Source organism: Hypanus sabinus, chromosome 2, assembly GCF_030144855.1.
Source record: "Hypanus sabinus isolate sHypSab1 chromosome 2, sHypSab1.hap1, whole genome shotgun sequence".
Classification (NCBI taxonomy): domain Eukaryota; kingdom Metazoa; phylum Chordata; class Chondrichthyes; order Myliobatiformes; family Dasyatidae; genus Hypanus; species Hypanus sabinus.
The window spans coordinates 88486979-88559067 of NC_082707.1; the positions used below are offsets into that span (position 1 = coordinate 88486979).

The following is a 72089-nucleotide window of genomic DNA, read 5'->3' on the forward strand; positions in this document are numbered from 1 at the left end:
CTGTACACAATATTCCAAATTTGACCTTTCAATGCCTTGTACAATTTTAACATTACATCCCGACTTCTGTACTCAATGCTTTGATTTAAAAGGGCCAGCGTTCCAAAAGCCTTCTTCACCACCCTATCTACATGAGACTCCACCTTCAGGGAACTATGCACTGTTATTCCTAGATCTCTCTGTTCCACTGCATTCCTCAATGCCCTACCATTTACCCTGTATGTTCTATTTGGATTATTCCTGCCAAAATGTAGAACCTCACACTTCTCAGCATTAAACTCATTCTGCCAACGTTCAGCCCATTCTTCTAACTGGCATAAATCTCCCTGCAAGCTTTGAAAACCCACCTCATTATCCACAACACCTCCTACCTTAGTATCATCGGCATACTTACTAATCCAATTTACCACCCCATCATCAAGATCATTTATGTATATTACAAACAACATTGGGCCCAAAACAGATCCCTGAGGCACCCCGCTAGTCACCGGCCTCCATCCCGATATACAATTATCCACCACTACTCTCTGGCATCTCCCATCTAGCCACTGTTGAATCCATTTTATTACTCCAGTATTAATACCTAACGACTGAACCTTCTTAACTAACCTTCCATGTGGAACTTTGTCAAAGGCTTTGCTGAAGTCCATATAGACTACATCCACTGTCTTACCCTCGTCAACATTCCTCGTAACTTCTTCAAAAAATTCAATAAGGTTTGTCAAACATGACCTTCCACGCACAAATCAATGCTAGCTATTCCTAATCAGATCCTGTCTATCCAGATAATTATTAATACTATCTCTAAGAATACTTTCCATTAATTTACCCACCACTGATGTCAAACTGACAGGTCTATAATTGCTAGGCTTACTTCTAGAACCCTTTTTAAACAATGGAACCACATGAACAATACGCCAATCCTCCGGCACAATCTCCGTTTCTAATGACATCTTAAAGATCTCTGTCAGAGCTCCTGCTATTTCTACACAAACTTCCCTCAAGGTCCTGGGGAATATCCTGTCAGGACCTGAAGATTTATTCACTTTTAAATTTCTTAGAAGTGCCAGTACTTCCACCTCTTTAATTGTCATAGTTTCCATAACTTACTTGTTTCCCACACCTTACACAATTCAATATCCTTCTCCTTAGTGAATACCGAAGAGAAGAAATTGTTCAAAATCTCTCCCATCTCCCTCGGCTCCACACATAGCTGACCACTCTGATTCTCTAAGGGGCCAATTTTATCTCTCACTATCCTCTTGCTTTTAATATAACTGTAGAAACCTTTCGGATTTACTTTCACCTTATTTGCCAAACCAACCTCGTATCTTCTTTTAGCTTTTCTAATCTCTTTCTTAAGATTCCTTTTACATTCTTTATATTCCTCAAGCAATTCCTTTACTCCATGCTGCCTATATCTATTGTAGACATCCCTCTTTTTCCGAACCAAATTTCTAATATCCCTTGAAAACCATGGTGCTTTCAAACCTTTAACCTTTCCTTTCAACCTAACAGGAACATAAAGATTCCTGATAGATAAAGCATATTTAGAGTAAACTACAGTTCTAAAAACAAAAATGATAGGTATCACTAATATGGACCTGGCTAGTATTAGCTCAATATAGAATATTAAAGCAAAATTTGATGAGGCCTTTAGTTATATGAAATAAAATTATTGATCGCAGAACGAACCAGCAACCATTGGTAGGCTCTATCAAAGAGCAGGACCTCATGAAGTAAATCTCATTGCAGGGGCCAATGAGATAACATGGTGGTTTATTTCTATTGTTCCTGGTTGTTTGTTTTGCATGTCTCTTGGAGCACAACAAACGAGAAATGCATTGTGGCCTGCAGATAACAGAAATACGAGATACAGCAAAGAATGTTTAGAATCAGGTCTGTTATCACTGACCAACATCATGAAATTTGCTATTTTGCAGTGGTTGTATAGTATAATAGATATTATGTTCTATAACATACAATTTTATACGTAAAATCAAATAAGTGGTGCAAAACCAGCATTGAGTGACACTGAATTTTATTATTCATTCCTCTCTTCCATTTCATCTGCAAGACCTAAGGTGGAGCATATTTGATGGGTCACAATGCACATCCCCAAAGAATGGACAAAGTACACCAAACATTGCCCTCATCAATGTTTTTCACCCTTTGCATGCCACATCGGCTGAACAGAGAAGCACTTTTTGTAATAGACTAAGACAACTGCACTGCTCCAAAGAGCGTTATATGAGATCATTCTTACTCTCGGCCATTAGACCCAATAATGAGTCAACCTATAGTCAGGGAAGTGATGACCCCCTCCTGTTAGACTGTTTGTGGTAACTTATTTTTATTCTTTATACTTCTCTTCTAATATTTGTATATCTGTGCACTTGTAATGCTACTGTGCCACTGTAGTTTCCTTTGGGATCAATAAAGTACCTATCTATCTACACTGTTACCTATCCGTGACACGTGACAGTCGTGTTCTTGTCACGTGACGGGTGTTGAAGTTATACTGGACTTGAGGTAATGGTCTTGTGATGGTGGAGTGACGTTATTTTCCGGCCAGTAGAGGTCATGTGACAGGTTTTTTTACAGGGTATAAAAGGAGGACCCCTCCCTGTGAGGAGGGGCAGTTCGTGGCTGGATTTGCCATGTTGACTTCATGTCACGGCGTGATTTAATATCATGACACAGTGTGGTTGAAAGATGGAGTTTTATTTAATGCCTAAAGTTTAAAAGGTCATTGCCAGCAGTTTCTTTATAATATTGCTAGTTGACAATCAGTGGAGAGTGAAGATCGGAGTTCGGGAGTTAAAAGATCGAGGAAAGTCGATCTCGACGGTGAAACAGGTTCGAACTTGTTTGATCCTCATTCGGAAGGAATTTGTTGACTGTGCTCGTGTTAATCCCTGTGAATAGCAGAAAGGATTGAGTACAGTCTGGTAAAGGAAAGGTCAGTGCCTTGAAGCTGTTTCATTTCATCCTCGTAAAATTCTCCGTGGGAAAAGTAGTTCAACTGGGAACTGCAACAAGACGACGTGAAAGAGCATTTAAATCAACTTAAAAAGTCTCTCCCTTAAATGGACTGTAAGAATTTTGAACTTTTGCAATACTACTTTGAAGAACGGTTTTTGCAACATCGCTTTAAGAACTGTTTAAGCTTCATTGCTTTAAGAACTGTTTAAGCTGCCGCACAGCAGCAGATTTCCGGTTATGTTAGTGATTTGTTTACTTTTGGTGGGGGTTTGTTTTTCAGTGTTTAATAAACGTTTTGTTTGTTATAAAACCCCTGCCTCGCTCATATATTTATTGTTGCTGAATCTGTAACAACACACACAAAACGCTGGTGGAACACAGCAGGCCAAGCAGCATCTATAGGGAGAAGCGATGTCGACGTTTCGGGCCGAGACACTTCGTCAGGAAGAGAAGATTGTAAGAGATTTGAAAGTAGTGGGGGGAGGGGAAAATGCAAAATGATAGGAGAAGACGGGAGGGGGTGGGATGAAGCTAAGAGCTGGAAAGGTTATTGGCGAAAGTGATACAGAGCCGGAGAAGGGAAAGGATCATGGGACAGGATGCCTAGGGAGAAAGAAAGGGGGAGGGGGGAGCACCAGAGAGAGATGGAGAACAGTCAGAGTGATGGGCAGAGAGAGAGAAAGAGAAAAAAAACAAACAACTAAATATGTCAAGGATGTGGTAAGAAGGGGAGGAGGGGCATTAACGGAAGTTAGAGAAGTCAATGTTCATGCCATCAGGTTGGAGGCTACCCAGCCGGTATATAAGGTGTTGTTCCTCCAACCTAAGTTTGGATTCATCTTGACAGTAGAGGAGGCCATGGATAGACATAGCAGAATGGGAATGGGACGTGGAATTAAAATGTGTGTCCACTGGGAGATCCTGCTTTCTCTGGCGGACCGAGCGTAGGTGTTCAGCGAAATGGTCTCCCACTCTGCATCAGGTCTCACCAATATACAAACTGCCACACCAGGAGCACCGGACACAGTATACCACACCACTTTCTGGTTTCCGTAGTGCTTGGTAGTGGGATCCCGCACATCTTTCCCTCACCCCCTCTTTCTGCTTTCCGCAGGGATCGCTCCCTATGCAATTCCCTTGTCCCCCACCATCCCTTCCCACCGAGCTCCCTCCTGGCACTTATCCTTGTAAGTGGAATAAGTGCTACATAAGTCCTTCCAGGTGAGGCAACACTTCACCTGTGGGTCGACTGGTGTGGTATACTGCGTCTGGTGCTCCAGGTGTGGCCTTTTATATATTGGTGAGACATGAACAATGTCTGTCTAGGGTTGGTATGCTTTGGGGTTCAACCAAACAGGAACCTTTGGTCGGGATGTTCCGTGGCTGACTCACATTCCGAAGTTGGACAACATGGGTCATTACCTTAGCCAAAGTGAAGGCTCCCTTTCGTGAACAATGTACGTCTAGGGTCAGTATGATTTGGGATTCAACCAAACAGGAATGTTGGGATGTTCCACGGCTGACTCACATTCCTAAGTTGGACAACACGGGTCCTTACCTTAACCAAAGCCAAAACACACTTTCCTGCATGGCACACTGCTTTTACAGAAAACTGCTAACATAAACTACCTCACAGCATAGCAGTAGAAATCTTAACCAGGGTGTTACACTAGAATTCTATTGTATTTATTTTTACCTGTACATGCCTGCAAGAAAATGAATCTCAAGGCAGGATATGTTAATATATGTGTACATTGATAATAAATTTACATTGAATTTTAGACTTTGAGAAAATGTTAAGAAGGAGAAAGATTACCATTCACACCTCTTGTGAATAAACATAGTAAACTTTAGTGTGAATGGGACCATCTGAATTTATGACCTTAGCTGAAGGGGAAACTATAAATCAGAAGTATTCTTGATTCGCAGGACACCATTGTCAGATGCTCATAACTTCTTGATGTAGACTGTTGGTTGGCAAGGCATGCATTGACAATACAAGCACAGAAGCATTTGGGTCTACACAGTGGTTAACATGGTATTACAGTGGCAGTGACCCAGATTCAATTCCAAATTCCACCGCTGTCTGAAAGGAGCTTATATGTTCTCTCTATGACTGTGGGATTCCTCCTACATTCCAAAAATGTATATGTCAGTAGGCTAATTGATCACATAGGTCTAATTAGGTGGTGAGGCTGGAAGAGTCTGGATCTCTAAATCTAAATCAAATCTCAAGTATCTTCCTCTTGACTAAATGCTCTGCCTTTCATGTCAACTGTAGTTCCTTTACCCTAACGTCCTTTCCCTGTCTCAGAGCGACAAACCCATCCACAATCCCATGCAAGTACTCCCTGGCCACAGGAGTAGTACCAGATGATCGGTGGATGGCAAATGTTCTTCTGTTGTTCAAGGTAATAAGGATGATCCTGTGTATTAGGGAACCCTGGGTACACCAGTGAATGATACATCAATAGTGGGCAAACTAATGAAGAGGATTCTCAAGGACAGCATTTGGAGAAGCATAGTCTGATGAAGGATCATCAGTATGGCTTTGTGAGGGGCAGACTACGTCGTTAATCTGATTGAGCTTCTTGAAGAGGTGACAAAACAAATTGATGAAGGCAGAGTGGTGGATGTGGTGTCTATGGATTTTAGTAAGGCAGTTGACAACAGTCTCCATGGTGGGCTCATTTAGAAAGTCAGGAGGCATTGGATCCATGGAAATTTGACTGTGTGGATTTGGAATTGGCTAGCCCACAGAAGACAAAGCAGGATAGTAAGATGGACATTGGTGGCTAGTGGCGTTCAGCAGGGATCAGTTCTCGGACCCCTGTTCTTTGTCAATTTTATAAATGATTTGGATGAGGAAATGGAGAGGTGGGTGAATGAGTTTGCAAATAACATGGAGACTTGTGTTGTGGATGGATTGGGAGGTTGCTGCAGGTTTCAACAGGTATGAACAGGATTCAGAGCTGTGATGAAAAATGGCACATGGAATTCAATCTGGAAAAGTGTGAAGGAATGTACTTTGGAAGACCAAACTCCAAGGTAAAGTACAAAGTTAATGGTAGGTTCCTTAGCAGTGTAAAGGATCAGATGAAACTTGGGGTCCAAATCCATAGGTCTGTCAAAGTTGCTGCTCAGGCTGACAGGTGGTTAAGAAGGGTGGCACAATAATGTAGTGATGGAGTAATGCACGATGTTTTGCTGTATCGGTGACCCTGATTCAATTCCACTACTGTCTGTAAGGAGCTTGTACAACCTCCCTGTCTCCCTGGTGCTCTGGTTTTCTCCCACATTCCAAAGATTTTGGTAAGTTAATTTGTCATTGTAAATTGTCCCACAATTAGGCTGGGTTAGATCCAGAGTTCACAAACACAAGAAAATCTGCAGGTGCTGGAAGTCCGAGCAACACACACAAAATGCTGGAGGAAATCAGCAGGCCAGGCAGCATCTATGGGAAAGAGTAAACAGTCAGCATTTTGGGTTGAGACCCTTCTTCAGGACTGAAAAGAAGTGGAGAAGTCAGAGTAGTAAGGCGGGGAGAAGAGGATGAAATACAAGGTAGTAGGTGATAGGTGAAACCAGGAGAGGGGGAGCCAGAGCCATTTTGGCCAGCCTTACCCATTTCCACCTCTCAACGATGGGATCATACCGTTGGACTTTGAGAGGCCCCTCATTTGGGATTCTCCCATTACTAACAACATCTCAGCATCTGCTCTGTTATGCCCTCTTCAATAGGTTGCCAATTATTCTTCAAAGCTCCAAAGTTACTGGATGGGGTGGAAAAGTAGAATCTTAGGCCAATGATCTTTCATCGTTGTCGGTGACTGGAAAAGGCTGCCAGGGATCCTGGTGATGGCACTTCAATGGACTTAAACTTCTAGGGGATGGAGGGATGGATATGGCCCGTGCAGGGATTTAGTTTAATTTAGCATTGTGTTTGGCCCGGAGTCTATGTTCTTATATGATGAAACTTAGTGACCACATTTAATGCCCACTGTCTTAGTTAGGGGTATGGGGAATAACACTCCGTGTAATACCGAGAGGGCTCTGCATAAGTGAATCCTGAATGCGCGTTGTTTCATTTAAATCATGCAGCTAAAACACCAACTGGAACCGTTTCGCGGATTCATTTCGCTGGGATACAGCTTTGATTGCAACAAGCCTACGTACAGTACCGGAAAAGTTTCTTAAACACTTCAATATGCATTGCAGCTTCTTGGTGGGCTTATTAAATGGTGCAGTGTTTCAGAGTTTATGCCTCCTGGGGGCTTGCAAGATCCCGCTCTCAGCTGCCTATATCCCGCCTCCAGTCCAGCATTCGCCTCCAGGCTCCTCGCCGACCACAGCGTCCCCGCCGCCAGGCAACCGCTTGCTCCCAGCGTTCTGTTTCTGCGGCAACATACGCTGGGCGTCCGGTTACGATGGCAACCTGCACCGGGCTTGGGGGTGGGAGGGTGGTGGTTTGGTGGCGATGGGAAGGGTGCAAGGATCGACTGACTGAAGCTGATCTGGCGAGTGGCCCGTGCAGCCGACAGTCCCCATGAGTTCGCCGGGGGTCGAGGTCAAGCTGGAGGCTGTGATCCAGGTAGGCGGCCAACTTTAATCCGGTGGCCGGCTCGTTGCAAAAGGGCAAATGCCCAAAGCCTGCGGTCCCGGCAAATTCCATTTTCTGTATTGCACTGCGAGTAACTTGTACAGTCCAGTGGCAAAATAGTCTTGCTCCCACACACCTTGAAAGCCCCCTCAATGACTGGCTTCGTTTCTTGCCGATGGACGGTACTGGCTGTTGCTTGGATTTGCAAAGTATATGTTAGAGATTGGACAGATATGAACTGTTTTCTCTGGCGCTGTGGGGGCTGAGGGACCACCTGAATGAAAAGTTTATAAAATTTTGAGAGTCATGGATGGGGTAGAACATTTTTTCTCACTGTGGTAATATCAGATACTGTTGCCACAGTTTTAAAACGAAAGGGGGAAAGTTTAAATATTTACGAAGCAAGTTTTTTTTTTACCAGATGCGCTGTCATGACAAGTGGTTTAAGCAGACAGTACAGCAATATTTAAGATGAACTTAGATAAGACAGGCAAATTTACAAGGAATTGAAGGATATACAGACAAGAGAAAGTCTGCTGATGCTGGAAATCCGAGCAACACACACACAAAATGCTGGAGGAACTCAGCAGGCCAGGCAGCATCCGTGGGAAAAAGTACAGTCGACGCTTCGGCCCGAACCGGCGACTGTACATTTTTTCCATAGGTGCTGCCTGGCCTGCTGAGTTCCTCCAGCATTCTGTGTGTGTTGAAGGATAGACGACAGTCTCTGTGCAGACCAATGGGGTTTGATTGTTATCAAGGCCTGCATAGACATTGTGAGTTATAAGGCTTTGCTGTTGGTAAAAGATCTATTGTTCAAAGATGTTAACTGGCACGCGGTGAAGACATTGGAAACTTCCACCTGTTTCTGAGATCCACTGAAGGGTCCCGGACCTGAAATTGTTTTTCTTTCCACAGATACCACCTTATCACTGATTATTTCCAGCATTGTCTGCTTTTATTGTAGGTAACTACCCCACCATTGTCAATCTATCCCAGACGGCCCGCCTTTTGAAGATTTTCCATTGAACCTCACTTCCTGTTTCGAGATCGAAAGACAAAAATGCAAAGCCCTCGGATCTCCTCTCTTAAAATTGAATCATGATATTATCTTCCACATGGTTGCAGGCCATTCTGTCCATTGTCTGTGCTGTTGCATAGAAACATAGACATCTCCAGCACATTACAGGCCCATTGACCTATAATGTTGTGCTGGCCATGTAACTTACTCTAGAAACTGCCTAGAATTTCCCTAAGAGTTTCCTAAAAGACCCTATTTTATCCACTTCTATCACCTTCGCTGGCAGTGCATTCCACCCACCTATCACTATCCGTGTGCAGAACTTATCCCTGACATCCCCCTTGTACCTACTTCCAAGCACCTTAAAACTATGCCCTCTCGTGATAGCCATTTCAGCCCTGGGAAAAAGCCTCTGACTATCACCATGATCAATGCCTCTCATCATCTTATACACCTCTATCAGGTCACCTCTCATCCTCCGTCGCTCCAAGGAGAAAAGGACAAGTTCACTCATTCCATCCTCATCAGGCACATTCTCCAATCCAGGCAACTTCCTTGTAAATATCCTCTGCACCCTCTCTGTAGTTCATGGGGGTAAGCTGTCCATCATCGGTAGTCCATCAGAATGACTGACTACACTTCACAAAGCTCATCAATGGGTGGTTGGGAGTTCCTGGGAAGGTGGAAATATGCAAATGCAAGCCCTTGCATTTGCTACCACGGGTCGTCATAGAGGTCTACACAAAGATCATACCTTTGGTCCATTGGGTCTGTCCAGACTGCCAGGCATCCAGCGACATTTATCCTACATTTATTCACTAACCTACCCATTTTACAGTTTCTCTTTCCTGGTTTTGACCGAGTCTTCGATCTGAAACATTAACTGTTTATCTCCCAGCTGCTGGGATAAAAGTACCATTACAAATCCACAGTTAACTCTAAACCTGGAGGTTAGTAGGTTGTAGAGAAGTCTATAGTGCATGGACCTCAATCTTTGACTGTAAGTGCCCTCTGGTAAAGATTAGAGTGACTTTGAGGATCAGTAATGTAATAACTCAATGATTACTCGTACACTAATTATTTCAATGACATTCAGGTCCTGAATGAAATGGCTCGACTGGTCCCATTAATGTACCTAGAGACCAAGTTTAAAAACAAAAGTTACATCTAGCACTGAAAATTAACAAAACTGCCAATGCCGGAGATGTGAAATAAAAACAGAAAATGCAGTGGAGAGAAGGAGTTGAGATTTCATGGTCACAAGAGATTGTGCGGATGCTGGAAATCCAGAGCAGCACATAGAATACTGGAAGAACTCAGCAGGCCAGGCAACGTCAATGGAAAGCAAACATCAGTCGACCTTTCAGGCCAAGATGCAAAACTTCAACTGATAATCAGACGTGGGGAAAATTTAGACGAGGCTTGTTGGAAGTGGCAGAGAGAGGGAAGGAAAGGAGAGAATAAAAGGGATGTCTGATAGTGGGGAGACCAGTAGAAGATAAATGAAGGGTTCTGAAGGTTTGTCAATGGGAGATAATCCTAGGAATTGTATACCCATTGCAAGTATAGAATACTGAATATTGCGGTTGTGAAAATCAGAAATAAGGGAACACCGGGGAAACTCGTCAGGCAGTATCAATACAGCGAGAAAATGGTTTGATTTATCATGGTTCATAGCCTATAATCTTCCATCCAGGTTTGCTGGCCTATGATATGCTGATCAACGTTTCTGTGTTGACTACAGTACTGGAATGCCATGCCTGTGAAGATGTACAGCTCACCACAAGCCAATTATAGGAACCTGGGAATAGGAAGAGACCATTTCACCTATCAAGGCTGTTCAGTCATTCAGTGACTGAGTTGTAATTTAACACATGGTACTCCTTTCCCCCTTCTTTAATATCTGTGCCTAGCAAAAATCCAGCAGCGAAATTTAAACTTACTGTTTCACTAATCCCAAATGCTGCCTGCAGAGGATTAAATATTTCCACCTTGCTATTTACGTAGAAGCGATTCTTAGCGATTTCAGTCCTGAAAGGTCTGTCCATAATTTTTAAATGACACTCCTGAGGCCCAGTACAATGTACCCTGCTGCAGCTCACACTGGCCACAGAGGAGAACAGGCAGGTGGGTCCTAGGAAGGAAAGTCTCTATTTGGTCTATAATAGTTTTTACTGGAATAACCTCAGCAATCCCATTCCACCTCTCCTTGCTTTCCTGTACCCCTGCAATTATTCTCTCCCACACATGCCCTTTGAATCTTTTGAAGTTCAAATTCAAGAATGTTATCATGAGCATACATAGCTTTTATTGCAGCACCAGCCACAACAGAGTACGGCACAAACATGGGAAACATAAATATAAACTGCTGTAAATTATATGTCACTTAAATATCACAATAAGTAAATATAACATAAAGACATTAGTGCAAGCTGATTCCAAGGTACAGTGATTTTTTTACCAGTAACCTACCAAAGTGATAATTTACTGTAACCAATCAACCTTCCAACATTAGATAGTGAAGTAGTAGTGAACTGAACTAGCCATACAGGGAGCGTGCATACTGCACATGGACTCTAGCAAAGGTTTGAATCAAACTTGGGTTTCTGTGGCTACGAGGTCGCAGCACTCACTGCTGCTACCTATATGAGACCATTCTCTCATGTAGCTAACAGTTCATTTTCTTCCTTCAAACTTGTTTTTATTATCTCTCTTAAAATAATACGAAATTCCACTTCTTGTCCTTGTCCAATCTCATTGCTAGGCGTTTATAATTAGTAGAAGAGTTGGGACGTCAGGTTGCAGCTGTATGAAACACTGGCCAGCCTACTCTAAAGACACTATGTACAGTTCTGGTCACTGCACAAGAAGAAGGATATGGTAACATTAGAAAGAGTGTAGAAAAGATTCACATGGACCTTGCCTGGAATGGGAGAGTTTTTACTTATAGGAAATTATTGGATATGCTGGGGTTTATACTTACTGGAATGTCTTTATACAAGTTTATAAAACTGAAGGGCATAGATAGAGTAAACAGAGTCTTTTTCATAGGGTGAATGACTCTGAAGCTAAAGGGTGTAGGTTTAAGTTGGGGGGAGGAATGTAAAGGAGATTTGAGCAGCAGGTTTTTCACACAGAGGGTAGTGGGTATGTGGAATTTGTAGAGGTGTGTACAATTACAATATTTAAAAGAGATTTGGACAGACACTTGGATAGGAGAGGGGTAATGGAATACGGGCTAAATGCGGAATTAGTGTAGATTTGCATCACAGTTGCCATGGGCAAGATGGCTGAAGGTCCTGTTCTGTGATGTACTACTCGATGACTCTAAGAATTAAACAAGTACTTGGGGATTATTACGTCCAAGTTTTCCATAAAGACAAAACCAGTTAGTACGGTGTAACCTAACAGGAACTTAAGATTCTGTACCCTCATAATTTCACCCTTAAATGACCTCCATTTCTCTATTACATCCTTCCCATAAAACAACTTGACCCAATCCACTCTCTCTAAATCCCTTCGCATCTCCTCAAAGTTAGCCTTTCTCCAATCAAAAATCTCAACTCTAGGTCCTGTCCTGTCCTCCATAATTATATTGAAGCTAATGCTATTGTGATCACTGGACCCGAAGTGCTCCCCAACACATACATCTGTCTGCTGACCTATCGCATTCCCTAACAGGAGATCCAACACTGCCCCATCTCTAGTCGGTACTTCTATGTATTGTTGCAAAAAACTATCCTGCACACATTTCACAAACTCTAACCCATCCAGCCCTTTTACAGAATGAGCTTCCCAGTCTACGTGTGGAAAATTAAAATCTCCCACAATCACCACCTTGTGTTTACTACAAATATCTGCTATCTCCTTACACATTTGCTCTTCCAACTCACGCTCCCCATTAGGTGGCCTATAATACACTCCTATCAGTGTTACTACACCTTTCCCATTCCTCAATTCCACCCAAATAGCCTCCCTAGAGGAGCTCTCAAATCTATCCTTCCAAAGCACCGCCATAAGATTTTCTCGGACAAGCAATGCAGCACCTCCTCCTCTGGCCCCTCCTACTCTATCACACCTAAAGCAACTAAATCCAGGAATATTTAGTTGCCAATCACACCCTTCCTGCAACCATGTTTCACTAATAGCTACAACATCATAATTCCAGGTATCAATCCACGCTTTAAGCTCATCCACCTTTCTTGCAATGCTCCTAGCATTAAAATAGATACATTTAAGATACTCTCCACCTCCTCCTCTCTTTTCATCCCTAAGAATGCATTCAAATTTATTATCCTTTTCTTTCTTCTCCCCTACATCTTTGGGCTGAGCGCATCCCTTCTCCATCACCTGCCTTTCCTCCCTCACACACTGTCTGTTTACTTGCTCTACTGGTGAACTAACCTCCTCTCCCATAGTTTCCTCAAATTGATTCCCGCTCCCCCCCCCCCATCTTACTAGTTTAAAGTCTGCCCTGTAGCCCTAGCAAACTTCCCCGCTAGGATATTGGTCCCCCCAGTATTCAAGTGTAACCCGTCCTTCTTGAACAGGTCACGACTGCCCCAGAAGAGGTCCCAATGATACAGAAAATTTAATCCCTGCCCCCTGCTCCAATCCCACAGCCACGCATTCATCCTCCACCTAATTCTATTCCTACTCTCACTGTTGCGTGGCCCAGGCAGTAATCCCGAGATTACTACCTTTGTGGTCCTTCTTCTTAACTGCCTTCCTAACTCCCTATACTCTCGTTTCAGGACCTCTTCCCCTTTCCTACCTATGTCATTGGTACCTACATGTACCACGACCTCTGGCTCCTCACCCTCCCACTTCAGGATATCTTGGACACGATCAGAAACGTCCCGAACCCTGGCACCAGGGAGGCAAATTACCATCCGGGACTCCCAATCACTTCCACAGAACCGCCTGTCTGAACCCCTGACTATTGAGTCTCTTATTACTATGGTCCTCTTTCTTCTATCCCTACTCTTCTGAGCTACAGGGCCGTCCTCTGTGCCGGAGGCCCAGCCACTGTCACTTTCACCAGGTAGGCTGTCCCCCCCAACAGTACTCAAACATGAGTGCTTATTGTCAAGGGGTACAGCCGCTGGGGTACTCTCTAGTACCTGCCTCTTCCCCTTCCTGACCGTGACCCACCTATCTGCCTCCCGTGGCCCTGGAGTGACCATCTGCCTGTAACTCCTCTCAATCACCTCCTCACTCTCCCTGACCAGGCGAAGGTCATCAAGCTGCAGCTCCAGTTCCCTAACTCGGTCCCTCAGGAGCTGCAGTTCGGTGCACCTGCTGCAGATGTGGACGTCCGGGAGGCTCGGAGACTCCAGGACCTCCCACATCTGACACCGAGAACAACAAGCTGCCCTCAAACTCATACTTCCCGAATAACAAGAACTAAAAGATAAGCCTACTGTGCCCTCTTCCGCCTAAGCCCCCTGAGCCCAAGCCCTACACTCTGCTCCCGGTGCACTCCGCTGCCCGCAAATGAAGCTGCCCGCTTCTTAAGGCTGCATTCTTTTTATATCTTTCCTCCTTCCCAGGCCTCCTTCACGCACCTGCGCAGTCCCGCCTCTCAGAACTCCGATCTGAGACGCAATTGGACAATTTGAAAATGGCCGCCACCGCACTTCCTCTCAAAGCCTCGCTGTCCTCTTCTAAAAGAGAACTACCTCACTCAGTCTCTCCTTTTTATATCTTCCCTCCTTCCCAGGCCTCCTTCATGCGCCTGCGCAGTCCCGCCTCTCAGAACTCCGATCTGAGAGGCAATTGGACAATTTGAAAATGGCCACCACCGCACTTCCTCTCAAAGCCTCGCTGTCCTCTTCCAAAAGAGGATTTTCTTTTAAAATACCAATGCACTACCTGCAGCCTCTAGTCAGGTGGTTTGGGATGTAATTAAGGCATATCTAAGAGGTCAAATAATTTCCTACACAGCAAATTTGAAAATAAAGACTCACAAAGAACGTTTAGAACTGATCAATCAGATTAAAGCTATAGACCAATTATACACCCAGGTCAAAGAACTGGAGTTATGTAAGAAAGGAATGAACTTCAAACTAAATTTAATCTTATTTCTACTTATCTGATTGAATGCCAACTTTTGGGCAGTCGGAGTAAGTTCTATATTCATGGAGATAAATCTGGTATGTCCTTAGTTAACCAACTTAGACGCCCTAAAGCAAAACAACACATCACTAAAATTTGAATGAGTAATGGGAATATTAGTGTGGAACAGTCTGAAATTAATGATACATTCAGGAATTGTTACTCTCAACTTTACACCTCTGAATCCTTTAATGGCAATACTACTGTTATGCAATTTTTAGATAGTTTAAATATTCCTAAACTTTCTTCTGATCTTAAACATAAATTGAATGAGCCATCATCCTTAGAGGAAATATCCTCTGCTATTTCTGCTTTGCAGCCTTGTAAATCTCCTGGTCCTGATGAGTTCTCTACAGAATTTTATAAATAATTTTCCTCATTGCTCTTATCCCAACTTAGTTTAGTTTTTCCTGATTATTTTAAACAAAATAAATTGCCTGCATCATTTGATCAGGCTTGTATCATTCTATTAGTGAATAAAGGCAAGGATCCATTAGAATGTGCTTCATACAGGCCAATTTCTCTATTAAATGTAGATGCTAAAATTTTAACTAAAGTTTTGGCCCATAGGCTGGAGATTCTTTTACCATTAATTATCTCTGAGGATCAATCCGGCTTTATTAAAAATTGCCTTCCCTTTTTCAACATTAGATGTCTTTTTAATATTCTATATTCATCTTGATCAGGGACCCCTGAATGTGTTATCTCTATTGATGCCGAAAAGGCGTTTGATCGGGTGGAGTGGCACTATTTATTTGCGGTTTTAGAAAAATTTGATTTTGGATATAATTTTATTAAGTGGATTAAGTCCAATTGCATCAGTCCAATTGCATCAGTTTTGACTAATTCCCAGCAATCCTAACAATTTAATCATATGAGGACCTATCTAGATGAGAAAGAGGCAGAAACCCTGGTCGCGACTGCCAGGTTAGCGGATGAGTACGCTTTCACTCACAAGGTAACATTTTCTCCGAGTAAGAACTACCAGAGCGGTAGTAGGAATGGTAGAGAGAGCCCTCCGCCTAAGTCAGAGAGTAAGCTGGGGACTAGTGGAAAGGGTAGAGAGGATGAGAAGCCATCTGGAAGGAAGTTTCTCAGTTTTTGTGTTATAGCTGTGGGAAAGCTGGTCACATAGCATCTAAGTGTCTAGCTCCAAAGAAAGAGACAGGGAAGGGAAAGCCGCCAACCCCGACTGCCTGAATTAAGCCGGCAGAAATGCCGATAGAGGAGGAAGAGTCAAGCCGAGTTCAGGAAGGATGTGAGAAATTTATTTCGACTGGGTTGGTATCTGTGAAGGAGGGGTCAACCCCAGTGCCAGTGAGAATCTGGAGAGACACTGGGACTTTTCAGTCTTAATCCTAAGCTGTGTGTTGAATTCACTGCTGAGACAGAGACTGGTGACATGGTCATAGAAGGGGTTGGAAAAGGGACCGAGGCAGTACCGTTGCATAAAATACTTTTGAAATGTAACTTAGTATCCAGACCAGTCACGATCGGGGTACGGTCTGCACTCCTGATACGTGATGTGGATGTCTAACTTGGGAATGACCTGGCCGGGGGGGGGGGGGGTGGGGGATGTGTTCCCAGCAGTGCAGCTCACGAGTAAGGCTGTAAGTGCTGAGGACCTGTCCATAGATTCTGAAGTTTATCCTGCCTACACAGTTACCTGAAGCATGGCAAAAAGGGCTGCTGAGACAAACACTAATTTAGCCGAGATGGACATTGATTTAGCTGAGACGTTTTTACCATCCCTGTATCAGAAGGGGTTAGAGGACAGTGAAGCTGAGGGGAGAAAGGGGGACAAGATGGATTTACTATTATTGAGGAAAGAACTTGTGAGGGAACAGAGAATAGATAAGGAACTGGTGGCTTTGAAGGAGACAGCTTTCTCTGAGGAGGGAATTAAAGAGGAACCAGTGGGATTCTACATTAAAGATGGAGTATTAATGAGAAAGTGGAGACTGGCTACAGTGCCCGCAGATGAGGATTGGGCAATTGTACAACAGGTGGTAGTTCCGAAGGTTTATCGGGACAAAATTTTGAACTTGGCCCACAAGATAACCCTAGGTGGACACTTTGGAGTAAGGAAAATGGTAGATAGGGTTATGAGAGAATTCTACTGGCCCAATATGAGGAAAGATATTGATTATTGTAGAAGGTGTCACATGTGCCAGGTGGTGGGGAAGCTGAATCAGGCCATTCCTAAGGCACCCCTTTGGCAAATACCCACATTCAGGGAACCTTTCTCCCGAGTCATTGTGGATTGTGTGGGTCCCTTGCCTAGAACCGTGGCTGGGTGTCAGTATGTGTTGACTTTTTTATGTGCTGTCTTTAGATTCCTGGAGGCTGTACCTCTGGGGAGCATCAAAGCTCACGCGGTGGTAAGAGCACTTGTTATGTTTTTCACTATGGTAGGGTTGCCTCAGCAGATTCAGTCCAATCAGGGGAGTACATTCCCATCCCACACATTCCAACGTATGATGTCTGAGATGGGAGTCAAACACATTTTGTCCTCCGCATACCACCTGGAGTCCCAAGGGGCTTTGGAGTCCACTCGACTCTGAAAGCCATGATCAAAAACTACTGCCAGGAAATAATCAGAGACTGGGATGATGGATTAGCCCTCTTGCTGTTCGCAGTGAGGAACACAGTCCAGGGGTCGCTGGGGTTCAGCCCATTCAAGCTCATTTTTGGTGACAGGCCCAAGGAACTTCTGACCTTACTTAAAGGGAAATGGTCTAACCCAACAGTGCATGTCAGTGTGATTGACTATGTTTTGAAATTCCATGAGAGGCTTAGTAAGTTATGCGACCTTGTAAAAAGAAATCTACAAGACTCCCAAGTCAAAATGAAGCAGTGGTATGATAAACGAGCACAAGAACAGGAGTTTCAGGTTGGTGATAAGGTTTTAGATTTATTTCCCTTGATAACTAAACCCCTGCAGGCAGGCTTACAAGGTCCATACAAGGTAATTAAGAAGATAGACTCTGAACTATGTTATTGAAACTCCTGATCAGCGCAAGCCAACTCAGTTAGTTTGTGTCAAAATGTTAAAAGCTTATCATGACCCTAAGGTGGCACTAGTCAGTGCTGTCATGAAAACAAGTGAGGCTGTGGAGACTGCTAATGCAAGGCAAGAGCATTTTGAAAAGATAAATATAGTGCCCACTAGACTGGAGAACTCTGTTGTTTTAACCAACTTTGCTGATAAGGTCGGTCATTTGAAGTCTACACAGAGGTAATTTGCTGACAAAGCAAATTAACCAGCATGCAGATTTTTGTCCAGATGTTCCAAGGAGATGTACGGTCTCAGTACATGATGTTATTGTTAATGCAGTCCAGCCTATTAAGCAACACCCCTATAGGATGAATTTAGAAGAGAGCAAGCTAGAGGAAAAAGAAATTGAACATATGCTAGCCACAGGTAATTTTGGGCAACCTCAGACTGGACATCTCCATGTGTGGTTGTCCCAAAGCCTAATGGTAGTGTAAGGTTTTGTACAGATTACAGGAAAATAAATGCCATCACAAAGACTGATGTTTATCCTATCCCAAGGGTACATTATTGCATTGATAGAGTGGGGAAGGCTAGGTACATCAAGAAGATTGACTTGCTGAAAGGGTACTGGTGTGTTCCTTTAACTGACAGGGCTAGAGAAATTTCAGCATTTGTTATGCCATCAGGGTTGTATGACTATAATGTTTTGCCTTTTGGAATGAAAAAAGCTCCAGGAACATTTCAAAGGATGATTGACTCAGTGATTAGAGGGTTAAAGAACACAGGGGCTTATATTGATGACTTAGTGGTCTGGAGTGATATGTGGGACGAGCACATTGCGGCTGTGGATGAACTGTTTAAACAGCTGTCTAAAGCCAATCTCACAGTGAACTTTGCCAAAAGTGAATTTGGCCATGCTACGGTCACATACCTGGGGTATGGGGCAGGTCTGGAGCAGCTGGCTCCGGTACAGGCTAAGGTGCAGGCTATTTCTGAAGTTCCCATCCTGACTGATAAGACAGCTCTCAGAAGGTTTTTGAGAATGATGGAGTACTATCAGAAGCTTTGTAAAAACTTTGCAGATATTGCCCTCCCTCTTACTAAGCTCTTGCAAAAGATTGAAATAGTTGTGTGGAGGGACCCTTGCCAAGAAGCCTTTGAGAGGCTGAAATCTATATTGTGTTACCATCCTGTATTGAAAGCACCTGACTTTTCAAATCCCTTCTCCCTAGCAACTGATGCTAGTGACGAGGCTGCAGGGGCAGTGTTGCTGCAGAAAGATGAAGACAAAATTGAACACCCAGTGGCTTATTTCTCTCGGAAGTTTAATGTGCACCAGAGAGATTATGCCGCTGTAGAAAAAGAATTACTGTCACTTAATCTGGTGTTACAGCATTTTGAGGTTTACATTTGTCCGGCAGAGAAGCCACTAATAGTTTATACTGACCACAATCCATTGCTATTTTTGACGAACGTGAAGGATAAGAATAGATGGTTGCTGAGTTGGAGTCTGATGATACAAAAATATGATGTGAAGATACAACAAATAAAGGGGACTGACAATGTAATTGCTGATTGTTTATCTAGATGTTAGAATTGAAATTATATCTGTGTTACTCTGTTGGTTAATGACTACCTATGTATTATAGCTATGTATTATATTAGACTCTGTAATGTACATTCATGTTTGAATTTTTACCCCTCCTGTAAAAATTCCTAAAAGGGTGAGGGTGTGATGAGCAAACCAAGCTGAGATGGGGTCCAGAGTTGACCGCCCTGTGAATTATGCTGCTAATGAGAGAGAGAGAAGAAGAGGGGGGAGGCATCCTGCAGCAGATGAGAGAGAGAGAGAGAGAGAGAGAGAGAGAGGAGTTAATATTATGGCTTTAGCTGATTGTTTACCTTTGCTCCAAGGACACTCTCTTTGCCTGCTTGTAAGATTCTTGCTGAGACAGCAAGGCGGGACCAGGTGATGGTCGGCCGGTACCCCGTCAGGGGAGATAAAAAGCAGGTCTCCGAAGATACCAGCAGACACACCACGGGACACTGAAAGAGTGTTGTGCACCCACGTGAAGGTGGGGGTTCGGAGGATCAATTCAGGGGAATCGATCAGAGGCTCACGGTGTGTGAAGGTGTGACCAGTGGGGTCTTGTTTGTGTGTCCACCCTCGCCTGGGTGACAGGCCTACCACTGAAGAACAGTTGTTCCTGGTATGGTCACAGTCGGTGACTGCAACAGGAGGACAACGGGAAGATCGATGGCAACGGCATCACCTTTTGCTCTTTCTCTCTCTTTCCAATGTTACAGCAGAACTATCTCGACCTAAACTGAACTGAAGTGAACTCTTCACCATCATAAGACTATTCATTTACCCCTAGACTTCGATAGAGCTTGGTTTTGATTCCTATTTCCACACTTCTATATATATCATTGCTAACCTGTTTTATATAATTTGCCTTTTATAGTACTGTATTACTTAGTTTACTAATAAACATTATTAGTTACAGTAATACCTGACTCCAACGTGTAGTCCATTTCTGCTGGTTCGGTAACCCCGTCACGGGGTATGTGACATTTGGAACTGATGAGGGTGACTTAACACCGAAGACTTATCTGAAGTATGTGTCTGACATGAGAAGAGAGCTGAAAAGGGTTTAGCTGGGGTTGTGGCTGCCAAGCAGAATCAAGGAAATAAGAGGAGTTATCATCAGAAGGTGAGGATCTTCCAACTCCGGCCGGGAGATCAAGTTCTCATAAGGAATTTGGGGCTAGCTGGGAAACATAAGTTGGCAGACCGGTGGGCAGCCAAGCCCTATGTGGTGGAGAGTTAGATGCCAAACCTGCCAGCTGTCTGGGTGAAACCAGAGGATAGGAATGGGCCTGTCAAGATTTTCCATTGGAACCACCTGGTGCAGGTAGAGCCCGAGCCTACATCTAGTAAAAGGACTCTACAGAAACACAGGGTCAACAGCAGGAGAGGTTAAGCCGGCCCCCCGCCCCGGTAGGATACTGATTTGGAGGATGATGGCCTTGATGTGTGGTATATGCTGCCTTTTGCTAACTCCCCAGTGATGGAGGAAGAGACTCCAGCCCTTCTCCCGCTGAGGTAGGTGAAATTAGGGGGGGCTATCTATGGACAGCCTGTGTTGCAGTAGGACCCTGCTAGGGATAAAGCGGTGCTTGGCCACGGGACAGAGGGGTTCGAGTTGCAGGTGGGCATCAGTGATAGGTCAGGGGAGGCCTCACCAGGTAGACTGAAAGTATCCCCAGTGGTGTCTGAACCTGATGAGTTAGGTGAGGACATGACTAAATTTGATGGGGGGAGAATGAGTATAACACACAGTAAGGTTTCACTGCTAAGGCTAATGTAATGGCTTCTATGTGATGTTCCACTGCTAAGGTAATGGTTTCTCTGTAGCAGCAATGTTTGGGTTATGACTGGAGATAATGGGGCGTGTTAGCCAATGAGGGATGTTGTTCTTTCTTGTGTGTCTGGGAGCCATGATTTCATGTTTTTTTTATCTGGGAGTGATGGAGAGAGAGGATGTGAATGGAGAGAGTTGGTAGAGTGAGAGAGAGAGAATGGAGAGAGTAGGAAAACCCCAAGGCAAGCATGTGAAGAGCAAGAGGATGAGCCATGTGAGAATAGGACTAATCAGGTGAGATTGCAAAGACGTGTGCATGGTGTTGGAGGAGGTAGCGGAGGTACGTAATGAATACTTTGCTTCAATATCTACCAGAGAAAATTACCTTGGCAGTTATGGGGATGACTTAGATTGAAATGCTTGAGCATATAGGCATTGAGAGAAAGGATGTGCTGGAGCTTTTGAAAGCATTAAGTTACATAAGTTGCTGGGTCTGTGCAAGATGTACGCCAGGCTACTTTGGGAAGTCAGGGAGGACGTTGCTGAACCTCTGCTGATGACGTTTCCATTATCAATACAGCCGGGAGAAATTCCAGAGGATTGGAGGGTCGCAAATGTTGTTCCCTTGTTCAAGAAAGGGAGTAGAGATAACCCAGGAAATTATAGACCAGTGAGTCTTCCTGCAGTAGTGGGCAAGTTGTGGGAGAAGATCCAGAGGCAGTATTTCTGAGCATTTGGAGACATAATCTGATTAGGGATAGTCAGCATGGCATTTTCAAGGGCAGGGCATGCCTTACGAACCTGATTGAATTCTTTGAGGATATAGTAAAACATATTGATGAAGGAAGAGCAGTGGATGTAATGTATATGTATTTCAGTGAGGCATTTGATAAGGTTCCCCATGCAAGGCTCATTCAGGAAGTAAGGAGGCATGGGATTCAATGAGACATTGCTTTATGGATCCAGAACTGGTTTGGCCACAGAAGGCAAAGGGTGGTTGTAGATGGTTTGTATTCTGCATGGAAGTTGGTGACCAGTGGAGTGCCTCAGGGATCTGTTCTGGGACTCCTCCTCTTAGTGATTTTTATAAATGACCTGGATGAAGAAGTAGAAGGGTGGGTTAGTAAGCTTGCTGATGACACAAAGGTTGAGGCTCTTATAGATAGTTTGGAGTGTTGTCAGAGGTTACAGCATGACATTGATAGGATGCAGAACTGGTCTGAAAAGTGGCAAATGTAGTTAAACCCAGATATGTGTGAAGTGGTTCATTTTGGTAGGTCAAATTTGAAGACAGAATATAATATTAATGGTAAGACTCTTGGCAATGTGGAGCATCAGAGAGATCTTGGGATCCACATCCATTGGACTCTGAAAGCTGCTGCGCAGCTTGACATTGTTGTTAAAGGGAATATGATGTGTTGGTCATCATCAAGCGTCGCATTGTGTTCAAGAGCCATGAGGTAATGCTGCAGCTATATAAGACCTACATTAGACCCCACTTGGAGTACTCTGTTCAGTTCTGGTCACTTCACTTCATGAAAAATGTGGATACTATAGAAAGAGTGCAGAGGGGGCTTGCAAGGGTGTTGCCTGAATTGGAGAGCATGCCCTATGAAAATAAGTTGAGTGAACTTCTCCTTAGAGCAATGAGGAAGAGAGGTGATCTGATAGACATTTGTAAGATGATGAAAGGCATTGATCGTGTGGGTAGCCAGAGGCTTTTTACCCATGGCTAAAATGGCTAACGTTAGGGGGCACAGTTTTAAGGTGCTTGGAAGTAGGTACAGAGGAGATATCAGGGGTAAGTTTTTCACACTGAGTGGTGGGTGCATGGAATACACTGCCAGCGACAGTGGTAGAGGTGGATACAATAGGGTCTTTTAAGAGACTCGTAGATAGGTACATTGAGCTTAGTAAAATAGAGGGCTATGTGTTAGGGAAATTCTAGGCATTTTCTAGACTAGGTTAGATGGTCGGCACAACTTTGTGAGCTTTGTAATGTAATGTGCCTGTAATGTGCTATAGATTTCTATGTTCGATGTTCTATGTTCAACCCCAAACTCCTGCCTTCTCCCTGTAACCTTTGACACCCATACTATTTAAGAACATATCAACTTCTGCTTTAATATACCCAGTGATGTGTTTCTCGCAGCTATTTGTGGCAATGGATTGCACAGATTCACTACACTCTGGCTAAAAACATTCCTCCTAATTTCTGTTCTCATCCTTCTGTTCTGAAACTATCCTCCCTGATCCAGTACCTGCCCAACATTAGAAACATCCTCTCTACATTCACTCTTTCTGGGGATTACAATATACAGTAGACTTCAATGAGATCCTCCCATTTCTTCTAAACTCCTGCAATTACACGCCAGAGCCATCAACTTACTCATTCATTTACTCGTGCATTGCCTGGATCATTCCTGTAAACTTGCTGTAGGAGCCTGTCCAATGCTAGCACACCCTTTCATTTATATGGGGTTCATAACTGCTCACAACACTCCAATAGTCTGTGCCTTATAGTCTCATCATTACATCCCTGCTTTTATATTCTCATCCTCCGGGAAAACAATGCTGACATTGCATTTGCCTTCCTTACTACCATCTCAACCTGCTAGTTAACATTTAGGGAGTCCTGCACAAAGACACCAATATTCCTTGGCAACTCCAGTTTCTGAATTTGCTCCCTGTTTCAAAACATTTCATACCATTTTTCTTTCTATGGGACAGGCATGAAGGGCTGAATGGCCTCATTCTACTCCTATGTTTATTGGTCAAAGTGCATGGCCATAAACCTCTCTGCACGGTATTCCATCTGCCATTTTTTTGCCCATTCCCCTCATCTGTCCAAGTCCAGCTGTGCAGACAGATTATAGAGAGGAGTAGAAATAAGAAAATTGTCTAAAGAGGGGATTTAACTTTCCCAGGGTTGTTTGGAACCTCCTTAGTACATGAAGCTTAGATAGGGTGGGATCTCTACAATGCATCCAAGAGGGTTTCTTGAAACAATGTGAGGAGAATCCATCCAGGGGAGAGAACATACTGGACCTAGATTTGGTAAATGAGTTGGGCCAGGTGACAGACCTGATATCTGATGAACATTATGAGAAAAACAACCACAGCTCATTAGTTATGATTACGAATAAAATTGATCTTGTAGGAAGCTAAGGGAAGGGCAATTTACCCTAGAATAAAACAGCATCAATTATTGGGTGCAGCTGTTGTTATATGTTCATGTCTGACACGTGTAAACTTTTTAAAGACTATTTAAATAAAATTCAGTATTGACATGCACCACTGAAGAGTAAAGACAAGGTTGTTAATGTAAGGGAACTTTTGGATGATCCGAGAGCTACTAAATTTAGCCAAAGAAGGACAATGAAGTATACATAAGGTTTAAGAAGATAAAATCTGAGTGGGCCCTTTTGGAAAACAAAAATAGCAGAAAAGTGCTCACAAAGATGATTAAGAAGGCCAAGGGGGGCCATAAAATATCCTTGGTGATCAAAGGACATACAACAATGCAGTGTTTTAAGCTTCTCTAAGATCCTTCTGTCCCTTCTGTTCCAGGGGAAGTTCCTTACCTACAGACACAGAAGACCCTGCATCCAGCACATTTTTCTCCACAACTTCCACCATTTTCAATGAGTTCCTACCACCATGCACTCTCTGTGATTCCCTTGTCCATTTATCCCTACAAGCAGAACAAGTGCAACACCACCCCATTTACTTCCTCACCACCATGTTGGGTCCCAACCATCCTTACAGATGTAGCAACACTTCATCCACTAGTCTACCAGGGTCATCTACTGTATCTGGTGTTCCCAGTGCATCCTCCTCTACTTCAGTAAGACCTGATATAGATTGGGGGATCACTTTACAAAGCAGCTTTGCTTGATCTGCAACATCTATAAAGTTAGCTCTCATCCTGCTTTACTCTGAAGAGAAAAGCCCAACTTGCTCAATCTCTCCTTATAAAACAAACTCTCCCATCCAGGCAGCATCCTGGTAAAATGCTTTATCCCATCTAAAGCTTCCGTGTCCTTCCTATAACGAGGTGATCAGAACTGAACACTATATTCCAAGTGGGATCTGACCAGGTTTTAAAGAGCTGCAACATTACCTCACAGCTTTTGACTCAATTCCTCAATTAATGAAGGCCAACACACCACACATCTTCTAACCACCCTTTCAACTTGCACAGCAACTTTGACGGATCTATGTATGTTGCCTCCAAGATCCTTCTGTTCCTCCATACTCCTAAAAATCCTGCCATTAGTCCTGCATTTTGCCCTCAGGTCCAGCCTTCCGAGGTGTATCATTTCACACTTTTGTGAACTGAACTCCCTCTTTCACTTCTCAGCTAAGCTCTGCATCCCGTGAATGTCCCATTGTAACCTCTGACAACCTTCTTCAGTATCTACACCACTAAATGTCATATCATGTGCAGAACAATAGGCAGATAATAACAAATGAAATGAAATTGCAATGCCAAAAATGGGACATGGGGAATCAGATCATATTCTGGCATTGTGTAGGAAGAAAATTTTGCACTATTTCATGGAGAGAACAAGCCCAGTGGTTTGAGACATTAAAAATTAACGTGCCCAGAAGGCAAAATCTCAAAAGAAACAAGAGACAGAAAAATGAAATGAGTATGGCAAAATGATAAATTACGAGATGCTGATGTATGTATGTAATAACATTAGTCTTATACCATTAGTATTCTGTGATAAAGGTGCTCAATGAGGTTAAAGCAGTGGATGTTATCTACATGAACGCTCATAGAGCTTTTGACAAGGTCCCTCATAGTAGGCTGATCAGAAGATAAAGATAACTGGGATCCAGAGTAATTTGCAACTTTGGATTCAGAACTGGTTTGGCCACAGTGGACTGTGGGTTGGAGTAGAAGGCTGTTCTTCTGGCTGGAAGTCAGCAACCAGTGGTGTTCTAGAAACATAGAAACATAGAAAACCTACAGCACAATGCACGGCCCACAAAGCTATGCTGAACATGTCGTTACTTTAGAAATTACCTAGGGTCACCCATTGCCCTCTATTTTCCCTAAGCTCCATATACTTATCCAGGAGTCTCTTAAATGACCCTATCATATTCACCTCCACCACCATTGCTGGCAGCCCATTCCACGCTCTCACCACTCTCTGAGTAAAAAATTACCCCTGACATCTCCTCTGTACCTACTTCCAAGCACCTTGAAACTATGCCCTCTCATGCTAGCCATTTCAGCCCTGGGGAAAAGCCTCTGACAATCCACACGATCAATGCCTCTCATCATCTTGTACACCTCTATCAGATCACCTCTCATTGTCCATTGCTCCAAGGAGAAAAGGCAGAGTTCACTGAACCTATTCTCATGAGTCATTTTCCCCAAACCAGGCAACAAGGATTGGTTTTGGGACCTCTGTTATTTGTGATAATTATCAGTGGTTTGGATGAAAATGTAAATGGATGGATTAGGAAATTTGGGATGGTATCAAGACTGGTGACATTGTGGATATATAAAGGACCATCAGATAATATAACAAGATATAAATCAGTTATAGTTATGGGGAGAGAAGTGGGAGGTGACTTTAATCCCAGTCAATATGAAATGTTGTGCTTGGGAAGATCAAATGAATGGAGAAAGCATGGAGCAACTGGTAGACTACTTAATAGCATTGAAGTACAGAAGGATCTTGGGAGTTCACTGAACGTAGCTACAAAAGTGGATAAGGCAGTAAAGAGGATGTAAGACATGCATATCTTCATTGGCAGGGTGCAGAGTATAAAAGTAAAGAAGGCATGCTGTAACTTTATAAATTGTAGTCATACCTTACTTCGACTATTGTGTACAGATCTGCCTACTCCATTATAGGAAGGATGTGGAGATTGTGGAAAAGGTTTCAAAAAGGTTGACTGGATTAAGATTATCCGATTATCCGGACAGGATTATCTGTTATTAAGATGGTGCTGGTATCTGGCAACTCTGCGCATAAACTCCCGAGCAAACTGCCCTCTAAACTATCATATACCTGAGAAACCCTTCTAAACCTCCAATTTGCTACATCTAGCAAAATCAACAACACTCTGGCGGGGGGGGGGGGGGGGCGTCACGTGATGACATAGGGTCGAGATGTTGGGAATCCAGCTCCCTCATAAAAAGCAATGAAATAGGGTTTAAATGAAGAAGAATTAATAAATACCTACTAGAAACTATTTATAAGTAACTCAGGATTATTTTTGGATATGGCTCCTAAACCGAAACAGAAGAAAGCTACTACTTTGAAGACGGTGCAAATTGGTGGGGAAGAAGGCTTAACCGTCTCGGCGAAGCCTCGGACTCAAGTTGGATCTCCTCCTGGCAAAATGCATGGCACTTATGATGCGGGACAGGAAGTTGCAGCAATGTCGGCGATCTCTAAGAAGAAACGGCAAGAGCAACACATGCACAAAGAAACAAGTATGCATGAACAGATATTAACAAAACTACAAACCCCAACTATGGCTGGAAATTGGAAGTGAATCGGAAGTGGAATCAGACTCTTTGGGAAATTCAGAGGAAGAAGAAGAGGAAAAGAAGGAGGAGGTTAAAGGAGACATAAAAGATATGCTGATATATATGATGAATGAATTAAAAGCTATAAGGACAGATATAAGAAGGATGCAGAATACACTCGATAATGTGGTGGAAAAACAAAAGAAGATGGATAATAAAGTTAAAGAGATGGAAGTAAAAGTTAAAGAAAACAGTGAAAGAATAGATAAGATAGAAGACAATAATCTTGCCTGGACAATAGAAAGAAAACAGATGTTGGAAAAAATAGATGCGCTTGAAAACACTAGTAGACAAAATAATATCAAAATTGTTGGTCTTATGGAAGGTACAGAGGGAGAAAATCCAATAAAATTCTTTCAAGAATGGATTCTGAATATTTTGGAAATGAAAGAAGGAAGCCAAGTAATTGAAATTGAAAGAGCACACAGAGCTTTAAGACAAAAACCTCAAAAAGATCAAAATCCAAGATCAATTTTGATAAAATGCTTAAGGTACCAAGATAAAGAAATGATCTTGAAGGCAGCTATTCAAGGTGCTAAAAAGAGAAATGGGCCATTGATGATAGAAGAGAAAAGAGTTTATTTTTTAATCCAGACATAAGTTACGATCTTCTGAAGAGGCGGAAGGAATTTAATCCAGTGAGAAAATTTTTATGGGAAAAGGGCTATAAATTTTTATTGAGCTACCCAGCAAAATTGATAATTTTCCTGGATAACAAAGAAAGAAGATTTTTCGTTGACTACCGGAAAGCAGAGAAATTTGTACAAGAATTACCTGATGTCCACGAAGAGGAGTAAAGAATTATAGAAATGAAATGGACTAATGATTGAAACAAGGTTGGACTTAACGGGCATTTATAAGGAAAAAATAGTTGAGGAGTATTAATTGGGAGTAGAGACATTAATTATTTTCTTTTTTTTCTTCACTAATATATTTTTTTTTGCAGGGGAGGGGGAGGAGCTCCTGATCAATAGCTGTGAGTTTCACGTGTACAATCATGGCGATTACCATGACCCGTAAATTAATTTACTTAATTTTTTAAGTTTTAATGTTAATGGAATTAATGGACCTGTGAAAAGAAAAAGAGTTTTAACAAATATTAAGAAAATGAAAGGAGATATAGCTTTTTTACAAGAAACACATTTAACAGAAACAGAACATAAGAAATTAAAGAGAGATTGGTTGGAAATGTCATTGCAGCTTCATTTAATTCAAAATCAAGAGGAGTTGCAATTTTGGTTAATAAATCATTACCAATTAAAATACAAAATGTAATAATTGATTCTGTGGGGAGATATGTGATTATACATTGTCAATTTTTTTCAGAATTATGGACTTTTATGAACATTTATGCACCAAATGAAAATGATGCAAAATTCATACAAGAAGTTTTTTTGAACTTGGTTGATGCACATAAATATTAATAGGTGCAGATTTTAATTTTTGTTTAGATCCAGTTTTGGATAGGTCAACTAAAGTTGCTACAAAATCAAAAGTAATAAATCTAACTTTATCATTAATGAAAGATATAAACCTGATTGATATATGGAGAAAAATTAATCCAAGAGAAAGAGATTATTCATTTTATTCAAATAGACATAAAACTTACTCAAAGATTGATTTTTTTATTATCAAAAAATATTCAAGATAGAGTGAAAAGTGTGGAATATAAAGCAAGAATATTGTCAGATCATTCCCCCTTGATAATGACAATGATAATGATGGATAAGGAGGAATCGATCTATAGATGGAGATTTAATTTAATTTTATTAAAACATCAAGATTTTTGTGATTTTATGAAAAAACAGATTCAATTTTTTTTTGGATACAAATTTACATTTAGTTGAGGATAAAATTGTATTATGGGAAGTGATGAGAGCATATTTAAGGGGTCAGATTATAACTTATACATCTAAAATAAAGAAGGAATACATGGCAGAAATAGATCAATTGGAAAAAGATATCATAAAGTTAGAAAAGGAATCTCAAAGATATATGACAGAAGAAAAATGAAGACAACTTGTTAATAAAAAATTACAATATAATACACTCCAGACATATCATACAGAAAAAGTAATTATGAGAACTAAACAGAAATATTATGAATTAGGAGAAAGATCACATAAAATTCTTGCATGGCAGTTGAAAACAGAACAGGCTTCTAAAACAATAAATGCAATTAGAACAAGTGTAAATAAGGTTACTTATAAACCTTTAGAAATTAATGAAACTTCAAAAAAAATTATACTGAACTATATCAATCAGAATCACAAAATAAGATTGCTGAAATAGATAAATTTTTATCACAAATAACCCTTCCAAAATTAAATTTGGAAGAACAGAAAGGACTAGATATGCCTTTTTACATTAAAAGAGGTTGAAGAAGCTTTAGGATCACTTCAGAGTAATAAATCCCCAGGAGAAGATGGTTTTCCTGCTGAATTTTATAAAAAAATTAAAGATTTATTAATTGCTCCTTTTATGGAATTAATATACCAAATGGAAAGAATGCATAAACTCCCACAATCTTTTTTAACAGCGATCATAACTGTATTGCCAAAAAAAGATAGAGATCCTTTAAAACCAACATCATATAGGCCTATTTCTTTTTTGAATACAGATTATAAAATAATAGCAAAAATTTTATCTAACAGAATATCTAAATATTTACCAAAATTAATGCATATGGATCAAACAGGTTTTATTAAAAACAAACAATCAATGGATAATATAACCCGGTTACTTAGTATAATTCAATTGGTACAAAAAAGAGAGGAAATGAGTGTGGCAGTTGCTTTGGATGCAGAAAAAGCATTTGATAGATTGGAATGGGATTTTTTTATTTAAGGTATTGGGAAAATATGAGTTAGGAAAATCTTTTATACAATGGATTAAAACCTTAAATACTAATCCTCAAGCTAAAGTGGTTACAAATGATCAGATTTCAACACCATTTTGCTTAATGAGATCAACTGGACAAGGCTGCCCAATATCACCTGCTTTATTTGTATTAACAATAGAACAATTAGCTGAATTAATTAGAACAGATTCAGACATTGGGGACTTTAGAGTTAATCAAGAAGAATATAAGATTAATTTATTTGCTGATGATGTTTTGATTTATTTAACAAACCCATTGCAATCTTTGCAAAGATTATCTTTTAGATTGGAAGAATATGGGAAAGTATCAGGGTATAAAGTAAATTGGGATAAAAGCGAAATTTTACCCCTTACCAAAGGAAATTATAATCAATGTCAATTAGTAACTCAATTTCAATGGTCAATAAATGGGATAAAATAGTTAGGTATTAGAGTTGATAATGATGTAAAAAATTTATCTAAACAAAATTATTTGCCATTATTAAAAAAATAAAAGAGGATCTTGATAAATGGATGATGTTACCAATAACATTAATAGATAGAGTTAATGCTGTAAAAATGAATATATTTCCTAGATTGCAATATTTATTTCAAACTTTACCAATACAATTACCTCAGAAGTTTTTTCAAGAACTGAATAAATATGTAAGGAAATTTCTTTGGAAAGGAAAGATGTCAAGAATATCATTGGAAAAATTGACGTGTAAATTTGATTTAGGAGGGTTACATCTTCCAAATTTTAAAAATTATTATAAAGCAAATCAACTTAGATTTATTGTGTCTTTTTTTGTGAAGAAAAACCAGCATGGATTAGAATAGAATTAGATAAGATAGGAGAAAACATACCTGAAGATTTTGTATATAGATGGGTATCCAAATGGATACGGGAAAAAAAAAGAATCTCTTATATTAAGACACTTGATTGATTTATGGAAAAAGGTAAATATGGACAATGAGATAAAGAAATCTTTATTAGCAAAAAAAACTTTAATTCAAAATAGGCTTATTCCTTTTACAATGGATAATAAACTTCTACATAATTGGTTCCAAAAGGGGATTAAATATATGGCTGATTGTTTTGAAGGAGGTATATTGATGTTGTTTGAGCAATTAAAAAATAAATATAAAATATCAAATAACATTCTTTTCTGTTATTTTCAATTACAGGCTTATTTACGAGAAAAGCTGGGTCAAACAATGTTGATGCCAAAACCTAGTGAAATAGAAATATGAATTCAAAAAGGAAAAATTAAAAAAATTACATCTTGTATGTATAATTTGATTCAAAAACAGACAATTAAGTCAGGAATTCATAAATCAAGACAAAAATGGGAATTTGATTTGAATGTTAAAATTGATGGAAAAAACTGGTCAAGATTATGTTCTGATAGTATGATAAATACAATAAATATTTGACTTATACTAATACAATATAATTTTTTACATCAATTATATATAACACCACAGAAAATAAATAGATTAAATTCAAATACGTCTGACCATGTTTTCAATGTAATCAAGAAATTGGTACTTTTTTACATTCTACTTGGTCTTGTTTTAAAATTCAGCCATTTTAGATAAATCTAAGACTTTTATTGGAACAAATTACAGGAGTACAACTCCCACATAGTCCACTATTATTTTTATTAGGAGACATTGAAGGGATGATACCGAAATTTAAATTGAATAAGTATCAGAAAAAATTTATAAAAATTGTATTGGCTGTAGCCAAAAAAGTTATCGCAGGTACTTGGAAATCTGATTTATATTTAACTATGGATCATTGAAAAAATGACATACAATCTAAGAAATGAATATGATATATTTTTGAAAATTTGGCTCCCATACTTACAAAAGATTGGATTAAATACATAGGTCCTTTGAAGATAAAATTATAAAGTAATTGGGGAAAGTAAAAATAAATATTAAAATTGTTTTGAACTCCATGGAGCATGTGGGGATCCTCCGATATCCAGGCAATCTTTCTCTTCTTTCTTTAGACAAGGGTTAAGGGGGGGAGGGTTAAGGGGAGGGGGGAGGGTTAATATTATTTTTCTTACTATTTTATCATCACATTTATTCCTTCTAATTTTAAAAACAACACCCTGGTGAAGCTTCTGACACAGCTGGAGATCACCGATGCGCCAGAATTTCTTCTTCAACTCCGGACCGCACTTGGACCCGATCAGCGAGGCCTGGTCCGAGGTCCACCAGATTCGCGGAGACTCGTGGCCTGCTACCGTATCGGAGCACCTGGAGACATGGCCCATTCTGACCATCACCTCTCCAAAGCAGATGACCACACAGAAGTGACGTTGGAGACCTCAAGTTACCCCAGATGTTTCCCCGGAGCGACCACCGTCGAGCCTCATTGGTGGCAATCCACAGCTGCCGGAAGTGAGGCCTCCGCCACTGACCTCAGAAATCGAGCCCGGGGCTCAGCTGGAGCGGAGGCCTCTGCAACCGTGACACAATTCACGGACTTGTTCCAGCCGGCAGCCCGGCCCTCCGGGATTAAGTGTTGGTTTTGGGGCCTGACCCGATCGACAGCCCAGGCCCAGGGCAGTTGGAAGTGGCGGTGGAGCCTCCCCCAACACTTGGCCCAACCTGGAGCACCCGACGATGCGACCTGCCGATCGATCCCCGCGGGACACATCCACCAACCTCAAAGGGCTGTCACCAACACACTGCATCGATGGAAACCTGGAAAGATGCACTATTTACCGAGGAAGCATGGGAAAAGAGCTGGGCTGCTGGTCAGATTGAAGCGGAGGGGCTTTAGGATCCATCTGCCCACCATCCTACTAGCTAAGGTGCAAGCCATAGAGAACAAGGTGGATGATCTTCAAGGGAGACTCACCTACTGCAGGGAGATGCAGAACTACTGTGTATTCTGTTTCACAGATACCTGGCTCTCCCCTGCCACTCCCGACTGTGACATCCGACCAGAGGGATTTTCGATCTATTGGATGGACTGCATGGCGTCTTCTGGCAAGACGAAGGGAGGTGGGGTCTGCCTACTGATCAACACTGCGTGGTGCTCAGACACAGTGTCACTGACAAGCTCCTGCAGTCCGGACCTGGAACACCTGTTGGTGAAGTGTCGATCTTATTACCTGCCACGGGAACACACCTCAGTAATACTGACAGCGGTCTACATTCCCCCCCCCCCCCAGGTGGACCTGGAGTGTGCTGTGATTACACTGTATACCAACATCAGTGAACTTGAGACCAGGTATCCAGAGGCTTTGCTCATTACAGCCGGGGACTTTAACCAGGCCAACCTCAGAAAAGTGCTGCCAAAGTTATACCAACTTGTCTGCTGCTCCACTAGAGGCCCGAATATACTTAACCACTGCTACACAGCTGTCAAGGATGCCTACCGTTCCATCCCACGACCTCACTTCGGAAAATCAACCATCAGGCCGTACTCCTCCTCCCGGCTTACAAACAGAAACTGAAGCGGGAGGTCACGGTGTCAAAAGTGGTGTCGCGTTGGACAGAGGAAACGGATGAGGTCCTCCGTGACTGCTTTGAATCGGCAGACTGGTTAGTATTCGAGGACTCGGCAGCTAACCTCGATGAGTATGCCTCAGCTGTCACAGATTTTATCCGGAAATGCACAGAATACTGTGTGTTTCGCAAGATGATCCGGGTATTCCCTAACCAGAAACCTTGGATGAATTATGAGGTCCAGTCCCTTTTCAAGGCTAGAGCTGTGGCTTTTAGGTCCAGAGATACCAGTCGCTACATGGAATCCAGGCGTGAACTCTGGAAAGCCAAGAGGCAGTATCGAGCCAAGTTGGAAGCCCAGGCTAACCAGAGGGGTGCCGGTAGACCATGGCAGGGTCTAAATGAAATCACTAGGCACAAAGAAAAGGCTGGAAATATCAATAACTGTAGCGCTTCTCTTCCTGATGAACTTAACGTATTCTACACAAGATTCAAACAGCAGAGGAGCATTCCACCCCCTCCAGATGAACCAGACCTGGTGGCATCGAGATTCATCGTCACCGAGGAAGACGTTAGGAGAGCCTTCCTGAAGATAAATCCAAGGAAGGCGACTGGCCCAGATGGCGTCCCGGGATTGGTTCCCCGGGCCTGTGCAAGTGAGCTAGCTGGAGTGTTTGCTGATCCCCTCGTGTTTTAAGAAGGCAATGGCAATCCCGGTGCCAAAGAAAAGCAAGGTGGCATGCCTGAATGACTACCAACCTGTGGCTGTAACATCAATTGCTATGAAGTGCTTCGAGCGATTGGTTATGGCACACATCAACCATAACCTACCGGTTAACCTCGACGCTTTGCAATTCGCCTACTGGAGCAACAGGTCAACGGCAGATGCCATCTCTCTGGCACTACATTCCTCCTTAGAACACCTGGAGAATAAAGATGCATATGTAAGGCTACTTTTCATTGACTACAGCTCTGCCTTTAATACCATCAATATAAATAAACTGATTCCTAAGCTCCAGAACCTGGGTCTTCGCACTCAGATCTGCAGCTGGATCTTCAACTTCCTCACAGACAGGACCCAGGCTGTAAAGATAGGGGACAAGCTCTCCTCTACAATCACTCTGAACACCGGTGCCCCACAAGGCTGTGTACTCAACCCCCTGCTGTACTCATTGTACACCCATGATTGTGTAGCCAAGTTTCCATCAAACTCAATATATAAGTTTGCTGATGACACCACAATTGTAGGCCATAGCTTGGGTAATGATGACCTCTGAGTACAGAGAGGAAATTAAGAACCTGGTGGCATGGTGTGAAGACAATAACCTTTCCCTCAACGTCAGCAAGACAAAGGAATTGGTTGTTGACTTCAGAAGGGGTAGCGAACCGCATGACCCCATCTACGTCAATGGTGCACAGGTCAAAAGCTTTAAGTTCCTCGGGGTGAATATCACAAATGACCTGACTTGGTCTAACCAAGCAGAGTCCACTGCCAGAGCCCACCAATGCCTTTACTACCTGAGAAAGCTGAAGAAATTTGGCTTATCCCCTAAAATCCTCACTAATTTTTATAGATGCACTATAGAAAGCATTCTTCTAGGGTGCATCACAACCTGGTATGGAAGTTGTCCTGTCCAAGACCAGAAGAAGCTGCAGAAGATTGTGAACATAGCCCAGCACATCACACAAACCAATCTTCCATCCTTGGACTCACTTTACACCACACACTGTCAGAGGAATTCTGCCAGGATAATCAAGGACATGACCCACCCAGCCAACACACTTTTTGTCTCTCTTCCCTCCGTGAGAAGGTTCGGGAGCTTGAAGATTTGTATGGCCAGATTTGGGAACATCTATTTTCCAACTGTGATAAGACTGCTGAACGGATCCTGACCCAGATCAGGGCCGTACCTTCCAAATATCTGGACCTGACTTTCAATACCTTACTTTCCCTTTTCTATTTTCTAATTATAATTTATCATTTAAATTTTTATTATACTTACTTCAATTTGTAGTTCAGGGAGCACGTAGTGCAGAATCAAATATCACTGTGATGATTGTACACTCTAATATCAATTGTTTGATGACAATAAAGTAAAGTAAAGGATGCTGCCTGGATGAGAGGGAACTAGATAGCATTATACAGTATAAGGAGAAATCAGACAATTTGGGTTGTTTCCTAAAAATGTTGAGGATGAGTGGAGATCTGACAGAAGTTTTTTAAATTGATGAGAGATAGAGCTAGTGTAGAGGTCAGAAACTCTCCCCAAGCAGTAGAAATTTTGCACATCAAAGGACATACTGTTAAGGTTAATTGGGGAAAAATTTAAGGGGATGTGAGGGCAAGTTGTTTACATAGAGAGTGGGAAGTGTCTAGAAGGAGTTGCCAGGGATAGTAATGAGATCAGGCAATTCAATAGATTTGAAGAGGATTTTGGATAAGTAGGGAACTTGAAAGGAATGGAAGAATATGGATGATAAACAGGATGAGACATTTTCTTTACCTAAAGTTTTCTATTCGTATCTGTCTTATTTCACCACACCAAATCCAGAAATGCTTGTTCCCTATTGGGCTCTACCACAAGCTGCTCTGAAAAGCCATCCCACAAGTACCTTTACCCGTGTTCTGCTACAGACGTGATGGCACAACTTTGTGGGCCGAAGGGCCCGTATTGTGCTGTAGGTTTTCTATCACTAATCTACTTGTGTATTGAAGTTCCCTATGATCATTGTGACATTGCATTCCTATATGCCTTTTCTGTCTCCTGGGGTATGAGGTCCCCTACATCCAACTTACTACTTGAAGCCTGTGCATAACTGCCAGTCAGAGGATTTCAGTCAAGACACCAGAACGGTGTGTTGCCTCCCTGGTGTCAGGTCACACAGCAGCTTAAGAACATTGAGAGCACCTGGAAACTGTGGTCTCTTTCAGTATCAATGACATAGGCAAAAGTATGCATGGAGCCCTGCAAAATGATTTTAGCGGCTAGGTAAAGAGGTAAGTAAACAGGGAAGTAATCTCAGGGTTACTAACATGCAATGTTCTAATGAAGTGAGAAATAGATATATAATACTGTTTAATACATGGCAAAGGAGAGGAGCAAGAGGAATGACTTAACATTTATGAATTATTAGGCTCTCTCTTACTTGGGTGTTTTACTCAGCCTTCTCCATTCAAACATTGGCCCACTCTGACCGTGGCTGCTCCACCAAACCATCCTCACTTTTAATCACTACTTTCTCCAAACCCCACACATCCCTACTGCTAATGTTCTGATAAAGAATAATCTGCTCCAATGATGTGATTGTATATTGCTTCCATTCCTTATAAAAATAAATAGATTCAACAGAAGTCAATACATTCATGAATATTAATGTAAAATATTAATATTAAGAGACCTTGTGAATTTATCTCACAGGAGCCTTTGGAGAAACATCACAACTACTCAGATCCTCATGATGTTTTCCACATAGAAGATATATTTGATTGTCTGTCTAAGTGTAGTTTGTAAATAAACTGGAATATGGAGAGCTGTCATTGTATACAGAGCTACATCTTGTGAATACTATCAGTGTAAATTAAAGCCGCCACAGGGATTTCCAATCCAGACATGTAAAACGTGATTATGTTTGTTGAGTCAATTGACAACATTGAGCTGAATCTGTCAAGGGTGTGTTCAGTGGTGTCTACTGCTCATCTGATCTGTGCAGATTGGTGGTCCTCCTCTCTGATGACTAACATTGGCGTAGCTCAGGGATGAGAGTTTAGCCCACTGTTCTACTCTCTCTACACCCATGTGTGGCTAGGTATAGCTCAAATTCCATCTACAATTTTGCTGATCATCAGCCATTGTTGGCAGAATCTCAGGTGGAAATGAGAGGGCATACAGGAGCAAGATATACTAGCTAGTTGTGTGGTGCCGCAGCAACAACCTTATACTCAATGTCAGTAAGACCAAAAGTAGATGGTAGTCTTCAGAAAGTGTAGGATGATGGTACACAAACCAACCCTCATAGAGAGATCAGAAATGGACAGAGTGATCAATTTCAGGTTCCTGTGCGTCAATATCTCTGAGGATCTAACCTGGTCCCAAAATACTGATGTAGCTATAAAGAAGGAAAGGCAGTGGCTTTCTTTCATTAAGAGTTTGAGAAGATTTGATTTGTCACCTAAAACAATCAAAAAGTTCTACAGATATTGCATGGGGAACATTCTGACAGGCTGCATCACTGCCTGGTATTGGTGGTGGTGGTGGTGGTGGGGTGGGGGGGCTACTGCACAGGATCAACAGAAACTATGAAAGTTGTAAAATTAGCTCCACCTTGGCTATTAGCCTCCACAGTATCCAAGACAGCTAAGAGGAGTGGTGCCTCAGAAAGTGAGTGTCCACTATTATGGATCCCACCACCTAAGACATGCCTTCTTCTGATTGCTACTGTCAGGAAGGACATACAGAAGTCTAAAGACACACATTCAGCAATTTGGGAACAAATTTTTTCCACTCAGCAATCCCATCCGATTCCTAAATGGATATTGAACCCATGAACACTACCTCACTTTTTTATTATTTCTGGTTTTTGCACTATTTTTAATTTAACAATTTAATATACATATATACTTACTGTAATTGATGCTCTTATTTATTTTTCTATATTATAATGTATTGCTGCTGCTAAGTTAACAAATTTCATGACATATGTTGCTGATATTAAGCATGATTTTGACTCTGACATGACTCAATCAGTAGATATATCTCATTCCTCTACACGGAATGTCCTTGTCACCTTCTGACATTTTGCCACAACAGTTGTATTATCATTGGAAAATTTATAGATAGTGTTTGAGCTGTGTCTAGCCTCACAGTCATGGGTGCAGACAGAGCAGAGCAGTAGGCAAGCACACATCTTTGAGGTGTATTGATTGTGATCTTCAACAAAGAGAAGACGTTACTTCCAATCCACTTGGACTATGGTCTCCCAATGAGGAATCAAGGATCCAGTTGCAGACAGAAGTAAATGGTCCCAGGCTTTGAAGCTTGATGATTAGTGTTGAGGGGATGATACTGTTGAAACCTGAGCTGTAATCAATAAACAACAGACTGATGTAGATATTGCTGTTGTCCAGCTGGTCCAAAGCCGAATGGAGAGCCAATAAGATTGCACCTGCTATAGAAATATTGTGGTAGTACACCCTATCCTCGTTATATGTGGGGGATCCATTCCTTGCAGTCAACTCATAATGTGAAAACGCATAATGCAAATAATTATTTAAATGCAGAAAATAGGGATGCGCTCCAGAGGGCTTCCTGAATATGTTTTATCTGTAATTTATTCACATTTTCACACCAATAAAACACAAAAGCTGCATCACAAATGCAATATTTATATTATATTTCATCAATTTAAGGTAATATTCAACATAATAAATCACAGTAAGTTAATATACTAGGGTGTACAATACTCACCAACAGTGGCAGGTGTGTTTGCTCGGGGAGATGAGTGGTTGTTGTGGTGTTGGGATCATATCAGGCACAGCAAGGGGGTGAAGGAAGACTCACAGAACTCTTCGAAGTGCTGGCAGCAGGAAATGACACCGGTTTGAATAAAGTGGTGAGGGTTGTTTGTTTGCCAGCATTTTGTTTTTCAGCATAAATTTGCTTGTAGGGAAGAAGTGCTGACAACAGGGAACGACTGAAATGCTGACTCCGTTCTAAACTTGAGACCATGTCCATCCCCATTTGTGCCAAGTGTTCTGACTCCCATCATTCCCTCACCGTTGGTAAACTCCTGGGATTTTCAAAATCATCTGTTGCTTGCAGCATCTTGAGAGCTAGTTGGCTGTAAAAAAAAATACGCCTTGAATATGGATCATACCTTGGTCGAGAGGCTGAATCAGCGATGTGTTAGGCAGCAGGAGACGCATTTACATTAGGATAAATGCTATCCCAGTGTTTAGGATGGGCTGGCGCATTGTCAAGCAACAAAAGAACTTTAAAGGCAAGATTCTGTTTCTGGCAGCAGCATCCCAGAGCTGTGTTACCTTCAGCTGATGCCGCGCTGTTTATAATTTCCAACTTTATTTCAAGTGTTAATGCAGTTCTCTGCCACTCGGCTGATGGCCCAGGACATGACATCGGACACTCAGGAGGCATAGTTAAATATTTCAAGCACAAAATCACTGCACAGTAGGTAAAACCAACAGAAGTTTAAGAGCGCAAGTTCACACATCCACACCTTGCCAAAATCAATGTGAGACTACCGGGAATGAGACTGTGAGGTGCACGTGCACGTGACTTGCATTGGCAGGAAAGCAGTGCTCCTCCCATAACTGTGAGTTTTGGACGCATATAAGGAGGTTGGTAGAAATAGGTTCCTCGCATAACTGAATCCGCATCGTCCGAAGATGCATATAACAAGGATACGGTGTAGTTAAATTATAGTGGGTCCAAGTCCTTGCTTAGACAGGAGTTAAGCATTGGGTGCCCAAACCATCCCAACCACAATCTATTCCAGCTGCTACAATCCAGGAAGCAGTACCACAGCATAAAAGCCAGGACCAACAGGCTCCGGGACAGCTTCCTCCACCAGGCCTTCAGACTGATTTACTCGCGCTGATTTGAGTGTACTCTACATTACATTGACTGTTGCATTTATTATAAATTATTATGATTGCACATTAGATGTTTAGATGGAGATGTAACATAAAGCTTTATACTCCTGATGTATGTGAAGGACGTAAGAAATAAAGTCAATTCAGTAATTCTAACCATGGTCAACCTCTGAGATAACTTCATCACAATGGATCTAATTTCAAGTGGGTAATAGACATCGGGGTTCTTCACCCTGCTCTTTTTGGGCAGTGGCATGTTTATGCCCTTTTGAAGAAGGTGGGAAATGCCATCTGCAGCAATGAGAGATTGAAGATGCCCGTGAACACTCTGGCCAGTTGCACAAGTTTTCAGTCCCATACCTGGTATACCATAGGGGTTCACACTTTCGGAGGGCTTTCAAATCAAAAGATATTCAGATGTCAGCCTCTGAAATGGATATTACAAAGTCACCAGATGCTCCAGAGATTCTCACAGGAGTAGTTTATTCTCCCTTTCAAAACATGCTTAAAGGGCACTGAGTTCATCTGGGAGTGAAGCATCACATCAGTTATGATGTTAAGGTTTGCCAGAGCTGACGTGCATCCGATTCTGTTTAACCTAACTTGGAATTTCTTTTTCACTCTTAAGATTACCTTCCACATATCATTTCTGGATTTCTACTGGCTTCACTTAAAGTGTATCCTTTAAGAGAGTAACAGATGATCATAAGAAATTGCAGGAATACACCATTCATCCCTTCGTTCTCATTGGGATGACAGATGACTTTAACTATTCTTACTCTCCTGTACAATCCCCTTGCTAAAGATGTATCCATCTCACAAACTGTCTTGAACATGTCGGAACAGAGCTTCCACAGCTCTCTTGTGTAGGAAATTCTAAAGATCTATCATAATATGAGCAAATAAATTTCCCTTCTTTCCTTTTCAAGGTTGCTGGGGTTCTGTTGGAGTCTGTGATCTACAGCTGCATTCAAACAGTGGTTCTTCATGGCAGTGGGTCCTCCTCCCAGAGCTTGCCATGCAGCGTTGTTTTTGAAATCTCTCGGAGTGGCCTAGAAGATGTTTGCCATTGGGGTGCGGCTCTGCGGCCCTGTGGATGAATCAATTCCATGTCGGAGTTGCCGACTGAAGATTCAAGGGAGATTGGAATTTTGAGACAAGAAATCTGTCTGTCTCTCTCTCTCTCTCTCTCTTACACACACTCTCTTTCTTGATTGCGGGGGGGCGCTGGTTCTTGAGTCAGGTGAGCTCAAATAAGCGATGCTGCAGACTGTAACATCAAAACAACGAATTATTGGTCTCCCCTCTCACTGCAGAATGGGTGATACCTCTCTCTCCTTTGTCAGTAGCATGTTGAAGTGGCATGCTAGTGTCTTCCACAGTGAAAATTGATGTAAAATACTCATTTAATTCGTCTGCCTTCTCCTTGCCCCGTTATTATTTCTAGGGCCTCATTTTCTGGAGATCCTATATACACTCTAATCTCTCTTTCATTTTGTTATATACTGGAAAAAGTGTTTTTCTCTCCACCTTGGTATTGTTCGTTAACTTGCTTTCATATTACATCTTTTCTCTCGGAATGAATCTTTTAGTTGCTGTCTGTAGGTCATAAAAGCTGTGAAATCCTTTATCTTCCCACTAATTTTTGCTTTGTTGTATGCCCTCTCTTTTGCTTTTACATTAGCTTTGACTTCCCTTGTCAGCCACAGTAGTACAATTTCGCCATTTTAGAATACAACTTGTTACGTACCCCTACGGTTCATATTTTCTGTGGACTGTCACTTTAAGATGCCAGGAAATGAGACTGACTTTTGGACACTTGGATTTCTACTGATTACAAAGTTGTTTGGTTACTATGGTGAGAAAGGTGGTTATTTGATGGACAGTGGATGTTATAGTTTCTCTGCAGCATTTTTTGAATATACAAGGACACACAGACACACAGTTAGAGTCAAGATGGATTCGGTCAATGGAAGACACCAGGGAGTTGGTCACTGGCTTAAACTTTCAGTAGCCCAAAAAAGGGTGAGTTGAGATCAATCCAGAGTATTGATAAATGACTCTCACAGATGCTGCAACTAGAAGTTTGCAGAGAAGAGAGAGAGGGGAGGAGAGGAAGGTTTAAAAAAGAAGAAACCTAGTGACAAAGAGATCACTGTTTGGACTCTCTCACCAAGTAGCCTGTAAGGGTGAGTTTGTTTCCATTTGGATACACAAGTGTGGTTGTCACATAGTTAATCCACAGGAGTGTATTCTTTGGTGAGGGAAAAACCTTTGTGAATACCATGGGTGTGTTGACCCTTGCCTGGATGGTAGTTCCCTGGAAGAGGGACCCCTTTGTGATAAGCTACTGTTGGTGATAATCTGTACGTGGATTCTGTTTGAGTATCCTGTGGCCACCACTTTGAGATGTCCCATAGCTGAGTTCGGGTGTGGTACGACTTGTGTTGAAAGGATATTCATTGAAGATCACTGTGCTGATATTTTGTGTGTGGTGTGGAACAACTTCAAAGATAAAACCTACTGCTATTGTTATTTTGTATTGCTGTCATGGAATCTGTTGAATATCGACATAATTGCCTTCTCACGTTTCGCTTTGGGATTATGAAATCTCGCATTAATTAACCTGAGATTGAACTGAACTTTCTTAAGTATCATCGTAAGACTGTATCACCTTCCACCTAAACTTGAAGAAGTTTTGTGAGTTTATATATTTTGCACCTATATATACATAACACATTTAAATCTTGATTTGCCTGATTTAAATTACTATATGATTTAGTTACTAATCAAATAGTGTTTTGTTAACAGCAAAACCAGACTCCAGGTGTGTTCTATTGTTGCTGATACTTTCACAGGGTTGCATGGACATGCAAATTATCCTGCACTTTCCTCATTTTCCATGGAACAACAGCTTATTATCCTTGCCAGCATCTCATTCCAATTTATTTTAGCCATCCCCTCATACCATTGAAATTTCTTTTACTCCACTGAAGTACAGTTACCTCAGACATTATTTTCTCCCTATCAAATTTCAAGTTGAACTCAATCATATTATGATTACAACCTCATAAGTTTTCCTTTACCTTAAGTTCCCTAATAACCTCTGGTTCATTCAATAATACCTAATCCAGTATAATTGATGTCCTAGTAGGATCAATGACAAACTGCTCTAAAAATCTGTCTCTTAGGCATTCAACAAATTCACTATCTTGGGATGCATTACCAAACTGACTTTCCCAATATATCTGCAAGTTAAAATCTCTGATGACTATCATAACATTGCCCTTTTGATTCGTCATTTTTCAACGGGATACTCTGGCCAGTCCTTATTGCCTTATATTGGCTGGGATCCAGAAGGTGGACGCCAGTGATCTATAATGTTTTCCTCCTGGACTAAAATGGATAGTTTGCCCACCTCAATAAAGTGGAGCAAGATATCTTCGTTCCAAAGTCTGACTCTGTGAAAAATTAAAACCTGTTGAAAACTCGCATCCTGTAATGATTGGTCCAATTCTTTTGAGATTATCCTTGAAGATTCTGAGAGGATGGTGGCTGGTGCCATTTTGTGGGTCTCATCACAGACCTAAATACAAATTCCAGTACTCTTGTTGAGAATGGCAAGGCTGGGACTGACCCATCCTTATTCTAAAGTGAGTAAATCAAGGAGGCACACTTTCCTCAATATTATTTAACATAGTTATTGACATTCTTTTATGTTCATTAGATATGGATGGGTCTGGTTTCATCTAGTTGAAATACGTAATGTACAGTCCCAGCCTTTGCTAATGATGCTGCACTTCCAAGAGATTCTCACAAGGCTTGGTCAGGAATCTCAAGGTCTTGGAAAACTTCTGTATGAAGACTGGTCTTGAGGTTAATCTTAACAAGACTGAAATAAAAACACAAAATGCTGGCAGAACTCAGCAGGCCAGACAGCATCTATGGGAGAAGGTAGTGGCGATGTTTTGGGCCAAAACCTTTCATCATCACCTGAAATCCTCCTGACAACACTTGATTAGTTCCAAGGGTTTAGATGTGGCAGAGTTTGTTAAGTGTGTCTGGGATAGATTCCTGTCACAGTAGGTTGACAGGCCGACTAGGGGGAATGCCATACTAATAGTATTAGGTAACAAATGGGGTCAGGTCACAGATCTGTCAGTGGGTGAGCATCTGGGGGACAGTGATCACTGCTCCCTGACCTTTAGCATTATTATGGAAAAGGATAAAATCAGAGAGGACAGGAAAATTTTTTAATTGGAGAAGAGCAAATTATGAGGCTATAAGGCTAGAACTTGAGGGTGTGAACTGGGATGATGTTTTTGCAGGGAAATGTACTATGGACATGTGGTCGATGTTTAAGGATCTCTTGCAGGATGTTAGGGATAAATTTGTCCAGTGAGGAAGATAAAGAATGGTAGCGTGAAGGAACCATGGGTGACAAGTGAAGTGGAAAATCTAGTCAGGTGGAAGAAGGCAGCAAACATGAGGTTTAGGAAGCAAGGATCAGATGGGTCTATTGAGGAATATAGGGTAGCAAGAAAGGAGCTTAAGAAGGGGCTGAGAAGAGCAAGAAGGGGGCATGAGAAGGCCTTGGCGAGTAGGGTAAAGGAAAACCCCAAGGCATTCTTCAATTATGTGAAGAACAAAAGGATGACAGGAGTGAAGGTAGGACTGATGAGAGTTAAAAATGGGAAGATGTACCTGGAGGCTGTGGAAGTGTGCCAGGTCCTCAATGAATACTTCTTTTTGGTATTCACCACTGAGAGGGAACTTGATGACGGTGAGGACAATATGAGTAAGGTTGATGTTCTGGAGCATGTTGATATTGAGGGAGAGAAGGTGTTGGAATTGTTAAAATACATTAGGAAGGATAAGTCTCCGGGGCCTGACGGAATATTCCCCAGGCTGCTCCACAAGGCAAGGGAAGAGATTGCTGAACCTCTGGCTAGGATCTTTATGTCCTCATTGTCCACGGGAATGGTACTGAAGGATTGGAGGGAGGCAAATGTTGTCCCCTTGTTCAAAAAAGGTAGTAGGGATAGTCCAGGTAATTATAGATCACTGAGCCTTACGTCTGTGGTGGGAAAGCTGGTGGAAAAGATTCTTAGAGATAGGATCTATGGGCATTTAGAGAATCATGGTCTGATCAGGGAAAGTCAACATGGCTTTGTGAAGGGCAGATCATGTCTAACAAGCCTGATAGAGTTCTTTGAGGAGGTGACTATGCATATAGATGAGGGTAGTGCAGTGGATGTGATCTACATGGATTTTAGTAAGGCATTTGACAAGGTTCCACACGGTAGGCTTATTCAGAAAGTCAGAAGGCATGGATCCAGGGAAGTTTGGCCAGGTGGATTCAGAATTGGCTTGCCTGCAGAAGGCAGAGGGTCGTGATGGAGGGAGTACGTACAGATTGGACGGTTGTGACTAGTGGTGTCCCACAAGGATCTGTTCTGCGACCTCTACTTTTTGTGATTTTTATTAACGACCTGGATGGGGGGGTAGAAGGGTGGATTTGCAAGTTTGCAGATGACACAAAGGTTGATGGTGTTGTAAATAGTGTAGAGGATTGTCTAAGATTGCAGAGAGACATTGATAGGATGCAGAAGTGGGCTGAGAAGTGGCAGATGGAGTTCAACCCGAAGAAGTGTGAGGTGGTACACTTTGGAAGGACAAACTCCAAGGCAAAGTACAATGTAAATGGCAGGATACTTGGTAGTGTGGAGGAGCAGAGGGATCTGGGGGTACATGTCCACAGATCCCTGAAAGTTGCCTCACAGGTAGTTAAGAAAGCTTATGGGGTGTTAGCTTTCATAAGTCGAGGGATAGAGTTTAAGAGATGCGATGCAATGATGCAGCTCTATAAAACTCCAGTTGGACCACACTTGGATTACTGTGTCCAGTTCTGGTCACCTCAGTATAGGAAGGATGTGGAAGCATTGGGAAGAGTACAGAGGAGATTTACCAGGATGCTGCCTGGTTTAGAGAATATGGCTTATGATCAGAGATTAAGGGAGCTAGGGCTTTACTCTTTGGAGAGAAGGAGGATGAGAGGAGACATGATAGAGGTGTACAAGATATTAAGAAGAATAGACAGAGTGGACAGCCAGCACCTCTTCCCCAGGGCACCACTGCTCAGTACAAGAGGACATGGCTTTCAGGTAAGGGGAGAGAAGTTCAAGGGGGATATTAGAGGAAGGTTTTTTCACTCAGAGAATGGTTGGTGCATGGAATGCACTGCCTGAGTCAGTGGTGGAAGCAGATACACTAGTGAAGTTTAAGAGACTGCTAGACAGGTATATGGAGGAAATTAAAGTGGGGGGTTATACGGGAGACAGGGTTTGAGGGTTGGCACAACATTGTGGGCCAAAGGGCCTGTATTGTGCTGTACTATTCTATGTTCTATGTTCCATGTATCTTTTTGGCTAAGGGGCAGATAAATTGTTTGCGGTGCCATGGGTTGAGTCAAGAAGATCAGCCCCTCCCTCAGTTGATCTGAGAGGTGTCGGGAAACTTAGAGGAGACCCAGTGGGGGAACGGCTTGGGGTCTCTGGGGGAGCATGTTCCCAGCAATGTACCAAGGAACTCCCGAAAGGAACAGACCCTATTCCTGAAGGCTTAGAGGGACCACGCACTCAGGTCTCATTACAGATAGATGACAGCCACGCTAATGCCATCCTTGACACCGGGGCGAGGTCAAGTTGCTGTACAGTTTGTTTTACAACTGGTATTTGAAGCATTTACCCTTGACGACATTGAGGGCACTGGAGACTTGGGGTACCAGTGCCAGTGATTAACCAGACGATGGTTATTGGTCAGTGAAAATGGAGTTCTTGGAGGCCAGTGTGGGGGTGACTGAGCTTCGTGAATCGCTAATGCTGATGTGGCCGGACACTGTTGAGATGGGCAATGTTGCGAGTCTGGAGGGGACCAACACCCTGCTGGTGCTCTTGGGGGCCTGCCAGGAGGAGGCGGGTGAGAGCTGTTTGGAGTCATTGTCGATGCACCCAGAGTTTCGAGCTGCTTATGCGGACGTGTGTAGCAGCATTGGGCCGGTACTGAATTCAAACGAGAGCTGGTGGTGGTACAGCCTGGGGCAAGTGTCTGAGAGTGAGACCTTCTTAGTGGATGCTCCGAAATACCACGCGGGAGGGGATTTGACCACTGAAGATGCCTCAGTGAGAGAGAGGTTGTGGCGACTGGCCCCTGCAGCCATGGAAGATATAGGCAGTGTGTGTGTGGAGTATAGGACTCTGAACAGGTGCACTGTCATTGACCAGAATATGGCCCTGAGGGCCGAAGAGGCGATGGCCTGTCTGAGTGGTGCAAAGTGGTTTAAGGTACTGGATCTGAGGAGTGGATGTTACCAGATCCCGATGAGTGAAGCGGACAAAGAGAAGATGGCCGTTATAGGTCCCTTAGGATTGTTCCAGTCCAAAAAGATGCCATTGCGCATATCCGGAGCCCTTGCAGCCTTCCCGTGGGGCATGGGGAAGACCATGGGGGATGTGAAGGTGTTTGAAGTTTTGGCGTATGTGGGCAATCGTCTACTGTTTGGATTTGCCTTGGGGGACTATGATGCGAGGTGAGTGCTGGAGCCTAGGCGAGAAAGAATTAACGAAGTGGAAAACCTGAAAGTTGACTTGGAAGAAGTCATTAGGAAGCAAAAGCTGAAGATAACTTCAGTGAACACTAAACTGGAGGCTTGCCAATCTTTAACTGCTTCTTTTCCAGTCAGGGTGCAAGAAGCTGGTGGAATAACTGCGTCCCAGATGGAGATGAACATGAAGCGTGAGTCAGAACTGCTGAGACTGTGGCGAGATTTGGAGGAGTCAGAGAAGCTGACATCTCAACTGTAGAAGGCTGAAGAGGCTGTAGAGGCAGCCCAATCCAAGTGCTTCAGTTTGGAGAAAATCAAACAGCAGCTACTGATCGCAGAAATGAGGAAGAATACGGATTCGAGGGATGATATGCTGGATATGTGGTACATGCTGCATTTTGCTAACTTCCCCTTGATTGAGGAAGAGACCTTTGGCCCTTCTTTCACTGAGTTAGGTGTATTGGGGAGGGCTAGCTGTGGGCAACCTGGGTTACTGTGGGATCCTGAAGGAAAAGAAGCGGGGTCTTGGACGAGGGACAGGGGGCTCCAAGTTGCAGTGGGAACATGAGTGAGAGGTTGAGAGAGGAGTTAGCAAGCAGACCCTAGTTATCCCCAGTTGTGTCCGAGCCTGAAGTGTTTAGGTGAGGGGGTACAGAGGTCTCAGAGTGTTAGGAAACTCCCAGATAGGTTGGCCTATGGAGCGACTGAGGAACAGGGCATGAGGTCTACTGTTTGGGGAGCAATACCACTGTTTGTACCTGGACTGGGTTTTGTGTCTGTAGGAAGGGTTGTCGAGTTATTTAGAAGTCATGAGGACATGACTAAATTTAGTGGGGGGAGAGAGTGTAAAGGGTTTCTTCTTTTACGTTACTGCTAAGGCTAATAAAATTGCTTCTTTCTTATGCTAACTGGTGAGAGAGTGTTTTCTCTCGCAACTTGTTTGGGTTATAATTACTGATAACAAGAATTGTATTCATTTGTTGACCAATTGGGATAGATATCATTCTTTCTTGTGGGTCTGTAAGCTAATGTTGCACGGGCTTTTGGGGACACGGTACGAGGGGGTTAGAGGGAGAAGAGAAGATGTTGTAAGCTGGGCAATGGAACGGACCCTGAGCAGGAGTCCGAGGCCCAGAGTTTTTGGCGAGAAGAGGAGACGAGGACAGGTTTGTGTGGAGTGTCTGGTCAACCACCATGGTTGGTCCCAGACGGAGGGTTGAGGAAGTTGGAGAGGATCGAATGGTGGCAAGAAGACTTTGTTAACTGAGCTCCAATGGTTGTGCATGAAGTGGTTGGATTTTGATAAGTTTGGCACCTTTTACTTTTCCTTTTATATTGTATCTCTATTAAGTACATAGTTCCAGTAAGATCTATAAAGTGTAATCATTTAATCGCATATGGTGTACTGTCTGTTATTTGGCATGGTAGGGACATCACACAGCGTCTGCACAAGCTGATTACCCAGTTTGGCGGGGCAAAAGGCTGCTCCCCCTAGACAGAAATGAGCTGAGCGAGCCTGAGGCTTACCAGGGGCTACACTTGTATTCCACCTAGGTAGCCACCAACCTGACAGCATGAATATCAATTTCTCTTACTGGTAAAACAATCCCTCCCCCTCTCCTCTTCTATTCTGCGCTCTGTTCTTGTTCTTCCTCTCATCTGCCTATCACCTCCTATGGTCCACCCTCATATCTAATTCCTTCATCTCAAGCCCTTTATCTTTCCTCAACACTTGGCTTCACCTATCATTTTTGAACTAGTGTCATTTCCCTTCCTCCACCTTTTTATTCTGGCACCTTCCCCTTTCCTTTCCTTTCCTTTCCTTTCCTGAAGAAAGGTCTCAGCCCGAAGCATCAACTATTTAATCATTTCCATAGATGATTCCTGAGCTGATGAGTCCTTCAGCATTTTGCATGAGCTGCTTTGTTTATGATTTTCATTTTCCTCCATTTGCTGGTTTCATTGACCTAATCTAAAGGCAGCGCTCCTTGGGCGTGTCACCGAGAGATTATAATAATGCTATGCCAAGAGGATTAATGCTTCACGTATAAATTAGATAATCTCCTGGAACATCCTTTCAGACAGACTTTATGGCGTGAGTGAATCCCATTTAAGACAGGTCGGTGCCAATGAACTTTAACAAGTTTTCTTTGTATTTATGTTGGGAATTGTTTTTATTTTGGGACAATGTGTTTTATTTTCCTTAAACTTGATCTCTTAGGATACCATCAGCCAGTGAGCAATCTGTGGATAGATTCAAAGCTGAAAAATTATCTGAGCTGCTTTCATAATGTTTGGCAAAGAAAAACTTTATGGCAATCAGGAATACTGAAATATCAATTTTGTGTGTTGGTGCCTATTCATAGCAAAATCATGAAATACCAAATGCCTTTTATTAAAAAATACAAGCTGAATATGTTATTATTATTTAAAATTTGTAAAGGATCATACCCTGATCTGAGCTACAGGTTGAACTTAAAGCAATCAACGTACAGATGAGAAGGGAGGGGTATCACTGGAGAATTGGCTTGTTATTTGTATGACATCTGTTGGTGAAAACAAGCAAATGCCAACTTTGTTCCATATTGCTCTGAAATTATGGTTACTACTGATGGAGGGAAACGGAATGCGGTTCCTGAAAAAGAATTTTCTTTCCTACTCATGAGAGGAGAGCATGTCAGCTGTTCTTACTCACACACTTGATTCAATACCAACAGTGTCAAAGAATGATAAGTCCCATTTCCTCACTGCTAGCAAACTGAGAGTGAAATTGTTGATGTGAAATATTTCATGTTTTCATAATTTTGTTGACCACTTTGATCTGATGAGGTTTACGTTGCTGAATTCCCAAAGTTCCCTAAGTTATGACCATTCATGATCACAAGTAGACCATGGATAATATCAGTGCAATTTCAGATTAAAACCAGTTTTGACAATTCATTGCAGTGCAGACAAAGTGTGCAAAGCAGAGAGTGGATGAGGGATACAGCCTGTTCAAACCTGCACACTTCAAACTTCCACGGAAATGATTCAAGGGCCAAAAATACTTACTTGAGACACTGATCCTTTTCAGTCCCATGTACGAGAACATCACTGGAGTCAGTGCCAAAGCAGATTCTTCTCTTAAATTGTTGTGTTCACTTTAGAGTTGCAAAGCCTGAAATGTGTCTCATCAGAAAATAAGTCAGCTGCAATTCCTCTGTGGAGGTGTAACAGATTTAATGATTATGACAGGTGAATTTTGTTAGAAGAACAAACAATGTGGGAACGTCGAAAATGTTTGAAATTGTGTAGAAACATGAGGAATGTAGGAATGTGATCAAGTAGAGACTGAGAGGGAACAACGCAGATGGTGCCTGAAGCAATGGCTTGTTAAGTGCAACTGAGTCACCTGGAGGAGTGCAAATATAATAAGCTGATTGTGGATTTGTTTGGCTGAAAGCCATGTTTCCATGTACAACCCTGTAATGGCCAGAACTGATATCAGCGGAAAAAATAGTTAATCCGAAATTACTGTTGAGTCCCAAGGCTCAAATGTAACCCTATCTTTTCTAAACCTCTCTCTGCAATGCCTTTGACACTTTCTCTTAAAGTTGCCTTTGTCCACAATTCTATTCTCCCTCTTACGTCAGTCTTCATTTTAGAGTTCCAAATTCATAACTGTTTACAAATCCTAATAACCTTCTGAGAGTTGGATACCTTGTTTTAACACTGACTCCCATTGCCCAACCCTTATCACTGCTCTCAGTCTCCCTGTTTGCTCTGACTTTACTACTCACGGATCATTCACCTTCTCTAATGTTTAACATTTACCAGAGTTCTCAGCTTCATTTTCCAAAGCTCCTCATATCAATAAACTCCAAGACTTACATGGTGTTGAGTTCAACTCCCACTGCACCCAACTCCACACCTATTTCTGTGCCACCAGAGTTTACTGTATTCTGTACATCATTTTTCCTTCCTTCATTCCATACTTCTGGCCTCTTATTCTTTATAGTTCTAATTTAATACTGACCACCAATATGAAATAGTTACTCCTTCTGACTAAACCCTCTCTGAATTCAATGTTAACCATCGAGTGGACTAACATTTCTATTCAGAGGATGACAGTTGAGCTGATGGTGAGCTTTGATGGATGAAAGTAAGATGCAAAAGACCAACCAACCTGACATCATCATTAAACCTATTGTAATATCTGGTCCTTTTGTTGCTTGGTGAGATTACTTTGACCTCGCAGAAGATGCATGGTGGCCTTGAGACATCCCCACACACCTCCTCTGCGCCATTACCACACCAGTAAGCATTTGTCTGTTGTTGCTGATCTCATTTCTTGAGATCTTTCCTCCACAGCGTCCTGACTCCCCAATTGTGCACAGCTCAATACATTGTATATTGCACTGAAGCCCAAAACGTAGCTCAAAAAACAGAAGCATCATACAATCTTATGATTAGTCATATTATAGGCTGCAAGGTGCAACATTGAATTAAAATTACAAATAAACACTTTTCCAGTTGTGGCAGAACTGGGCATTTCTGATGAAAGGTCATCTGTCCATAACATTAACTCAGGTTCCTCTCTCTCTACACTGCTGCCACACACACATCGTATGTCCAGCATTCTCATTCCTGTCAGATTTCCAGTAACTGTGGTGTTCTGTGTCTCCTCGTTCCTACACTGACTTTCCCCCTCCCCATCCTCTCTCCTCTCCTTCTATTCACATGTCCTCACAGAGATCCATTGTGATTCACCAGCCACCAACACCCTGTCAGCTCACACCACCACAGTTCATATAGATCTGTCTCTGTTGGTCTGCACCCTATCACTCTCACTCACTTTGTCCTCTCCACCCCTCACTCAGCTCTGCAACTTGAAACATCTCTGATTTTAATCTTCTCTGAGTTCAATGAAGTGTCTCTGAATTGGATCATTAATTTCTGGTTTCCACTCTATTGTACTGCCTGACCCATGTTCCCCTGGTTCTTAAGATTTATTTCAGATTTTCATCATCTGCACTCTTTTGCCTTTCGAGCACCAAATGCACTCTGCACAGTTAACAAGCCATTTCTTGCCAGTGTGGGTTGGGAGTGTTACTCGAGTTCTCACCAGCATAATCTCATGTTTTGCCTTGGTAATCCTATGGGATGATGGATAGAGACCCAAAGTCAGCCATTTGTGCCATCATGACAGCAAATCTTCAGCAGAATTGTCCCTTATGCCATGGCTTATCTGGAATTTTGTGTGATATTTTCAATGTCATGCTAGCTGTGAGAGGTTGCCTTTAAGACACTTTCCTGTCACCTTGGAAATGTTGAAATGAGATGGTATTTCCTCTGCACATAAACTGCCAGCACAATCAACAGATTAGAGATCAAGAGGGGATGGCAATTAGTGCCTGTTGAAGACTCTGTCAGTGATGCATCCGGTATCTGGGAGCAGTTCAAGAAAAAATCCATGATGTCATTGCACTTGTCACAGTTAATGCACTGACAGAATCAGAGATCACATTTGCAGTCTTGGAATGGACACGGCTACATGGACACAACACACACACACACACACACACACACACACACACACACACACATACAGAAAGAGAAAGAGGGAGAAAGAGAAAAAGGGGAGAGAGAGAAATAGAGAGTGAGCGACTGAAAAGAGTCCCTTGTGATTGTGATTTGGTTGTGTCGTGATCCAATGGATGTATAATATCTGAGAGCTGACTCTTGGCCTCTGCAAATTAGCCAACAGTTCACGGAAATGGAACTGTGGTACCTTGTCAGCAAAAGGATGAGGTCATTGGTGTTCTTTGTGAGATGAAGTCTGCAGTTTCTGGAAGGAGTAGGTCAGACTGAGAGAGGAAGGGTCAATATCTTGGTCCCATTTATTTTCTTGTGGAAAGTTGTTTCTATTCTCCAAACCACGCACCCCACCTTTACACTTTTTAAAACTTAAATCTGATTTTTTTCTCTCATTGTGTTTCTGACAAAGGGTTTTCAACCTGGACCTTCTGCTCTGTTTCCACAGTTGCTGTGTGACCTGCCAAGTGTTTCTGGCATTGACTATTTTTATGTTGCAAATCATGTTTCTGATAACTTTCATAATAATTTTGTTATTGGGTCCATAACTTCAGAACAGTAAATACTGAACATACATTATTTTCCAGTTTCTTTTTAGTGTGTTTTGTTAAGGAATAATTGCTGGCATTCATAATGGGATTCATTTGTGTTCCCTTTTTATACATCTAAATATATTTGAGTTCATGTGGTCAGCGTTGAAAACAAAACATGCATCTTTGTTTTGCAGGAACATTTGACAAAACATCTCAGCTTCACGCCATGATATCCAGGCAGAAAGGATATTTCTTTGTCTTACTACTTGCAGCTGCAGGTGTGTTGTACAAATGCTGGGAGATGGAAGGCTGTTATTCTATTAAAAGTTACATTTTTAGAATATTCCAGGTAAAAAACAATTCTGGGGCAAATGTTTCTGATCCTCCACTCCCAAACATAAAACCCGGGATTATGTTTGTGGAGTCGACTGACAACGTAGAGCCGACACCATTAGTGGTGTGTTCAGTGGAGTCTGCTGCTCTCCGAAACCCAGACAAACCAATCTATTACTTCATGAAGGGATTCAGTGGCAACTTGAGCCAGTATCCACAGCCTGAGTACAAAGGCATCCCATTGCTCTCATCAGTGAGGAATGTCACCATTCTACCCTTGAATCTTGCTGAACTGTTCGAAGGGACTCCATTGAAAAGCTGGTATCAAAAGGTAATCAACAGAAATATCTGATTTTGTTTGGTAAACTCAGTGTTTGACTCAAATTAACTTTTTTTTAAATGAATATAGTGTATCGGTAGGACTGATGGGAAATAAATATCTAGGGCAGAAGTACTGAATGCAGTGAAAGGTAAAGCCACATCGACAAACATTGCTTCGCCTATTCTTTACTCTTAAACCAGTGTTGTTTCTGAGAGCATTTTACTGCAGGCCAGATGTTGGAGGCAAGGCAGACACGCTAATGGACACCAAAGGGAAAGGAACATGGCGTAGTTTGAGACAAGGCAGTGCTGTACAGAGAAAGGGGGGGGGGGGGAAATAAATGACTAAAAATTCAAACTGGATACTTTGGGTCTCAACTACAGACTGAGCAGAGATATCTGTACAACAGTCACCTGCCTAACCTGGAAGATAGATAAATAAATAAATAACCTCTGCAAATAATGATTTCCCTTCTCACATGACCAAGAAGCAGAAATCTCTCCTCTATGTACATGCAAAGGTGCTGTGAGATGAAAAATGATTACTGGTGGGAATAGGCGTGAGAGGATAGTAACAGAGTAGATAAGAAAGAGAGGTGATATGTGGAAGCCAATAAGTGATAGATGGTGAATAGATGTGACCTGTGGGGCAGATGTGGGTAAAGGACTCAGTGTGTAGGTGATGGGCAGATGAAGGAGGAGAGGGAGAGGAAATTAACTGAGTGATATTGAGATGGAGAATGGGATATGATTAGGAAAGAAGTTGGTGTGTGTGTGAGAGGACCTGAGTAGGTCATGAGTAGAGAGAGAGTGATGGGGCCAAGCAAGTTAGTTGATCTTGTTTAACTTACATCTTTCAGTTTCCTTTCTTACTCAGCTTTTAACCAGGATTTTAAAATCAAGGCAAGCAGTACAATTACAAACTGAATAATTAATAACAAAAATAACATTGGCCTTCAGGGATCAACCCTCGAAGATAATCCATCAGTGGTAGGAAGTAATGTCCATCTGCCTTAGGCAATTGGTATAATTCTCCCAAACGTCAACTATTTCCACCTCCTTCCTTAACAGGTCATTAACAATTACACATAATTCTTCAATTATCTTGGGTGATCCTTTCTGAAAATCTTCTAAGTCATTCCACTTTATCTCACAAAAAGATTTTGCCGACAGCAACACATCCTTTCCTCAATGAGCTTAATGCATTTGCAGAACATTTTGCTGAGGTTGGGTGTGTTAAAAGCTTCAAGTTTCTACAAGTGAACATCTCCAATAGCCTGTCCTGCCCAACCGCACTATGGCCAAGAGAGCTCAGCTATGTCTAAATGAAGAGGCTGTTAAATTTTTCACACCCCTGTCAACCGTTATGAATTTCTACTGATGCACCACAGAAAACATTCTGTCTAGATGCATAATGGCTTCATATGGAAACAGCTTTACATGTGACTGCAAGGAACTGCAGGGAGTTGTGGACACAGCTCAGCACATTATGAAAACCAACCTCCCTTCCATGGACATTGCCTATACTTCTCACTGTCTCAGTAAAGTAGCTAGTATAATCAAAGCAACCAACTCAATATTCACCATTCTACCCTCTCTCCTCATGAAGAAGGCATAAACCATGAAAGCTTGAACCACTAGGCTCAGTGCTAACTTCTATCTACTGCAATAAGACAATTAGAAGTTTCTTGCATATGATAAGCCAGAGTCTTGACCTCACAAACTGCCTTGTTATGATCTTGCTCATTGTAATTTCCCAGTACAGCACTTTCTCTGTAGCTTTTACACCTTATTCTGTGTTGATATTCTTTTACCTTGATATACCTCAATTTCCCAAGCTATGGGTAAATAGCCCTACTGCCTTGTGGGCAGCCTCGGGAGCATCAAAGACTACAGGTGTAAAACAGCCAAGCTGGTGCCAAACGTATTGCTTCATAAGCTTTCCTTTGGACTAAATTGGTGAGGCTGAGGGGGAGATTTTGACGACTGGGCATCTCAGAATCTCCATACCTTCTGCCCAGGCTTTTGATGATGATCATCATCACCCGTTGTTTGAGACAGATGGATGCCAATGAACACAGATCAATATAATGTTTTCACCTTTATGCACAGTATGCAAGGCAGCCTTTTCTCCCTTTGTGGTAGATGTCACAAATAAAAACAAATTCCAGTACCATTACCAATTAAACATAATGATGCAGGAAAGAAGTTTCATTGAATGTGGGACTTTAGGCTCCTGAAAATTTTCTATAGCTGATTAGTGAATGGTGTTCAGCCAGTATTATATGGTATCACCTGCTGTCGACTCTCGACACTCTTGTGGTTCCCATTTTACTTTCCTCTTAAGGTAGGCCTTACTTTCCTCTAGTGGTCTTAATGCAGGTGGGAACCTCAGATTGGAGCAGGGAGAGGGTCTAAATGAAAATCAGGTTTATTATCACTGACATATGTTGTGAAATTTGTTTTGTGGCAGCAGTACAGTGCAAGATATCTGATGGCAGAGGGAATCAAGATATTCCGAATGCACTGATTTTGAGTCCTTAGGCTCTTGTACCTCGTTTATCCCTGATGGTAATAATGAGGAAAAGTAGCATGTCCCAGATGGTGAGGGTCCTTAGTGGACTTACAACTGGCTGTGTGATAGCAAGCAAAGGGCAGAAGTGGAGGATTGTCTCTCTGAGTAGTTGTGTATGAAAAGGATCGCTTCTGGGACTTCTGCTGAATAACATCAATGACTTTGATGTGACTATCGGATCAACAGTATGAGTCGTAAGTTTGGAGTGTTCAGTGATGTCAGTGATACTGAGGGGGATTGTCTGAGCTACAGCAAGTTGTAGATCAGTTCGAAAGCTGGCAGAGTGACTGCAGTTGGAATTCAGTCCTAAAACATTCAAGTGATGCACTTAAAGATAAACATTAGATTTGCTTGTCACATTGAAACATACAGTGAAATCATTGTGTCAATTCAAATTGACAAGATTTGTGTAGGGGGACACCTACAAAGCTTGCTACGTTTCTGGGACCAAAATACCATGCTCACAACTCACTGACCCTTGCCGTCAATTGTCATGGGGAGAGCATACAAATTTCTTACAGACAGCGATGGGATTTAAACTCCAACTGATGATTGCAGGAAGCTCACGCTTGAGTGACTAAAGACAACAGCTGTATTGCTTCATGGCTTTCACTTCAGCCTTGTGCCTCAGGTGACTTTGTTTGTACTTTCCAACTCAGACTGGTTCAAGTCTGTCCTATTACATTAATCAAACACAGGGTCCAGACAACTCGATCACAGTGTCCTTCTGCAATTCTGCCATTTTACATAATAAATTACTTCATATCTGAGAATGGACCCAGGTTTTGCAGGTTATTAACATAAACTCATTGTGTCATGGTGATTTGCTCTGTTTAAGCCCTCCCTGAAAAAGAACCAGTTTACCACATTTCACAAAATTGTGGCTGCAAGAACAGTCTCACAAAATGGCTGCCTCCCTTTGTGCAACCAGATGGCAAGAACAAAGACATCTTCTCTGTTTCCAGAATCATTGCCTTATTTCTGTCCACTGATTTACAGATCTTTCTGGCCAACTGTACCCACAGGGTCTTATACAAAGTTATGACAGAAATAATATTTCATTTATAACAAACAACTGTCTTTAGCATCAGGAAGAGAAAAGGAGATGGAAAACTATGTTTTGCAAGAAAGGAAATTAAGATAATGAATGAAACTTTTCCTTGTCATTTATTCTACAGGTAAATCCAGAAAAGGAGAAATATTGGACTCATGTACTAGCTGATGGCTGCAGGTTAGCATTGATCTGGAAATATGGAGGAATCTACCTGGATACTGACATTATATCACTGAGGTCTTTGCCGTTCGCTAACTTTACATGTCCAGAGAACACAGGAACAGTCAGTAATGGGGCACTCGGTTTCCATTATAAGCACCATACCTTTTTGTGGAATTGCATGGAAGACTTTGTGGATCATTACAATGGGGATATTTGGGGTCAGCAGGGACCTCAACTGATCACCCGTGTGCTGAAGAGATGGTGCAATATTAATGAACTAGGCACCTTCATTGGCAAGGAATGCAATGGCATCTTTATATGGATCACAAATCGTTTCTATCCAGTCCCATATCCAGCATGGGAGAGGTACTTTGCTCCCTGGAAAAAGGAGCATGTAGAACAGGCCTTTTCAGATACATATGGAGCACATGTCTGGAACTTTATGAATAAACACAAGAAAAGAAAAGTTGTTGCTGGAAGTGGATCATTAATGGAACATTTTTTCCAGTTGCATTGTCCAAATACATACAAAAATTTGATTCAATCCAGCAATAGTAGATCCTGATTCAGGACCTGATATTGTACAATGAGTGACATAATTTACTTGACAGATCTTCCAAATAGCAATTTGCATGCAGTGTATGAAAATAATGGGAAATTCAAAGTTCTCTGCACCACCTGGTCAGGGGTACTGAGTGCAGTGAAAGAATCAGCCACATTGATAAGGATTACTTATATTTTATTGACCTATTTGAAAATCAGTGTGGATTTTTGTTGGTCAACTGTTTTTTTACTGTAGGTTGTAACTTTTGATTAATGTAACTTTTAACTTTAATTTTTATCATTTTTCTAGAATTTAATTGCCATACAAGCATTGATCATCTCCTCTAGCCTCTGGTGGATCATCCAGTGCTCTTTGTCTTCCTTGTTCATCTTCACATTTCCTCAAGGCTGAGTTGAATCAGGGTATCTTTTCCAATCCTGTTTTCATCATGGTAAATCTCCCATCCACCCTCCCTAAAGCTTTCATATCCTTTGGATAACACGGCAAACAGAAATGAACACAATACTCCAAGTGTTGGCTATACAGACTTTTATAGACCTGCAACATTACCTCCCAGCTTTTGAAATCAATCCCTGAATAATGAAGGCCAACACACCAGACGCCTTCTCAACAACACGATCAACATGTGCTGTAACTTTGAGGGATCTATGGACATGGGCCCCGAGTTCCTTTTGTTCATCATTACTGTTAGGAATCATGTCATTAATCCTGTATTCTGCCTTTTCAAGTTTGACTTTCCAAAATGAATCACTTCACACAGCTGTCAGTAATGACTGGTGGTATGTAAGAGTTGGCTTTGGAACTGCTACTTTTCTATTAATGTGTTGATCAACTGGATTATGTAAATGAAGGGTTTGTTGCCAAGTTTGTGACACAGGTTCTGTTGAAGAAGCAGAAGCCTTGGATAGATTGAGGAGAATGGTCAAAGAAGTGACAGATGGAATACGGTGAAGGGAAGTGCAGACTTGTTAGGCTTGTAGCGTCATCTGGAAATTCACTAACCCACACTTTCACATCCTTACCCAAGTCATTCATAAAAATCACCAAGATCCCCATGGAACACACTGGGCAGATTGTGCTCTATCAACCACTGCCCTTCCCATTCTGTGCACAAGCCAATTTTCAATCAACACAGTCAGGTTTCTCTGGAGCCATTACTTCTGATTTTCTGAATTAGCCTGCCATGGAACACCTTGTCAGGGTCCTTTCTAAAATCTACATACATCACATCCATGCTCTACCTTCATTAATGTTTGTCACATCCTCAAATAATTCATTCAAGCTTGTGAGGCGCATACAAACTTTATACTCTCAAATGTCACTTTCAAAGGCCTCCCACTTAACAAGTACACATTTGCCAGAAAACAGCCTGTCTCAATCCTTACTTGCCAGATCCTTTCTGATATCATCAAAACTGGCTTTTCAACAATTTAGAAATCTCACCCACTAATCAGAACTATCTTTTTCCATTGTTACTTTGATCATTATGATCACTGGATGTAAAATGTTTCCCTACACAAACTTCTGTCACCTGCCCTGTCTCATCCTTTATAGTGGATCAAGTATCGCCCACTTTCTCATTGGGATTTCTACATACTAGTTAAGGAAACTTTCTGAACACATTTGATACACTCTATCCCATCTAATCCTTTTACTGTATGGGGAACCCAGTCAATACATGGTAAGATAGAATCTATCCTGACAGTGCACTGCCATGATATTTTCCCTGACTATTAACACCACCTCTCTTCCTTTAATCCACCCGACCACTCCCTGACACACCCAGAGCAACAAAATTCTGGAATATTGAGCTGCCAATCCTATCCGTCCTGAACCAAATCTCACTTCAATATCATAATTCCATGTGTTGATCCATACTCTGAGATCTTTTGCCTTTCCTACAAAATGTCTTCCATTGAAATATATGCAGCTCAGGACATTCGTTGCACCATGCTCAACCTTTTGATGTCTGAGTTTTCCTGACGTTTTAATAACATGTGTCTCCATAACCTCTCAAATATCTCTTCTGGCACTCTGATTCCATCCATCCATGGAGCACTAGCAAACTTTCCTGCTTGGATGTTAGTCCCCTCCAGTTCTGGAGCAGTTTGTCTCTTCTTACAGGACCCACCTTCCCTGGAAGAGAGTCCAATTATCCAAAAATCTCATGCCATCCCTCTAACGCCAATTGCTTAGACATGTGTCAAGTTGTATAATCTTCCTAGTTCTGGCTTCAGTATCACATGGCACGGGAGGCATTCCTGAGATCGCAACACTGGAGGTCCTGCCCCTTAACTTAGCACCTAACTCCTTGAACTCACTCTGCAGAAATTCTTCACTCCTCCTACCTACTGTATGTCATTGATCCCTTCATGGAGCACGAGCTCTAGCTGGTCACCTTCCCATTTAAGAATGCTGAGGACTCAATCTGAGATGTCCTGGACCATAGCACCCAGAAAGCAACATACCACTGGGGAATTTCATTCTTTCCACAGAACATCCTTCTGTTTCTCTAGCTACTGAATCCCCATCACCACAGCTCACCTATTCTCACCACTTTCTTTGTGAGTCACAAAACCTGACAGTGTCAGAGCTGTGACTGCTGTGACTTTCCTATGCTAGGCCATCCCCCACCCGTTGGTATATCTGTTGTTAAGGGGAATGGCTACAGGAGTATTCTGCATTGGCTGTTTAATCCCATTCCTACTTCCTGACTGTAACACAGATTCCTGTGTCCTGCACCTTCAATGTAACTACCTCTCTATATCTCGCATCTATCACCCCTTCAGCATCCTGAATGATCCGGAGTTCACCACTTCTAGCTCCAACTCCTATAAGTGGAGTGTTAGAAACTACAGTTAGATGCATTTCCTGCAGCTATGGCTGTCAGGGACACTATACATTACCCTGCTTCCCACAACTCATAAAAGTGGCATTCAACTATCCTGACTGGGATCTCAACTGTAACAAACGAGCAAATATAAAGAAATCAAAACAATAAATAAACTTTGGGGAAAAAGAACTAGATGCAGCCTTTCACTTACTCTGACTAAAGCCTCTCCTTGATGAGCCCTCGAAGGCCTAAAACCTCAAAACCCCACTCAAACACTGTCCACTCCAGTGATGACCTCTCCATTTCCCCTGCCTTATTCTCATTTGTTCCTGCCAATTAATCCCAATCAGTGATTGCCCATTGCTCAAAACATCAACCTGTGGCAATCGCTGCCTTATGCACTCATACACAGATGCTATATACATGATTAATTCAGTTTTGCTCGGTCCACCCATAGTTCATAAGCCTTGCCCGACAAATGTGATCTGTGTTCTGTCCACCCTCTGCCCTCCTCCCATCATTTGTAGGATCGGTAGAATAGCAACCTAGAGTGTTGCTCAGCTTATCAACTTTATTCTCAGGGGAAAATGGAGCATGGCTGGGTCTAATTTGTTAATTTCTGGAGTGGTACATTCTGTTAGCAAGAGGTGCAGATGAGTGTTTCATATCATACACCTTAATCTACAATCAAAGTCTCCATGTCTCTCCGGTTGCTTCTTTTAAACAAACCTGTTAGAGCTATAAGTAAACTCTCATATGTTGTTTCTAAAGGGGACCCAATCATTTCCAATCAATCACCGAGCCCATTACCCAGTCTCCAAAACAGGGAATGTTGGCACATTTTCATTCAGAAATTGGTGTTCTCTGTCTGTAATCTGTTGTTCTCTCTCTTTTTTCAACAATTCTCATAATTCCAGCAGGTTCAAGAACTGAACCCGTTAAAAAGCAAGTCAAGATCACCTAAACACTAGTCCCCCCACCTACACGATATCCATATCCCTCTATTTTCCTTACATCCATTACCTATCCAAACATCTCTTAAAAGCCTTTAATGTATTTGCCTCTACCACTGTACCAGGCATCTGCCACTCACATCCCCTTTCAACCTACCCCCTCTCAGCTTCAGTACAGACCATTTGGTATTAGAGCATTTCTGCCATGGGAAACAGATACTCCCTGTCTACTCTATTAATGCCTCTCACAATCTTAAAAACTTCTATCTGATCTGCCCTCAGGCCCTGGCACTCCAGAGAAAAGAATTCAAGTTTATCCAGTCTCTCAGGACAGCATGTGCCCTCTAATCCAGGAAGCATCCTGGTAAATCTCTTCTGCACTCTCACCAGAGACTCAACATTCTCCCTATAGTGGGGCAACTGGAACTGTATGCAATACCATCTTGAGTCACTTAAACAGCTTTCCACTCAGCCCCCACACAGACACACTGGTGATCAGTGTACCATTCTGTGCACGAGAATGGCTGTGCTTCCTCCTTGCGATGATGTGGTTTCCGTTGGGTGCTCTAGATTCCTCCTTCATCAAGATGATTTGCTGGAATGGTAACCAAACACTAAATTGTCCCCTAGTGTGTGAGGGAGTCATAGTATCTGGGGAGGGGGTGGGGTTGGGGGGGCAGGAACTTTTAAAGTACATATATGTCAGCACAAACAACTCTGAGAATCATTTTCCTGCAGGCATACTCAGCAAATCTAAGGAATAGTAACTATAAAAGGATCAATGAAAGAATAGCCAGAGTGAAGAAGACAAGAACTGTGCAAATGTAAATAAATAGCAATAAATGACAAGGGCATGAGATAGAATCCATAAAGTGAGATCGTTGGATGTGGGAACATCTCAATGGATGGGCAAGTGAGTGTGGTTATCCCCTTTTGTTCAAGAGCCTGATGGTTGAGGCTGAATGGCCTGTTTCGGTGCTGTATCTCCTATCTTCTCATTGAACTCAGTACAGTGTTCATTCCTTTGGAGTTGTAAAGCACCTGCTTTACCATATGGTCCTTTCTCTCCAAATCCTGAGCTCTGCAGCTGATAGGGAATTTGGTACTTCTGTTGAACTATTGAACTGCCAGTTCTGCATCCAATTCTCACTACCGGCCGCAATATCATAACTCCAGGTGTTGATCCATGCTCTGAGCTTACCCACCTGTTCTGAAATTGAAATATACATATCTCAGGACACAAGGTGCACCATGCTCAACCTTTTGATTCCTGACTTTGTCTCCGGTCTTATCAACATCTGTCTCCCAACCTCTCCACTAACTGTTCTGGCACTCTGTTCCCATCTCCCTGAAACTCTAGTTTAAACCTTCCTACTAGGATATTAGTGCCCCTCTGGTTCAGGTGCAAACTGTTCATTCTCTACGGGTCCCCCCATCCCTGGAAGAAAGCCCGGTGATCCAAAAATTTTATGCCCTCTCTACTACATCAGCTCGTTTGTCCCATATTCAACTGTACAATCTTCCTAGTTCTAGCCTCACTAGCACGTGTACAGGTAGCGATTCTGTGATCACAGTCATCAAGGTCTTGCCCTTTAAGCTAGCACCTAACATCCTGAACTCTGTACGCAGAACCTCATCGATTGTCCCAGTTATGTTATTGGTACCTATGTGGACCACATCCTCTGGGTGTTAATACTCCAACTTAAGAATGCTGTAGATGCTACCCAAGATATACTGGACCCTGGCTCCTGGGAGGCAACATAACATTCTGGAATCTCGTTCTTATCAACAGAGCTTCCTGTCTGTTCCCTTAACTAACGAATCCCCTACTACCACAGCGTACTTCTTCCCCCCTTTTCCCTTTTGAGGTTGACTCAAAACCAGAGACAGAACTGCTGAGATTTTCCTCTGTTAAGTCATTCCCCCCCCACACACAATATTCAAAGAAGTAAACTGTTGTTGAGAGTATGGCCACAGGGGTACCCTGCACTGGCTCCTGAACCCAATGCCCCATCCTAATTGTCACCCAGTTTCCTGTGCCAAGCACCTTGGGTATAACTGCTTCTCTATATGTCCCATCTATCATCCCTTCAGCTCCTGATGATCTGTAGTTCACCCAGTTCCAGCTCTAACTCCATAACACAGATTTTTAGTAGCTGCAGCTAAATGCACTTGAGGCCATTGTCATAGTCAGGGACACTGGAAATTTCCTTGCTTTCCCACTTCCTGCAGGAAAAGCATTCAACAATCTGCCTGTTATCTCTACTGTCCAAACTGAGCAGATGTAAAGAAGGGAAGGAAATATAACTTTACCTAGAGCTTATCCTTTTTGCCTTCTCTGACTAAAGCCTTTCTTCACTGAAGCCTGGAAGATTTCTCTAATTCTGTCCACTCCAAAAATGACTGCTGCACATGCTCCTGCGTTCTTTTAATTTGCTACTGCTAATCAATGCCAAACACTGATTGGTCGTTGGTCAGAGCTCAGATAAACTGCTGGGATCCACTGCTGCCTTTTTCTACTCAGTTGTTGGACCTGAGTGAAATCCCCTCCTCTCAAACTTCTGATGTCCAAGTTCCCAAATGCCAAATGATCGCTGGTCAGAGCTCCAAGATGTAGGTAATATATCAATTGTCAATGAGGTCGAACGAGACAGGGGGCAACAAATACTTTTGTTGATTTTCATGTTTTGGATAAACCATCGATGGAGGTAATAGTAATGATTTTAATAGTGTTATTGGGGAATGTATCTGTCTTTTGACATGTAATCAGTGAAGGTGCTTTGGACATCTACGACAGCTTTCAAATTGATGGACAGCCTTTACAATGGACATTGATGACAAAATTTAAGGAGCATTTTTTCCCAAGTAAAAAGCATCATGTTCTTTTCCTGTGAACGGAAGCAAGGTGTCGGCTTTGACCAATACTTAGTTGAGCTTCACACACTGAGTAAGTCCCATGAGTTTGGAGATTTGAGAGAATCATTAGTTTATGACAAAATAGTTTGTGGAATCACATTTCAGTTTGAACTTGTGCAAAGACTCACTGATCACATGGATGTAGTCCAAAGCTCCATTATGAGGCAAAGGAAGCAATTATGGTCTCACAGCAGAAACAAGAAAAGGAACAAAAGATAGGATCTTGGCAAAGGGATGTGAAAGAAATGAACTCGTAAATCAGAGTTCTCAAAAAGACACTGGTATTAATGCCACAAGTCAAAGCAAGACAGTTGTAGAAACAAAGAGCATTCCAGAAGGGATTATTAAGCCACCATAGAGATGGATTGAGTGTGATTGAGTAATTGTAGGATTGCATATTCTCTTTGCAATTGAAGGCTATGTTAATATCTTCAATGGAAGACATTATTGTGTCTTGCAGTTTTGTGAGGGCATACTATCGTGTTTGTTTTCTTTAAAGGAAAAAGATGTGTTATTATGTGTGCACATAATAGGGAACTTCAGTTCCCAGTGTGCAATGCAGGTTGTTCACCTGGAACTAGATGTGACTCTGGTGAATGGATGATAGACTCTCTTGGTGGGCTGGAGGGTCCAGAGTAAAATATGGTCGAGTTGAAGCCATTCTGTAAATAAACAATGTTTTAATTTTTTACCTACGCAAGTTTGTCTTTATTAAGAACAATCATAACAATAATCACCAATATTTTAGATCCATTTCAGAGTTATCAGAGAACTTCTGCAAGTGAGAAGACTCAGACTTGTACTGAAAGTCTGATGTGTACAGTATGAACAGAAATAGAGACAGGAAAGTGTCATGGTCCCTTCTGGCAATCCCCCACCTGGCTATTTACATCAGGAATTGGGCCTCAAATCCCTCGTTTAGTTTCCAATCATTCTCAGGTTCCACTAACTACACACACCTTCCTTCCATCGGCAAATGCAGGATAAAAACCCTGTAATCACAACAAGGAGATGCCAGTTCCTTGGTTGACGCCGGTGTGAGTAACTTTGTTTCATGGTTCTTAGAACTACTGGTTCTAAGTCTAGCATTGCTCTTGCATACTGATTCCACGCTTGCTACAGCAAGAAAGCCTCCTGACTCTGCCTCTGCGCCTTTGTTTTTCACTTGTGTTTGTCCGCTGCCTTGCTCATGTAACAGAAAGTCCCTTGTGGCAGTCCATTGCCATTCACCACCAACTCAGACGGAGAAATCTTCTAAACTCCAGTTAGTACAAGCACAGAGAAATATAACACTCTTCATATGCTAAGCATTTCATGCCTAGAATCATTCATGTGAAAGTCCTGTGGACTGTCTGCAATGCTGCATATCCTTTCTTGGTTGTGGGAGTGAGCACAAGATTTTAAAAGTGAGCAGGGCCTACCAGACCCATTGAGTGAGCTTTAGATATCACAGTCCATTAGGTAGAAAGGCCATTGTGTGAATGTACAGAATTAGATGAGTGAGCTGAAAGCTTTGACTCAATGGGCTTAGGCAAGAAACAGCAGAGGGCAAGACAAGTTTCTACTGTGTTCCTTTTTTTCTTTGTCTATTAGTGTCTAGTTACAGTAATGAAAATGGATCCAGACTCAGGTATGTTCATCATGGCAGATGTAGGATATCTGGTTGATAACTATTTGCCTACATCCAACTTGAACTCCTTACAGACCACGAGAACTGGAGCTACAGTTGGATTACCTATGACTCAGTCTGGAGAATGAGAATGTGATGGACAGAAGCTACAGAAAGGGAGTTGTTCCTAAGTTGCAGGAGGAAGGTACCTGAGTGACATCAGACAAGGAAATAGGCAGATAGAGCAGAGTACACCTGTGGCCATTCCCTTCCAGTAACAGGTATAATGCTTTAGACATTGCTTTGGTGGTGACCTTCTGGGGGGAGGTCACAGCAACTGGGTCTCTGACACTGAGCCTGGCTCCGCAACTTAGAAAGGAAGGAAGGAGAAGAAGTGAGCAGTTGTAATAGGGTTTCCAATAGTTCAAAGAGCAGGTAGCAAAATTGTGGATCATTGGGATGTCTTCTGGGGAGGGAATGACCTGAACAAAAAGGACGAGTTACACCTGAACTCAAGGGGAACCAGTATCCTTGTGGGCAGGTTGTCAGGAGTATGGTAACTAGAATCAATACTGGATATTCAGGGTCTATACAATATGTTTGAAAAGGACAGGGAGGGAAGTTAAAGGGGTGGTTTGCAGCATTGTTAATCAACGATAGTATCACAACTGAAGAAACCGTCTCCTGAGCCTGTGTGGGTGGAAGACACAAACAGGAAAGGGGCAATCACTTTTTTGGGGTTAGGCAGAGAGGGCATCAGAATGGAGTTGAGGGGGATAATAAATCGGCCATGATTGAATGGAGTGCAGGCTCGATGGGCCGAATAACCTGATTCTTATTCTATATCTTATGGTCTTATTTTATGGATTCTGCAAACCAACAGAGGCACAGTGGAATAGATTGGGATGCAAATTTTGGAAAGATGTAAAATTTTGAAACGCTTATTGTTATGTATCTTTCCTGATATTGACTGGCATCTTTTTTATACAAAAGGATTAGATGGGGTGCAATTTGTCAGAAGGATCCCTGATGAACTACGTGGAGAAGAGGGGAGGCCATACTAGATCTGGTGCTAGTGTGATGGCATTGGGTTCACTATCTGTTAGGCCCTAAATGACACATTTAAATTCAGACAAATAGTTCTTACACAGATTTAAATGTGATTCACTCACCACATTATCATTCAGATTATTCATATAGATCACGAGCAACAACAGACCCAGCACAAATCCCTGTGGCATTCCATCAGTCACAGGTCTCCAATCGGACAGGCAACCACCTCCTACCACTCTGTGGCTTCTCGGACAAAGGCCATTTCTAATCCAATGTACGACCTCATCCTGAATGTCATGTGACTGAACCTTCCTGACCAAACTCCCATGAGGGGCCTTGCCAAATGCCTTGATAAAATACATGTTGTCAACATCCACTTCCACATTCACTTGTCTTCATCAACTTTCCTGGTAACTTCCTTGAAAAACTCAATAAGATTGGTTAGACACGATCTAACATGCACAAAGCCATGCCAACTATCCCTGCTCTGTCCCTGTATATCCAAATATATGCTGTCCCTTAGAATACATTCCAAAAATGTTCCCATGACTGATGTCAGGCTCATTGGCCTATAATTCCAGGTGTTGATCCATGCCTGCTCATCTATCTTCTCTACGATACTTATTGCATTGAAATATTCCCAAAGTTCTCTATTTTATGAACATTCTTGATCACAAGTAGTCCGTGGATAATAACAGTGCAAATTTAAATTAAAACCAGCTTTGATTAATTTGTTGCAGTGCAAACAAAGCATGCAAAGCAGAGAGTGGATGAGGGATACAGCCTGTTCAAACCTGCACACTTCAAACTTGCATGGAAATGATTCAAAGGCCAAATAATATTTACTTGAGACACTGATCCTTTTCAGTTCCACGTACGAGAACATCACTGGTGTCAACACCAAAGCAGATTCTTCTCTGAAATTGTTGTGTTCACTTTAGAGTCACTAAGGCTGAAATGTATCTCATCAGAACATAAGGCCATGCATTCTCTTGACATCTTTTATTTCTATATTGTGTTTCCTTTGGAATTATATGGTGGTTCTCTTCTCATTTTAGGAAAATATATTCTGTCACATCCATGCCTTTTTCATACTGGAGAGGGATCCATAGAAAAATATACCTTAGACATCGCTTTGGTTTTGGTTGGTATTGCTTTCTTGTTTAAAGTATTAAAGAAATCAGAATGGTCAGGAGTCCTGAAATTATATTGATCTATGTTGAAAAAGAGAAATAGCAAACAAAAATCATGCAACGAAGCAAGTTTTGGAACTATGGACACTGGTTTCCTCACTTGTGAAAAACTGTGCTGGAAACTAATGCGGTGCAGGATTTCAGCAGGCCAAGCAGCATCAATGGAAAAGAGAAGACAGTCACTGTTTCAGGCTGAGCTTCTTCATCAGGAAAACATCGACTGTTCAGTCATTTCCATAGATACTGCCTGACCTGCTGAGTTCCTCCAGCATTTTGTGTGTTTCTTGGATTTCCAGCATTGGCAGATTTTCTCTCGTTTGTGCAGTGCAGTATTTTCTGCTTTCCCTATTTTACTGTCCAGTTTGACCTGATGAGGGTCTCTCTGCAAGATACTGCGTATTTTCCATTTTATCTCTGCTCTTCGTTACATGTGCATCACAGTTGAAGCCAGAAATGAAAGCAGATTTCCTGGTTTACTTGCATTTCTTCTATGGGAGTAGGATCAGATTTGAAATACCCTGCAGATAACCTTTATTCAAACAATGAAATGTTTGAAATTATTTGAAAAGTGATTATTATTTACATCTGATCTGTCTGGAGGAGGGCAAATGTTATGAGGTGAATGGGGACGGGAGGGGGTAACACAATACGGGAGTATTGAGACACAATTTACAATTGTTACTGAAAATGCCCGGCAAGTCGAACAGCATCTGTGGTGCGAGAAACAGAGATCATTCGGATGTCACAGCAGCAAATCTATTCGAGCAGCTGTCTCACAGCTTTGGCGAATGAACATTGGGTGTTGTTTGTGTGGAGTTTGCATGCTCTCACTGTGAATTTGTGAATCTCCTCTGGGTTCTCCATTTTCTTCCATATTCCATAAAACATGTGGGTTGTTTAGTTAATTGGCTGCAATTAATTGCTCCAAATGTCTAAGTGAGTGGTAATAATTGACAGGAGTGTGAGGGGTGAGGGATTAAGTTTTAATTAGTTTAGAATCAGTGGAAATGAGTGCTTGATAATCAATGTGAACTTGGTGGGCTGAAGGACATGTTTCCAACTGCATAACTCCCTACTGGCCAGAAAGATACTAGTGGAAAAGGCCTCTCTCTGCAGCAGCTTCATCATTCTCTCTCAAAGTTGTCCTGGTCCACAATTCCACTTCCTCTATCAGCACATTCAGTGATTCCTTTCTTCCTTCATCTTTGTCATCAAAATTCACAACAGTTCAGGGATCCTAATTCACTTCAGGCCATTTGTTCTGTTGTGTTTACACTGGCAGAATATCACCACAGTTCTTAGTTTCACTTTCCAATGTTTCTCATATCAATAAATTCCAAGACTTGCATAGTGTTGAATTCTTCTACCACAACACCAACAGTATTTCAACATTCTGTATACATTTTACAAACTCCAGCACCTTTTTTTTTCATTCCTTCTGGCATTATCCTTTGCAGATCTATTCAATACTGACCACCTCAGCAATATTGGTACATTCTCTGACTAAGCTCTCTTAATTCAATGTTAAACACTGATCAGAGAAACATTCCTACTCAGAAGATGAGTTTTGAGCTGATGGAGGGCTTTGCAAAAGATCAATCCCAACATCATCGTCAAACCTGCTGTGATTTTGGTCTTGGTGTTGTTTGCTGAGATTACTTTGGTCTCAAAGAAGCTGAATGGTAGCTCTGAGACATCACTGCACACCTCCTCTGGGTCATTACCCATGCAGTAAGTATTTGACCATTGTCACTGATCTAATTTCTTGAGATCTTTCCTCCACAGCGTCATGACTCCCTAACTGTGCCCAGCCCAGTACATTGTAGTTTCTAGTGAAGCCCAATAATTAGCTAAAAAAACAAAGAAACACACTGCCATTGGTTGATTAGTCATATTATAGTAGTTACATGAACAAAGTCACCAGAGAGAAGTACTGTAGCGAGGAAGTGGCCTCTTTGCTCAACAATTTGAGATACAGCCAGCATCAGATGGAGACCCTTTCAGTGGGAAAATTGTTGCTTGACCCAGCACTATCCAACATTTGTATGTGCTAAAGATCAAAGAAAAATTCAGGATGGTTCAAATAAATCCATATTTACAATGCAAACATGAGGAAATCTGCAGATGCTGGAAATTCAAACAGCACACACAAAATGCTGGTAGAACACAGCAGGCTAGGCAGCATCTATAAGGAGAAGTACTGTCGACGTGTAACTCTGAATTAAAA

The 72089-nt window shown here is 42.0% G+C and overlaps 1 protein-coding gene across 2 annotated transcripts; it reads left to right on the forward strand.

Annotated features, from left to right (window-relative positions):
* The first annotated feature begins 7453 nt into the window (after positions 1–7453).
* On the forward strand, positions 7454–59574 carry LOC132381045 (alpha-1,4-N-acetylglucosaminyltransferase-like). 2 transcript variants are annotated; one of them, XR_009507904.1, is made up of 3 exons: positions 7458–7576; positions 54490–54573; positions 58703–58825. XR_009507904.1 is itself a non-coding variant. In XM_059950165.1 (2 exons), exons 1-2 carry the CDS (start codon positions 7532–7534, stop codon positions 59303–59305), a joined length of 648 nt encoding a protein of 215 aa, XP_059806148.1. In that variant the 5' UTR covers positions 7454–7531; the 3' UTR covers positions 59306–59574. The 2 variants fall into 2 exon arrangements, 1 of the variants encoding a protein (XP_059806148.1); XM_059950165.1 differs by lacking the exon at positions 54490–54573 and having other exon boundaries at positions 7454–7576; positions 58703–59574.
* The last annotated feature ends 12515 nt before the right edge of the window (positions 59575–72089 follow it).

Bases quoted from the DNA above. Each gene is read 5' to 3' on its own strand.
- LOC132381045 (XM_059950165.1), top strand. From the start codon at position 7,532: ATGAGTTCGCCGGGGGTCGAGGTCAAGCTGGAGGCTGTGATCCAG. The intron at 7,577-58,702 runs GTAGGCGGCCAA...TTTATTCTACAG, and splicing joins AGCTGGAGGCTGTGATCCAG to GTAAATCCAGAAAAGGAGAA.